At 44.5% G+C, this 71928-nt stretch overlaps 2 protein-coding genes across 2 annotated transcripts in view; both read left to right on the forward strand.

Annotated features, from left to right (window-relative positions):
- Positions 1–32038: 32038 nt before the first annotated feature.
- Positions 32039–57039, forward strand: MMP2 (matrix metallopeptidase 2). Its single transcript, XM_044427923.1, has 13 exons — positions 32039–32435; positions 35123–35349; positions 37794–37942; positions 40525–40653; positions 41393–41566; positions 41730–41903; positions 43265–43438; positions 44820–44975; positions 45947–46076; positions 50245–50381; positions 52487–52646; positions 53384–53493; positions 54697–57039. The coding sequence occupies exons 1-13, from the start codon at positions 32232–32234 to the stop codon at positions 54798–54800; spliced, it is 2028 nt and encodes a 675-aa protein (XP_044283858.1). The 5' UTR covers positions 32039–32231; the 3' UTR covers positions 54801–57039.
- Positions 57040–62913: 5874 nt separating this feature from the next.
- The window catches only part of LPCAT2 (lysophosphatidylcholine acyltransferase 2), a 36196-nt gene continuing 27181 nt past the window's right edge, over positions 62914–71928 (forward strand). Inside the window, exons 1-2 of the mRNA XM_044428069.1 lie at positions 62914–62957; positions 64851–65125. Coding sequence (XP_044284004.1) covers positions 62914–62957; positions 64851–65125 — 319 coding nt within the window. The remainder of the gene's footprint in view (positions 62958–64850; positions 65126–71928) is intronic.

Consider the following 71928-nt stretch of genomic DNA (forward strand, 5'->3'; position numbering starts at 1 on the left):
GCCCTCAGGAAAGATGGAATCATTAGCACCTAGGTAACCACCTAGCCCCTGAAACTTGTCACCTCAGGAGACAAGCCAGTAGGAGTCTTTGAGAAGAAACACTCAGTAATGAAAAACTCTTGAAGAGGGAGGTCTTCTCAAGAGAAAGGTCCTCCTTGTGAGTAAGAATTGCACCAGAAAGTCAAAGTGGCATGGGGGTTAGAATGCTGGACTGAGGAGCTGGGAGTTCTGGGTTCAATCCCTCACCCAAGCATAAAGCTCATAGAATACCTCCATGGTTGTTGTTGTGAGGATAAAACAGAGGGAAATAGAACTAGGTAAGTGAATGTGGGTTCCTTGCAAGAGGAAAGAAGTTGGGATATAAATGGAAGGTAATTGCAGTAGTAATAGCAATTGAACTGGAGCTTTGCTCGGAAAGCTTTGGCTACATAAAGCTTCAAGTTTCAGACCAACCCTTGATGGAAGATCACCCCAGCAACTCCTGTGCTTTGTATCCCTTTGTATCCCTGGGGACTGAACATCCACATTCTGATCCTCAGTTCTGTTTTTTGGGCTTTCATTGTGTCTCACTGATGATTTGGGTTTGACCTCATGTGACCTCTAGACTCTCTTCTGGAAACTACCTGCTTGCCTGATTATACTCTGCTTTGACCATCACTTTTATCCAGACTGCACTTCTTTTTGCCTGATCTCATCCTGGACTCTTCACCTTCTTTCCTGACATGCCTTTTGGTATCCCCTCATCATTTGCCCTAAAGCTGAACCTGATTCAGCCAGAACAGAACAACCGGTCCTACAACATACAACATGTATGTAGCCAGATACATGTAACCACTGCAATAGCAACCCCAGCATCTTTTCCGAATAATACCCTGAACCCCCAGGGACCACTGCTTGGGTTGGACTAATAGAAGGGTATGATATATGCATGCAATGATGCAACTTTGCATTATAAGAGCAGATCACGGATGCATTCATACATATTTGTGTATACAGTATCTCTCTCCCCCAACAACCGCATTTGTCACCGACATAGGGGCATCCTTGACATAAACTAAAGACACATTCCGAACATGCATCTATATCTAAATTAATCCCCAGGTAGTCACTTTTATTTCCAACACTTTTTGCTCATTAGGGCCTCTTGTATCAAAAAGTGCTCGTAAACCTTGCATTGACAGCAAAGAGCTTTTTTTTAATGTGGAAATTCAAGGGTGAGATCTCAAAGGAGATATAATATTTTATATCCTAATTTATGGCAATAAAGACATCAACTTGCCATTAATCTGAGAACAAAATGGAACTGCCTCAGCTTTCTACAAGGACTTGGTGTATTTTGAATATTCTTCCACAGTGTCCGCAACTTGGGAGTGCTCCTCGACCCAGAGCTATCATTGGAAGCTCAAGTGACAGCAGTGGTGAGGAGCGCTTTCCTTCAGCTTCGGCTGATCCATCAGCTCTGTCCCTACCTGGAGAATGACTGTATGGCAACAGTGACACACGCATTGGTCACTTCCCAATTAGACTTCTGTAATGCGCTCTATGTGGGGCTGCCCTTGAAGATGGTTCGGATACTTCAATTGGTGCAAAATAGAGCTGCCAGGCTGCTGACGGGGACTGGGCATTGTTCTCATATAACCCCAGTCCTCTGTCAGCTCCACTGGCTCCCCATTGAAGTCCGGGCCCAATTCAAGGTGCTGGTTATCACCTACAAAGCCCTGAATGGCTTAGGTCCTGGGTACCTAAAAGAGCGCCTGCGTCCATATATGCCCTCCCGCCCCTTGAGATCAGTGGGAAAGGCCCTTCTCTGGGAACCCTCCATGAAGGACATTAGGGGGGTGAGCACCCAGAGGAGGGTCTTCTCTGCAGTGGCGCCCCATCTATGGAAAGCACTCCCCAGAGAGGTCCGCCTGGCACCGTCGTTATTTGTTTTTCAGCGCCAGGCCAAGACCTTTTTATTTAAATGCTATTTTAATTGTTAAGGTTTATTTGTTGATTTTAAACTGACCAGGCTGTTCCCACTATTTTATGTATTTTATTTATTCTATGATTATTATTTTTTTGTATTTGTATGCAGGATTTTAATGATTGCAAGCCACCCTGAGGCTTATGCGATGGGGGCGGCATAGAAGCTGTCTAAATTAATAAATAAATGATCATCCTTGCTCCCGGGTGGCTTGGGGTGATGGTCCAACAACTCATGGGTTGCTGGGTGAAGGAACTAGGAAGAAGGAATTGGACTGGGTGGAAACCAGGGGCAGCCCTTTACGTCCTGAAAGCCTGGGACTGGTACTAAAATGGGAACCCTGTGTTCTACAGGGCTATAAGGTGTAGTATCATAGACCCCATATCCTGGTGTTATTGCATTTGGTGTATTTTTTCATGAACACTCCAGTTCAAATGCTCCAGTTAGCTTCCATCAAAATGAAAACAGGAGATATAAAACCTCAAGAAATTCAACAGGGAGTATCTGACAGTGGCTGGGAGCCCTCCAATATCAGTGGAATGGTGTATCTACTATGGGTTTCAGTTGTAACTTTCATGGTGCTCAGCCCCATCTGAGGAGAAAGGCTCTGTGACATGGACAGCCCCATAACAATTTGGGCTAAAACCCAAACCATTTCCCTGACACTGGAGCCAAAAGTCTCTGTTGCAAATATCTGCATCGTCCTTCTCCAGCTTGATGACCTCCAGATGCTTGGATGACACCACCTAGCATGTCTGATCATTGTTGTACTGCCCCAGACCTTTAGAGTCCAAAACACTGGGTCAGAAGAGGCTCATGTCCAATGCCTTGGGGATTCTCATGTTTCTGCACCTGCTCTAAATGTGGTGTTCAGAGCCAAAGGCCCAGAATCAGCCCATCAGGGGTCCACATTTGGCATTTTGGGTTTCCTGAGATGTCACACCTTCTTCCCCTGGTCACATACTTCCACACAAAGGACCAAATTTCTGGTGACTCCCTGAGTTTTGCGTGGCTTCTCTGCCCTCCACCCCGCTACACTCTCAGCAATCACCGAAATATGCTTGCACTGGGGGCACTTTAGTCCTATCTTTTCACCTTCAGCCCCCTTTGCATTTTCCCCTTCTACAGGAAAGCATTCCCCTGAAATGGACTTGGACACTTGCCCTCAACAGGGCTTAGCATCTCTGCTGTAGTGTCCAGCATGGTCAACATGCTCTCACAAACCACCACTGGCCCATTTGGCATCTAGCAGATCCTGCAGCAATTGGGCAGCAGCAAAACATTCTTTTGCAGAATGGGAAAGGTCAGTGGAGATTGCAGAAGGAGCTCTGTTGATCTTCCCCATTGCAGAGATGAGCATTTCAGCTCGTTTCGGAAGCTGCTGTTGAAAGCAGTTGTGCCAGCTGCTCAACAAAACCAGTAGGAGCTATGGAGTCTGCCCCCTGGTGGACTTCAGATGACACTACATGATGACTTGGAATCATGACACCAGTTAGTGTGACAAGAGTGCTTTCTCCCCGCATCCTGAAGCTGCCAAGATCAAAATGAAGCAGGAGGGGGCATTGCCTGGTTGAAACACCATTGCCACAACTGCTACTGGTGATAAGCTTGCTGGATGCTTCAGGCATTTTCGCCCAAGCTTCATTTGGCCACATTTTGCCCAAAATGTGGCACCTGACATTACAGCATGTGAAAAAGGTGGTAAAGGGTGCCTTTGACTGAGTCCTAGCTTTTTATTCGGTCACATTCTTTGCAACCATTATCAAGCATTTGCTAATTGTTTCTTGAGAAACAACCAGGACACACACGCTCCTCTTGTTCTCCCTATCTCAAGTATAATTGGCCAGAGTATGGAACAATGTAAAGAATGAGTAAAATGAAAACACAAAGTGGCTTAGTCTGAATATTTCCCAAACTTGAAAAGTGAGGTCCTTAAGAATGCCTTCAAAGCAATTCCTCCCGCTTCTACGAAGATGGATAATTTAATCTCCATCATTGGCCTGTCTCTGTCAAAAGAGAACAATGGATAGTCTATTCGCAATTGATGACTATATAGAAATTAATATTAGTAAAAGGTGTCCATTTAGTGTCTCACCTTCTGTGCTAAAGGTGACAGCCATGATGGATGCCTCCCCAGACAATGGATTTATCTTTAAAATGGGGTAATTACACAGTGGATGCATGGGTGACATAATGACATTGTGGTTTTATATTAATAAAAGAAAGAAATATTCCTCCTCAAAGCAGACAATATGGTCATCCTGGTCACATCCTTGATTGTGGCAAGGATGACATTGTGTGACTACAGTAAAACAGTTGTTTTCTTCCTATATAACAGGCCATCCTGTCTTTTGTCTTTGCGAGTCAAAGGGGCCACCAGTCTCAATATGAAAGGGTCCCAATGTAAAAACTCACAGAGGTTCCTTTGCTGGACACACATGCAAGGCTTCCTCCTGTCTCACTCCAAAGCTTCAGAACATGGCCCCTTAAGAACCATGATTCTCTCTCTCTTGTCTTTTAGAAAGATTGTCAAGACACATTTAATTAAGGTGTTTAAGGATGCAGTTTGAACTCAGAATTTTAAAGCTGTGCAATGGAGCATGGAAAGGAACACGGAAGCAAAGATTGCCTCTATGTTCCCTGCACCTTGAAAAGTTTTAGACAGCTGATTTTGGTCATCTGAATGGTTTCCCACTCCTCATGAGAAGGAAGGGTTGAGACACCACCTGGATTTGATAGAAACCAGTAGTGGTTCCTCTTCTCCTCCCTTAGAATATTCCCCACTGCCAGTCCCCAAATTTCTCCTTGGAGCATCTTTCGGCCTGGAGAGAAGTGGGCCAAACATCAGAGGAGGACATTGATTGCTTCAGGAAGAGATTCTACTAGGGCTTGTTCCAATCCTAGATTCACATGAGCACGTGTTTGACAGTTTGTGAATACTGGCAGTAGACTTCCAGCAGGGCATGCCTGGATAATCTGTGAGCAAGCACCAAATTGCCATACATCCCCAGTGACAATGGCAATGAGAAACTGGACTCACTTTTGACTGTCACCTTGGTTATTGATGGTCTCAGCTCTTTTTGCTCTGGTATGTAGCCTCCAACAAATAACTAGAAAAGGAATATGAGCCAAGAATGAGAAGAAACTCAAAACCCCTGAAGAAACCCGAAACCCTAACCCCTGAAGTTAAGTGTAATATGAATCTCGCTCAATTCCAGTAAAGTGAGTCTACATGGGAACGAACCTAGAGAATTCCAACTATATTATTAATTCCATTCATTTATTTTGTTGATTTGGTGGGACTCACAGGCAACCATTGGAGTGCCATCTGGTGGCTGCTGGCTAGAAATTTCTGCAATTCTTACAGTCTGGACTTTGGTGCTATTTGAAATGATTACAAGTTCCTCTAAGCTTGCAGGATGTGTCAAATGTGTGTGTGTGAGACACTTCCCTCCCTTCCTCCCTCTTTCACACATACACACATACTCACACAACCATATAAATAGGATACATGAAATTTAGTGACAACTAATGGCCCCTGAGCTAATAAAGGAAACAAGGCAACCTAAGACTCCAGTAAGAAGCAAAATAAATTCAAATAAAATACACATTAAATCTTGTGGGGCAATAATGCAGCTATCATTGGGATTATCAACAAGTTGATCTTCATTTAATTCTCTCTGCAGTCATCTTAGAAGAAATGCCTAACGATTATATGGCCCCAGGTGTTGTGATCAGAAAGTCTCTCTTTAACGTCTCAGCCATGTTGCCACTGAGGCATCTTTTAAGTCACTGTTGATTTTCCTGCTAATGCAGATAATCTTTTTGCACTGAAGAAGAACCATCTTTCTTTTCAAATTCCATTTTAGACATTTGGATTCCCACAAGGGAAAGGGAATTCAGGAAAGATGGGAAAGAAGGGGACTATAAGCTAGATTAAACATGTTATATTCATATTCCTTTGATGAGCATCTGCATTTGATCTCAGGGAAAGGATTTAAAACTATTTGCACAAGATGTTGAGAAGAGATGAAAGAAACTTCCAGCCCTTGCTGCCTATGGTGACCCCTGGGTTTGCTGCAATGCTTAGTTGTCATCCACTAGGGCAGTGCCAAAATGGAGGATGAAATGGACAGTCCCATTGATAAATGTGGGGTGCATATGGACTGAATGAATTGCTACCAACCTCTGAATTCAACTGGAGCTCTGAATGTAGAAACTTTCACAAATCGATCTGTAAGAAATTCATTTCATTGGTCCAGTGTTGGAGGATGAATGAAAGTCTGAGATGTTGAACAAAACAGAAATGGATTCACAGAGCTTCAGAATCCTATGAAAGCAGTTCAGAAATTCTGCAACAGATAAGCATCATGTGGATGGACACACACAGCAAGAATTGTGCAGGAATTTAATATGTGAAAGCTATTAGGAAATGCAGAGTTTATTATAGTTTCATCTTGTGTTCAGAGTGTCTTACACAATTCTCATCTTCCTCTCTATCTTTTCCTCATCTCAACAACCCTGTGAGGTAGGTTAGGCTGAGAGTCTGTGAATGACTCACAGTCACCTAATGAATTCCACAGCTGAGCTAGGACTAGAGCCCAGCTGTATTGAGCCCAGTCCTGTACTCTTAACCGCTACACAAGACAGACTCTCTCTTCAAAAAAAAGAGGAGAGGAGAGGAGAGGAGAGGAGAGGAGAGGAGAGGAGAGGAGAGGAGAGGAGAGGAAAGGCGGACACTTTTTATACACTCTCATCTCTCTTCAGATTCAGCTATGTAATACTCATTCTTTGTGCATGCTACTCATTCATTATATAATGTTGATGATGATGAGAGAAAGAGGACAAGGATGAGGAAGAAGCTGCAGCGAACTGTTACATACTAGCAAAGGTTACATGAATGGGTGCATTATTTAGCATGCTTTCCCAAATGGAGAGGATACATCCAATTCCATCCATGAGCAGACAATGAAACAAACCATACAAGCAATGGAACAAAGGAACAAAAAAACAAACAACGGAACAAAGTGCACATGGGGCAGTTCAACCAAAGGACATTTCTTGAGAGTTCGTATCTGCCAAGGGCAACATGGAGCCTCCAATCCTTTGTTTACACTCTGGCTGATCTTGGGTCAAAACTGAGGCATGGCCTTCTTGATACATCACATGGTGGGCAAAATCAGGAAAGAGGAAATAAAAGAGAGAGAATGGGAGAGATTGAGGAAGTCTACATAGTGGGTGAAGAGCAGAGTGAGGGGGCAGGTCTAATTTAGGAAAAGACATGCAGATTTAGAGGATTTTAAAAAATGGAAAATTGATCCCATATCACACATTGGGACAGAGTTGCTCCTGGATTCTCCATGGTTTAGTGCTTTGAGCAGGGCTTTAGTCTCCCCCTTAAAACATTGGAAAACCCTCATCACCTTCTGCATTCAGTTGATTTTCTCTTGAATAAACAATGTGAGAGAAAACACTAACAGCACATTTGCTCAAGAAAATATTGACTAGTGGCCAAGCCATACATTTTCATGCGTGGAAGTCAGCTTCTCCAGCCAACTCGCTTCCCAGGTATGCATGAAAGTGGATATATGTGAGAAAGTGTGAGCATGCTATGCAATCTTTAACAAAAAGGCAAGAAGATGGTGATATTGCCTTGGAGAGTGGAGGGAAATGACAACAAAAAGAGATGCGAACCACATCCAGAAGAAGGCACCCTGAAAAAACAGTGTATATCCTATTCTTTAAAGGAAAGATGTATGAAGAGAACACTGGTTAATAAAATGCTCTCCTCCTCCTCCTGCTGCAACAGCAGGAGGTTTGACTCAATGGCCTTCATGGCCCCTTCCAGCTCTACTATCTATGATTTTCCCTCCTTGATCAATTATTTGTCCAACTTCCATGAAGACTCATGCAAAGTATCTTCAGTTTCAGTCCTAGTCTCCTGGAGAATCATTCCATGGGATGTTGGTAACAGCTTGCACATTTGGCCTGTGATTTTCATTTGCAGAAGACTAATGCTGAAATACATGTGCTAGTGGGCGTGAGAAGTTCCAGCAAGGGGTGTGTGTGTGTGTGTGTGATTATCTGATGGATGCTTTGTTGATTTCCTTGCCACCTTTTGTGGAAAAGATAATGCTCCATTCTATTCCCTCCACATATGCTCCCAATAAGTCATCCTAATCAATGGCAGACCACTGAGCAATCTGAGAATGTTTCTTTATTGGTGCCAAAATGGAGCACAAGATGCCGTCTCATGTTCTTTAAAGTCACTTAAAGGAAACTACCTAGACATGCTGAGTTGTGAACCCTGCTTGTTCTTTAGGTGGGGGGCAGACGGTAACACAGCTTTCATTTCAACTGATGCCAGCAGACGGAAGAAAGATTATTGAGCACATTAGTAGAAAAGCAGTTGGGTGCTTCCATTCTCCCATAAAAAAGAGAATGACATCAATCTGATGCAAGAAGCAGACAGAGGCCTCAGTTGACTAAGTTAATACAAAAGGGAGAAGACCTGGGGGAAGACGTGAGGATCAGATCTTGCCTTCAGGACAGAACTGTTTGTCGATGCAAATATGAACTGACATCCAAGCTGTTTCAGAAGACCCATCATTTGCCTTTGCAAAGCACAAAGCACAAAGGAAACCTCATTCAGGATCCAGGTTTGTCTCTGATGTCTTCCAAGAGATGCTCACTTCTGGGGAAGACCAGAAATGGTATAAAGTGGCCCAGTCTGGCCAAGGCACTGGCTAAATACAATATCACTCCCACTGTATAATACAAGGTGTTCCTGTGGCAAGTGAAAGCAAACGCTCTGTTGCCACCTAGCATGGCCACCATTATTCCTACGTTTTTTCCTGCTATCCTACAGGGGTCCACCTGTCCACCCATCTGCTGCATCTCACTTGCTCATAATGGGGTTCTTGGAGAGAGATTTCTTCCACGAATTAGGGCTTGGTCTGGAGAACCCAAGACCTATTCACCCAAAGTGGAACCTCCATAGAAAGATACAGCTGGAAGTGGCCTAGAAGGCTACTGGGGCCAACCCCTTGCTCAGTGCAACACTTCCTGCTTAGCTTCTGACACTAGGTAGGATCACACATTTTGGGCTATATGGAAGCTCTGTGGGTCCTCTAAGGCCTACAGACCAAAGGTTCTGCATCATTGTTCTAGAAGACCTGGTTGCCCCATGAGACTGTCTAGAGACATTAGAATTATCATGCTAGAAACCTAAAAACCAGCAACAAGGTAACAGAAGTGAGCTTGACCAGAATTTGAAAGCCTTTACTATACAGATAGTGCAAACCACTGTTCCCATCCTCATTACCACGACAGCAATACTACACGGTCAATTACACCTTGGGGAAGTCCAGTGAGTCAAGGGCTACTTTCTCCCCGGTCTTCTTGGAAAGAAGAATAAGCCACAGTTGCTCTGTTTCCCTGGTGTGTTTCCTGACCTTGAATTTTCAGTGACAGTTTTAGAAGCCACAACACGGAACATGAATTCTTTCTTCAACTGGTTGTTGCTTCTGACAACGGAAAGAAATGTATATGCACATTTAGGAGAGGTAATGAATGAACTTGGAATGGGATACGTTCTCCCATGTCTACATCTATTTGTTTTGCTCTGAGTACGGAAGTAACTCTCTGCAGGAGTCCAGTCCATGCTGGCAGCTCAGAAGCCATGATAGTGCAAATTCAGTCCAAACAGCCAACATCTGGAATTCTCATTATACAGACCTTCTACAGGGAGAAGAAATATACCCCCAGAAGTGGAAAAAGTATGATGTTGCAACACCCTGTACTTTGTACATCACGGCACAGAACATAAAGACACATTTGTACATTTGATGCCCTTTCATTCATCAGATCCCACAGAGATCTGTTCACTATGGAAATGAAAACTGTCCAGTAAAGTCATTTGGTACTGTACCAAATGCTCTGAATGGGCCAAGCAAAATCTATACTGCTGGGAAGAAAGACTGGTCATCATAATTTCTGTGCATTCATCCCTATTTGCCGCTCACTAGAGTTCGCAAGTGAGCATCATTCTATTTTTTTTAAAGTTACCATTCACTGTAGATCAATGATTATGCCAAAAGCCAAATCTCATTTCAGAAAAGCTCTGAGGGGTATCAGACTAGTGGTGGATGAGGAGAGAGGAAATGGGAAGGGCCCCCAAATGCCAGGGGATCTCAGATTAAGAACATAGTCCAACAGGGATGCATGTAAACCTCCAAACTCAGGGAATTCTGAGCATCCAATGGAAGTCAGGAGCACTGGGAAATGTTCCCTCTTTGCCCTTCTGCCTCTGAACTTCAACTTTGCCCAACCCTCAAGACAATATTTTGCAGCGCAGATTTTTGTTAAAACTTGACAGCTATCAAAACGGCATAAGAACTGGGTCAACAGTTTCCAGGACTGCCTTTCATTTGCACCTCATGACTCCAGGACATAAGGTTGAACGGAACTCAACTCAGCCAGGTTAGCTTCACTGCCCCAGATGGCTTTGTGGTCCCAGAAGGCTTCAACATCTGCTCTTCTTGGAGTTGAGGCTGATGGAGGGCACTGTCATTAAATCAACAGCTTTCCAGTACAAGGGCAGAAGGTGTTGTTTCCTCTTCTGAGCTGGGTCGATGGTGAAACTTTCATGCCAGCCACTGGAGAAACAATCACTGCCTCCCAGCCCTTACCGCACATGCTCCACAGCCTACAAAGAGGGCAGCATCCTTTGATTTAGGGGAGCATTTAAGCTCAGTATTAGTATCTGCTGGAACACCATGATGGAAATGAAACCATACAGAGAGCTATGGACCAAGGGGTGGGGTGAGGCTCACGTGGACATATTGTCCATGCTTCTCAAGGCACATGGAGGGATCTTTGGCACACTTCTCCTGTCGATAAAAGCTATTGGGTTCTTGGAAAATTAAGCGCAACAGCCATGTTACCAGAAGGGAGAATCTGGGTCAACATATGCATTTTGGATGTGCACCAGTTCTTAGATGATTTAGCACTCTTGTCTGAAGCAGCAACAGCAGTTCTCGATGATAGGGATGTTCTCTGCCCAAGGACTGATTTTGTCCTGCTGCTGCTACATCCTTACAATCATTAAATATTGCAAAACACATCTCTTATAAATGGAAAAGAATTAAACTGCTATAATATACTTCAATGCTCTGGATTATAGCTTGATACAAGTTCAAGTTATTTATATATGTTTCAACTGAAAACATCCCGTCTGGATTTCCAATATCACAAGATTAATCTTGCTAAGACATAGTAACCATGCAGATGGTCAGACAAGAAAAATTAGTCAAATATGAAAAAATAATAATGCACTCTTCTTGCGCAATGAAAAATATGATTTGTCTTCCGAGGAGATTATAACTGAAACTGCAAGGACCAGGAGAAATTTGCTCTTGCAGTAGTGCTCATTTCTTTTGGTTGAAACTTTACTCTCCTAATGGTGGGTCTCCTTCAGCTCGAAGGTGATCAAGAAATCTACTACAACTAAATGATGTGTTCACCACACCTGCTCTAAAATTAAAATGTTTAATGAGCCAAGAGCATTGCAATTCATATGTAGAAGTAGAGGTCCCTGCCTTTCTAACCTCAAGACAGGATTACTGTAATGCTCTGTAATTTGGATGTCCTTAAGAACATAAGACTTGTCGTGAATGAGGCAGTCCATCTGGACCAGCGCTGGTCTCTCCACCAGCATCTATTCAGTGCCCTCAGGAGCTCTTGAGCAATGCTTGCTGGAGGCAGCCATTTCCTGCTGCGAAGCTTCACCTTGCCCAAGTGTCCTACTTCCAAATGGGTGGTTTGTTTTTATTTATCTTGCCTTACATGCACCATCCACCGAATCCTCCACAGGATAATTTCCCCACTTTGTTTTTAAGCCATCCAAGCCAACGGTCACTCCCACATTGTGATACAATGGATTTTGCAAACCATGTGATCGAGAGCTTATCCATAATGGTCCTCGGGCCGGAAGACGTTTGGCATCCCTTCAGTTGTACTTGATGCAGTGAGCAATTCTCAAGAGGGCCAACTTAACCGGGATGTGCTAATCCAATTTGCCAGCATCTTCCCATCACTCAGGCATAGAGTGCATGTTTCACTTGTAGATCCCAATCTTAAATATCCCCATTAAGATTGCAGAGGAACCAGAACATCGGGAATTGTGTTTGAGACATATTTTAATATGAACTTACCCAATTTTGGTAAGTTGCATCAATCAAAAAATCAATTAGCCTTTGAAATTCACTCTTTTCAAAAGTTGCCATGGCCTCTGTCTTTGAAAAATGCATACAAAGCGTTTATCATGAAAAGGTGCCCACAAAAATACAGTACTTGTAGTTTTTGAAAATTTAATCTTGTGCTGTTGTAGGAAAATTGCTTGCAACCGTATGTATATTCAGAAAAAAATAACAAAATGCATGTGTACAGAGAAATGCACACATTTGAAAACAAAATCTCAGTCTTTAAGGGCAACCATCCACAAATTAGGAAGTTCCCAAATGGGATTTAAGATGGACACAACTAAAACCCAATGAGAAGTTGAGATTGACTGATTTTACGTCATCTAGACAAGGGGAAGGGGAAGGGGAAGGGGAAGGGGAAGGGGAAGGGGAAGAAGACTGCCCATCAGAGAGGGAATCCTGACAATGAGTGCCATGAACGTAACTTTCCATATCCCTATACATTAATTATCAGTAGCCCCCTGGTGTTTCTTCAAAGCCTCTGGGTGAAATTCCAGCCACTCTTATCAGTACATTGCCCCTTCCACATTTCTTTGTAGACTTGGTCAAAGCTCCTTGCAGCCCTATGAATCTAGTTCTGCACTGGAAATGACCCAAGCTGCTCCGCTGCACAGAGTCCAATATGTCCTCTGCCAGCAACAATATGTTGGGAACCATCCACCGCTCTCATACTGTTTCCCTGCCAATGACATATCAGTTGTCAGGGGTTGGTGGGTACATGAAATTTGGAAACTCACCAAACCAAACCAGACCTAAAACCAAAAACATGCAGCTTGTGATATAGGATTGAAAAAGGACCCCTAAATTCAGCAGATCCTCTTGCCGTTAGTAATCCAGTGTGAATATTCAAAGGGATGCCAGGGATAGAGAGAGCTTGAATATTATTATAAAAAAGCCAGGACAAAGATTATCAGCATCCAATTTGTAGTGACTTCTCAGAGTTCCAAGCTGAAGATGGCAAGCTGAAGATCACTGGCAAGGTTTGCCGGGCTCAGAAAGAGCCAGCAGGGGGCAGGGGAAAGACCAAAGGGTTCTTGAATGGTGATTTATTTTCCAAATCAAGTGGGCAAATGACAAGCAAGCCTTTCCAATTCAGGCTTTGCTCCCCAGAGAGCATTGTTCTGCAGCTATAATTACAGCTCCACATTTGTGCATTGACTAACTAATATACTGGCCCCACTCATTTGCATTGGGAATGTATTTCCTCAAAGAATAAGGTTTGAAATATTCACACAACCATAACGTGGTCTGAAAACTGTGTCCATTTTGTCTGCCAAGATATGTTTATTGGGTAAACCTTAGGACATCTTGTTTTAAAAAGAGAGGAAGGGCCGAAAGAAAAGGTTTAATCAATTCTGCATCTGCTCCTTTTCTAATTCTTGCCACATTCTAATGACTCTGCCTCATCTCCTATCCTTTCTGGACTCTCATATGTGGTTTCTATCTTGGACCTGGAAACAAAATTCTAGTTAAAGGAAGTCTGTCATAGTCAACTCTATGTTTCGAACTAGTTCTAGCTCAAGGATGGGAGGCCCAGCCATTTTTAATCTCACCTAAGTTCTCTGAAATCAATTTAAAGTTCATTTTGGTTTGCTCCATTTTCATTTCCAGTCAATTCTTCTCCAACACACATTCAAATGGGAAAAGTGAAAGGGGTTCTGTAAGAATATCAGTTCCACTCACAAATAACACAAAAATGCCTCATTTTCAACTTGGGACATTCTCTGAAAAATGTTCATAAATTCTGAAACTTTTGCTTGCAAAATGCAAAACCAAAAATGCACAGCTTTTAAATATTCACATTTGGAATCTTTAATGGAAGAAATATGCATATTAAATGCACATTTATGCACACTTTATAGTGCAGTCTTGAAGTTGTGTATTTTTAAGGGCTAAGTCTGGGTGGATGAATGCATGGATGAATTTGCCAGTTGTAATTTCTTGCGCATTTGATTTTTTAAAACTTTAACCTCTCTTTTGGTCCTACATATGGAGAACTTTTCAGATTTTGGTAACAGTGTTACAAAGACCCAACTGAAATGTAATTCTCGGCTGCCTGTAAGTACAACTGAACGGCTCTGGCAGAGTTTAGGCTGGCTTGTGTCAGCTGCAAAACATATTTGTTCAAGCCGGGCTTCTCTCAATAAATAGATTACAAAGACACCGTTAAGTCCCCAGCACTTCACCCAGAATGCAGGCTGATCTGTTCATGTTGGCCTTGAATTTGAGACCATCCAGTGAAGGGGGAGCACCAAAGACTGGTAGAAATTGAGTGAACCTAATTAACTGCAACCAGCTAGCAAACTCACATCCCAGGGGCCAACGTGACATTCTGCAAAGTTCATTCATTTTCCTGAGAGATTAACCCCACCAGCGCCTGTTAGAGTGGTATTTATCTACCATGCTCTTAGATTTCAGGAGAGGTGTGTGTGGTGTGCCGGGGAGGGAGGTTTGTCTGCCCCCAATGGGGTTTGTGGGAACATGTTTATATTATATTCTCAAAGGACTCCTACACTGTTGCATTTATATAACTCTAATGAATCCCAACTTAATTAAACTGCCAAAGGACCGAGCGCCTGTGTCAATACAATATTTGAAGAAGGGGCAGGAGGGGAGGGGCTGAGGCCCCTGCATTTACATGAGTGTCACGGCTTGCCGGATACCATTCTGTCAAGCATCTGGCTCCGTCATCTCATCCGATTCATAAGAACAAGCGGCCTTTTTGCATTTTTGGAATCCAACAAAGATCACCCAGCTGCCAGTGTAGTATCAAAGCCTGAAGACCAAATAAGTGTTTGGACCCCTTCCAGCATCCCTTTTTCCAGGCCTTATGATTACTGACAATGAAGTCAGAGTCACAAAAGTGGCAGGACTGTGAGGGAAAGCATGTGCCAGTCTTTGTACATCAGCAGCAGCTGTTGCAGTCCCAGCTTTCCAAGCAGAAACAAGGACAACCACAACAATGCAGAACGTTTCTCCAAGCAGTTGCCTGCGACAACAACCCATTTTAGAGCTGTGAGATAAATCTCCCTTGCACGGGCTAACTGGGAAGATAGGCCGACAGACTCTCCGAATCGGGAAATGAATGCGGATTTTCTCCCAGAAGCTGAAACCTGGGCCAAGGAGCAGGTGAATGTCAGCATGTTGCGGAATAACCTAACATGGCTTTGGACAAGGTGTGCTGCAGAGCAGGGGTGGAAAAACACTCAGCTGAAGGCTGAATTCAGTTCTAGGGAAACTACATTAGGTGATCATGAGTTTGCATGGGCATGATGCAATCAATATGCCATAAGTTCCAGACCTGGAGGAGTTCAAGCCCCACTGCATTTCTGGGAGATGGTCCTTTTCAGCCACTTAGCTGGGCCACTTCAGTGGGGCTGGAGCACCATCAAGACACTTTGCATTCTGGTCACTCCAACCTTCCCTTCCCTTCCCACCACACCCAACAACTTAAGTTGCTTTTTGACCTCAGACAGAAGCTGGAACAAATGCTTCCTAACCAGCAGGGAGTTTGGAGCTCCAGGTCTTAGTTCTAAGATTAGAGCACCAACCAAGACCTTGAAGGCGGGATTCCAAATAATCTAATCATCACTCAGATGAAATCCAGGAGCCATAGGATTATCCCTTCATGATCATTTTTAAAACACAAGGTTGTAAGTCTGTACATAATTATTTGGGAGCAAGACCCATTGGAATCAAGAGAGCTTTCTTCTGAGTAGACATATATAAGGCTGCAAAGTAAGACCTCCCTTCCTGAATAGTTTCCATCCCGCTAAGTGCTCTCTGGGGGAATCCTGACAACCATGGTGCAATAGGTCAAGGTTTCAGGACCTGAGGCCTGGGGTCTAGTCTGGCCCAGCTGGTGTCCCACTCCAGCCCTTTGGGTTTTTCCACATGGATAGTCACCCTTTTCTACTGACCACTGATGGTTTGGTCTTCTTCAGGATTGGAAAGGCACCGCTACCACCATTCAACAAATGGAAAAATCTCTCCCAAGGTTTAGTTCCTGGCAGTGAGAATTGTAACCTGAAATGTGATCGTTTTCAGACCACTTGGAAACATGTGATCGACCCATCTCACTTTAGGCTTGCCTGCATGTAAAACATTACCACCATGCACATGTACAGCTGTTCCACAGGCAAACCGAGACTGCAGTTTTGGCAGACTTATGTCTATAGAAATATATTACATACAAGATGGCAAAAAAAGGAAGCAAAAACCAAGAGATTTCTTCAAAACTCGGCCTGTTGACCTTGGAAATCTGCATTTTAGACTGCCCTCCTCACTCACACATGCACAGATCTCTCTCTCTCTCTCTCTCTCTCTCTCTCTCGCTTTTAATACATTCTTTCTTCAAAGTTTGCAGTATCTGTGTAATTTTTCAACTGAGGATTAGAGAGGATTAAGTTATTGCTAGACCATGTCTCACAGGGAGTGTTGGCAAAGATGTTTTGCACACATTTCCAGAATGAGTCAAGGCTTTGGATTGCTCTCAAAAGAGGCTGCTTTGTATGCAATAACATCAAGGAGAGAGTGGCCCAAAATTGTAAATCAGGTTTCACAGCTAGTGTATCCTTCATGTTTAATATGGGAACACCATTGGGGCCAGAGGAAGAAAGAAAGGGGCAGGAGGAGAAGGGGCAGGGGCAGGCGAAGGTGGGGATTCTGCCCCTGCCGTACAAATTGTTCCCAGGCTACTGGGTATAGAATTGCAGTCTAAGACACTAAGTGACCAATAGGAAATGGCCAACAATCTTTTCTAAAGGATCTCATCCATGTTAGAGTCACCCAAATGAAATCCTCCCGAAGCATCTCAGCAAAACCAAGCCAGCATCTCTGTCACTCAGGCATGGGTGCAAGCGTCTTTGCTGAGGGCCACAGCTTGCATGCATAAGGCTCCAGCCTTAACCCCTGGCATCTCCACAATCATTTGCAAAGATCAAGGTGCTAGAGAAAGCCACCTGTCTAAACCCGTGGATGGGTGCTGCCAGTCAGTTGACAATGCTGGACTGAGGGGACCCATTTCTAGGCATCTTGTTTATATTGTGAAATGTCAACCTCGTGGAGGAGAATAACTACATAAACTTTGCATATGTAAGTTCTAATCCAAGCATACGGGATATGTGTGTGTGTGTATGAAAGTGCAGCTTTCTAAGAATGATGCTTAAACTTCAACAAAGGCAGGCACCATCACCCTGTCAGTATCCATATGAGAAAATTGTCTATATGCCACCCATTTGCAAGGTTTTCAATCCACTGCATTAAAGGAGGTGGGGAGCCATCTTTCCCATGGTGTACTTGTGGAGAGCAACCCTATGTGTGTGGATACAGCCCTTTCCTGAGGCTGCCGCCCTATTAGAACAAAATCCCCACATTATACTCTTAACATAGGGCAGATTTTGAAAATTCAACGCAAAATTCAAATCCAAGACAGACATTTCTTCTAGTGTCTTCTAGTATTCCTGCTGTCACTACTTCTTTTTTCTAACTGTAAAAAGTGACTTTGCTCTCAAAAAACCATTAAGAAGAGATAATATTTCATTCAGGTGAGCATTTTCTTTCTGCTTAAAGGGGGGGAAATCACCATTGTGAGCTTAGTAAAGAATTTAATTTGATGTATATCTGCTGGAAGTAAGCCTGACATCAAAAAGAAAAGAAAAGAAAAGAAGTAGCAAATGGGCTCAGTACGGGATTTGACACTGCTTTCTCTAAGCTCTGTAGCAAAAATGGGCAGTTTATGAAATAGCCACATGACCACCATATTATGTTATTTTCTTGAAAAAATGAGGAATCTAAAATATGACATTTAGTTGCTTATTTTGCAAAACAGTTGCTATTATATGGAAAATGTTGTTCTTTGTGTGCAGGGTGCATTTTTGTGTTTTGTGAAGGTCCAAGCTCCTTGTCAAGAAACTACAATTGCTGCACACACCCTGCTCTTCATTAGAACAGGCAAGATATCAAAGCAAACTACACACAAAACATAAACGGTGAGGAATTTGAAGACTGAACTGTCGTCTGCATCATGCCAGAAGGTTAATTAGGATCACCAACAACAAAATGAATCCATATCTGGACCACATAACCAGATCTTGGACTGAGCTCCTGTTGGCTGAAATGCCAGATCTGAACTAGTTTCTTTTGGTAATTTATCCAAACTCAGCAAGACAGGCTTGCAAAAGGAAGCAGCTTTCTGCTGATATATGGTTGGGCTGACACATATCCCCATAAGGATCAGAGGCAGCTGAAAGTCTCTTCATCGGAACTTCTCCATGATCTTGGATTTCAGAATGGCCTGGTGTTGCTTCTGAAACAGAATGGATGCTTTAGGGATTGTCTGTTGTCTCAGGTTTCATTTTTGCTTTTTTCTTTGAGTGCATGAAGACACATGCTTCAATTTTTAGTTCTTTCATTTCATAGTGTCATTCCTAAGGATGGAAGGCATGCAATGGGGTTTCCTCAAACATCTGCTGTTTCTTTAACCTATACAGCAAGGTTAAACACAAATTTGGCCAAGATGAGGTCCTAATCCTCCCAGTGCCAGGGTCCCCAAGAGGGTCATCATGTGGTGCTTTCTTCTTTTTGCGTGTTTGCTTAGTTCATATTTAATTAAGAAGTTGAAATGACTCTTCCAAGGTTCTAGGAACATGAAGCTAATATACATCATTTGGAATATGTAGCACGCACCTTTGTTTGGCCCTGCCCATCACTGCAGATGGCCCCAAGAACTTCTCCAAAGCTGAACTAGGCCCTCCAGATGACACTTCTGTATTGATCTCATTGATTCAATCAATTGATTGATTAAGCTGATGGCAATGTGCATCCCGGAAGATTGCTTTGGGTCCTTAGCTTTCGCAGTCTGAGTCTGAATTCCTGCACAGTCAAAAAATCAGGCAGGGAAAGTCAAAAGTGGAAGAAGAAAAACAGGGCAACATATGAAATGGATTGTCTCCAAAACAAGCCACTCTCTTGAGTGTGCAGGAGTTGAGCAGGGCTGTCAAGGAGTGCATTCTCACACAGGGTCACTGTAAATTGGAGAAGACTTGGAGGCCTCAAACAACAGCAAAAATGTCCAACCGCATTCGCGGTGCTCAGCTTGTGTTGCCGCATCATTAAAGGTTCTTCACCTTTAATGGCTTCATGGAAGGCAGGTACATCATGCTCCTCTCCGTGCCTGGAATAGCTCTACCTATTAAATTTGCCTGGCGTACATGGGTAAGCGTGCCATTGGTTCACCTTATCAAACATGTGCAGGCCTCTACATAGTTTGGATGGAAAGACTTTGATATAAAGTTCAGCTTGGTTTTGGTAGGGATCTCCAATGATCTGTAAGCTTCTTCCAAGTTGGGACAGAAAGAACCTGAGGTCCAGGCAAACCGAACACAAGAGAAACCAAACTTGTTCAAGGTGTCCAACCAATCCAACTCCTGAGTTGCCCTCAGGAGTCCTCCACAAACAATTTCTTTCTAAGCTTTGGTAACAGTGATGAGTCCCATCTTTAGAGCAGAGGAACAGGGAGCTGGACACTCATGCCTCATGCTCCTCCAGTTGGCAGACTTTCAGAAATATACTTCCAGAACAAGAACTGATTCCGAAGTGTGGTTCTGTTCTGAACGATGCATGTGGGGCAGTAGATGCTTAAATCTAGTCAGAATCTGGCAGAGGTGACTTCTGTATTTCTCCCTATCCAGTAAGTGATGCTAGCCTGGAGAAGCCCTTAGCTCACACCCAGTTTCAGCCCCATTGAGCATAATGCTTGGTTGGTCTGGCTTTGAGAACAGATCCATGAAGGCCTCCGTTTTGTGTCTGGCTGCCGTGTTCTGGGCCTTTTCCATCGAGTTCTTATCCCCTTCAAGCAGCTGGTGCTTTAGCTCCATCCACAGCCATACATCTTACTTCCCTATGGGCCTCCTGCCTTGGTCCTTTCCATGCCAAAGCCCAGAACATCTTGGAGTATAAAGAGGGAGCAGAGCCAACATGCCAGCCAAACCCTTCCAGAGGTGACATCAATCCTGCACTCCCATTGTTAGCACCGTTCCGAAAGCCCTCCCTGCGAGCGAGCGAGCGGCTAATCCAATGACATGAATTCCTGATGGGCAACTTGCCACCCGTGTCCATAGATGGAGGCATGACCCCAGGCACCAGCTCTCCAAGTGGCACCGAGAAGCCTTCCTAGCCAGAACTCTGCCAGGCGATTCTGGGCATTGTTTGCATCTGCAGAGACAAGGAAGGGATGCGCAACGAAAAGCTCCTGCAACGTATTTTCCATCTCCCCCTGCAAATTAAAGAGAGGGGCCCGGGCATGCCAGGAAAGGAGATCAAAGGCAGCTGGGGAAGTACTTTAAAAACTGGGGATGAAAAGCGAACTTTCCAAAATGTTGTTTTGGCTAACAGGATGTGCTGGGAGGCAAGATGTGTTCCTCCTGCCTCGATTCTCCGTGAATATGCTAAGATGCCTCTCCGGTAGTCAGGATTTCTTGACCAAGGGATGATAGAAGAATTGGTCATCCAGTTGAACAGGCTAATCGGTTTGTGTGGCCATTAACATGTTTGATAATTAACATAGTACTTTAAATTATTTTTACTGATCCTTTTTCAAGGTTTTGATCAGGTGGGCAGAGAGGAAGGGAAGGGAAGGGAAGGGAAGGGAAGGGAAGGGAAGGGAAGGGAAGGGAAGGGAAGGGAAGGGAAGGGAAGGGAGCAGTGGCACAAATTTCTAAAGCAGTTGTCCTCAGCCTGACTACAGATCATGTCATCTTCAGGCACCATGGATAGGGGCAGTGCTGGGTTGTTATGATAGGATTTGTAGTCTGACATAAAGAGAGAGTGGGAAGTTGAGGAAGTTTTATGTATGCATGCATGTATTTCAGTCTTATTTCTTTGTTTAGCTAAGTCTCCCTCCCTCAGGCTGGTGTATGTGACTCTCTCACCCACTCTTTTTTATATACAGTAAACTCCTGTGAAGGAGATTAGACAGAGAGAGAGAGAGAGAGACAGAGAGAGACAGAGAGCGCAATTGCCATCATCTGAACCCATATAATCTTCATGAATCTTCAGACCAGATGTGAAACAGGGCTTCCCTGCTCCTCATCCAATTCTCCAGCCTGGTGCTTTCCAGTTGTTTTGGGCAACAACTACCTGAAGTTCTGACTGCAGCTCCTGATACTGTTCAATAAACAGGGATTCAGACCAGAAGTTTATGTAGGGAGAAAGCACCCCCGAGTTGGACATGGATGCACAGATCTATCCATCTTCATTTCTCCCAGGTTCAACTTTTAATTTGGAAGCTCTGCCCCTCACCCCACCCCCTAAATGTGAAGGAATTTGTGAATCTTGGTGAACTCGCATAAAAACTGAACAGAAAGGAAATTTTCACCCCTTGCTTGTTCAGAAATATATGGATCTCCAAGTTTGGCTTAGGATTGGGTTAGGTCCTTTGAATTCCAAAAGGATTGTGTGACTTTTTGAGCAAATCAGAATTCATGTTTTGAAAATTATCGAATGAAACCTAGTTCTAGCAGTGCAGGTGTTTTTCCACTTGTGTCCACGAGATGGCATGATGAATCCCCTTCCCCAATGACAGGGAGGCCCCATTTCCTACCAGGGATACCTTGCAAATCTGGACAGCTGTTGAAAGCCAAATGGGTGCAAGGAGACAAATCTAACTTCTTCCGTTCTGACATTTTTATTTAATCCTAGCATTTTTATGAATACTTTTAAAAGCAGTCCTGCAAATTGCAAGGTTTTCAAAATGTATGTTTGCAAAGCCGTTACATGGGGACTATTAAATCAATGCAGTACAAACCCCCAAGATCCTGTTACAGTTTCCAGATGCTAATAATATTGTATTAACTTGGGCAGTTGTAAGAACTAGCTGAAAGAATTCACCCAGCAATCTAACAATTATATTTGCACAAATTTGCATGTTGGTAAAACAAGATTTCCAAAATGAAAGGCACATTTCCTTTGTTCTAAAGTTTTAAGATGATGGATGCACATGAAACTGCAGGTAACCACTAGGAGATGCTTTCTACTCTATGACAAAGAAAAGTGAGAATGCATCTCTCGTATTTTCTACTGCACTGGAGGCTGACATGTTAGAACTCCACTCTGGCCACCAATGTCTCACTGCTGGAGGAGACAGGTATCTCCAATGTCAGCAGGGTGGTGAATCCAGCTGGGGTTTCAGCTATGTGCAGTACTGAATCACATCCCTCAGACAGGTTCAGCACCAGGGATAGTTCCTTTAAAGGTCAGACTGAAAGCCAGACTGGATACCTCACCCCACTTCTCTCGAAGCAACTGGACAAGTTCACATATCACAGGCAAAGATGGGAGGGTGTCCCAGTATGTAACTTACCAGATTTCCCTAACAGACAATCACAAACTCTTGCTGGTGCAATCATTTTCTACCCTTTCTCCAGGCCTCTTTCCCTTGCCATACATCCTAGCAGCCTCCATAAGAAAAATGGAACTTTGGTCTGCTGATAGGCCATTCTGAGAAAAATCCAACAGACCATTGTTTCTTGTGGTGGTTTCTAGAGTGGAATCAAGCCACGGTGACACACTGTACCTAGGCCCATCAATCTCACAGTGATAAAAATATCATAATTGCTTGTTGTGCTGTGTAAATCCAGTCACAACAAGCCCAGTCAGCAGCTCTTTCAAAGGGAAGGCTTCTGGAAATCATACACGCTCCTTTCCCATTTCCCCATTTTCATTCTGCTGCTGAGGGTAAGGGAGAGAGACGCTTTAGTGGTGGCCCTGCAGCTGTGGAAAAAGCTGCCATCAAGGCTTTGACAGTCCCCCTCTTTTCAGGTCTTCAGGAAGTTTTCAAGACCAATCTGCTTTTCCTGGCTTTCCCAGAAATTCTCAGGGAGCTAGTTTTAAGTAACTTCTCTTTGCATTGATCTTTCCTGAAGAAACAAAATGGTAACCTTTCTTTAGATTGAATATTTAAAGACTATGTAGTTATTACATTTTATTGTATTGGTTTTGTCGGTGTTTTTGCCTTGCACTATCTCAGGAGGATAGTAACCTGAAAATACTTTAAATAATAGAAATAAATGGATGAAATAAGATCCCCATCTCACCAAGCCAAGCAGACAACCATGTTCACTTAAATTAAGGAGCACAGGCAATTTCCTTTCAGACGGTTATATGGACATTAAAAGAATTATAGATAGCTCTTCTCCAACACGCAGATTCAACAACAGAAACAAGAGACTATTATTGGCAGGCGTTGGTGAGTAATAGTCTTGCTTTAAAACCAAAATTATATAAATGGGATCCTTTGTTAGAGAACAAATTACTACTCTAGAGTCAAAGCTACATCATACAGCTTAATCTTGGACTCGGTTTTCTTATTTTTTACAGCCAGAGCAAGAGGAGAAAGAAGGGAAAGCAGGAGAAGAACACAGCCAGATCAGTCCAAGGTTCCATTTTGCCCAGCATCCTGTTTCCATCAGGGGCCAGCCAAATGTTTTGGGAAGCCTACGTGGAAGGTATGAAAATAAAATCACAGTTACCCTAACCCTGAAAGTTACCTTAAGCAGCCTCTGAAGATAGCACTGAGGTTGGACAGGGCAGTGAAAGAAGCTTGTGGGTCCAAGATCCCACATCCTTGCATTGAGCTCTCAGTGCTGCCAACACATTTATTCTACTCCCAAATAAATCCCAATTAGCTCTTTATGTATGCATTATATTTCTGTACTGCCCAACAGCCAAAACTCTTGGGGCAGCTTCACAAGAAGTTGAACTATAAAACACAATGCAATAAAGTACACTATATATTTTAGAAATATGGTACAAAATGAAAATAACTCATTTTTTGGAATGAATCTTGTACAATATGACTCCTAATACTCATGGGATATTGTAGGTGCTGTATTTGCAAGATGGAATCCATTCTCTGATTCTCTTGCAGAAGAGAAACCTGAATGACCACCAGAGGGCGTTTCATACCAAGCTGTCACTCCAAATTAATGCAATAGGGGAGGAAGCAGATGGGAAGAAGCCCACCTCCCACTGCAAATGCTGCATTTCCCGTGCATGATGCAATGCATACGTTTCCTAATGTCCTTGCAGGAAATCCATGGGGCATGGAAGGCTATGCATGTATATTAACTGCAATTGTTATAAGCTCCTGCAACTGCAGGAGAGGAGGAAACATAGTCCCAGAATACCAGAGAAGCATCTAAAGGGCCATAGAAGACACAGATGCTGAAACATAAAAACAGTGAGTCAGAAGGGGCCTCCCAGGCCATCTAGTCTGACCCCCAGCTCCAGCCAGCTCCACTCGCAACACGCCCACCATGTGCATGTCTAGCCTGTCCTTGAACACCCTCACCGATGGGGCCTCAACCACCTCCCATGGAAGCCCATTCCATACCCTCAGGGTCCTAACTGTCAGGAAGTACTTCCTGGCATCTAAATTGAACCTTGGTTCCCTGAGCTTCACTCCATTGGAGTGTGTCCCGCCCTCCTCTGTAGGGGAGAACAGGTCTCTGCCCACCTCCAGGAAAAGACATGCTAGAGAAAATAGTGATGATGTGTGAGCTGCATTAAGACAGAATTGCTTGCAAAAAGTGTACTGTATATTAGACATGGACACAAAAAATCTTCAGTATTTCATACAAACCAAAATGACGTCTGTGAACAGAGAAACTGAAATTGATAGGTTCGCCATCCCTGTAATTGAGGTCACATTCTAAGCAACCAGAAACAGCTGTGATCTCTGAGCAAAATAGCAAAATAATGCACATTATTCCCAAGGATTTAGCCTACTTTCTTCCACATTCTTGCCAGATGCCTGTTATTAAATTTTACCTGGAGAGGACCACAAGTCATATTCCTTTCACACCTGGATGTGGTTCATCATTTTGGAATATTCATTAGCAAATTCTAACAGAACCTGAATGCTTTCCTTCTTGTGTTGACATAGTGTAGAAACTAGCCCCATAAATCGAGCCACAAAACTCCAGGCCAATGAGTTCTGGACACTGGAATTCCAATAAGAAGCACTGAGCAGGGAGAATGCCAAGAATAATATGTGCAGTGTGGGCGATGCTACAACACCATGAAAACCTGAGCAAAAACATTTTTAAAATATCATCAACGTGCCACTGTGTAACTGGACTGGCTTTTCAGGAAGATGACGAGGACTTGGAGCACCTCTCTTTCTTGGCACGTAGTCCAGTGTTCAGTCATTCTGCACCACCAAAGTCTTCCTTTTCTGGTTCCTGCTCCAATGTTGCTGAGATAGTGGTGCAAAGAGGAACCACAGATGCTAGGTGACTTGTCTTCAGCTCTTCCTTGGAATGGAGTTCTGGGTGAGAGGTAACCCACCACTTCATTATTTTCCTGGCAAAAGTATTCTTTAGTATGCAGTAATGAAGCATACACTAGCTCCTTGGGAGGAAAGCGATGGAAAATTTAGACAGCATACTAAAAAGCAGAGACATCACTCTGCCAACAAAAGTTCATACAAGTATCGTCAAAGCTATGGTTTTCCCTGTGGATTCTGGCTTTTTCCAAGTCAACTGGATTCTACAGACGTTGTTGGGCTTTGTTGTTACTTTGTTGGAGGAAGTGGGGCAGAACTGCACCAATGCACGTTTGACGATGGGAATTAAATTCTGAGATACCTCAGAGGACCACATCTTCCAATGAATAGATTTGGAATGGAATTAAAGACACCTGACAACCCACTGAATGCTGATAGAACAAAATGGCACAATAATATGATTGGCTCCATCCTGGGCCACCATTTGTTCCTAGATCCATAATCCCAAAGCAGGAGTACAATTGGCTATCCTCAGAATTCTAGCAAAAGCAGACTAAATCAATCCTGCCATCCTGAATTCCAGCCATGCCTGGTGAGAGCAATTTTGCATCTGACTCCTAATACATGTGCTGTAGAGAATTCTAAATTCAAAAAGTGTCTGAATGGGAAATCAAGTTTTGACAGGCCTGAGGAAAGAAAAAAATCTTTGTCCTCATAAGAGATGAAAGAAGTCAAGGTCAGCTAAATGGATTCCAAGAACGTATTATAGCAAAGAGGTGGATCAAAGCACAACAGCTTTTCGTCTTCATGTCATTTGTAAAATCCAGTATTAAAGTCATTCAACTTATGGAATAAAAATTGATGAGCATTCATATCAAGGACAGTAATTTCTCAAACAAAATCATGAAAACTGAGTTTTCACAGTCTTTGATCAGACATTAACTGCACATATTTCCTCATGCTTAAAAAAAAAAATAACGGGACTTTTAAAATTCATAGCACCAGATCTCCCCAGTAAAGGCTCTGAAGCTGACAAGTCCATCCAGTTTGTTCCTTTGAAAACTTCCATTTTATTGGGAAGTGGCTTCTTTAATCAATCCCATCCATCACTTATTTGGTCTTCTTTTTCCTCGACAGCCTTCACCTTCCCCTAACGTGATTGTCCAATAAAGTCCAGGAAGCACCATTGTGCCTAATCCCACGAGAACCTGCACAGATTGGTCTTTCCCTCTTTGAAAGCCTTCTTTGATCTTCTAGACATTTGCATATTGCTGAACTTACCTGCCCTTACTGTACTTTTTTCAACATGGAGACACAGAGAAGGATCTGGATTCTTTCAAAAGGTGAAATTTATTGGCTGACTCCATAAACAGCAATGTTTAACAACAGATTAAATGGGATCTATGCACTTGAATGTGACCACTGGATTTGAGGATTTATGTTTGGTAAGAAGCATGCTAACTCTGCAAATTCAAAACGCATGTTCAAATGCAAGCCAAGCGGAGGAGAAGATCTGCTCGTCTCCTGCATTCTGCATTCAACCAGCTCTGCTTACATGTACGCTCAGGAAAGTGCAAGCTCCGTTGAATGACTCTGGAACAGGAAGATAATGTGAGGGTAGCGGAGAACGCACAGGCATCACGCGATGTCTGTAAAAGCTGGAAATTCCGCAAAATACTTAGGAACTGCAGCACGTATATTGTGGACAGAAGCACTTCATGCTTCCGACCAAGCAGCCATGCTCTCTCCAAGGATGCCGCATTACATTTTCCGTCCTCACAGCCCTAGCTTTTTATTCTTCCCAGCTCACATGCACATAGACATACAGACTCACTAAGTATGCCCAATCTTCGTTGGACTGTTTAAGTTCAATTTTCCACACAGAGATTCCCTACTCCCCTCCTCCAATAGGTTTTTGACTTCTGGATTCCCCCAAGCCTTCTAATAGTTTTCTCTCTCCCCACCACCCCACTCAATCTTGCTGAGGATGGTGCTGGTTTGGCAGTTGAAAAACCGTGCTTGCTAATAGTATACATGATCTTGAAAATAGAGATGGGTGGGGCCATTCTCTTCTGCTCCGGAAATATTTCCTGCAGAGCTGGATGTCCCATCTGAAGACCTGCCACATCTCTGGGACTCATTTGTGAAAGCTCACAACAACCAATCTCGGAAAGCCGTCAAGTTTCCATAAGGCCGTGCGCCAGCACTTGCTTGTGCGGGGCCAGTGAATCCAAAGATAGGCTTTATGCTTAGTAGGGATCAAGAAGAATGTTGTCTCAGACCCCTCCCTCCTTCCCTCCCTCCCTACCTCTCTCTCTTTCCCCCCCACCCCAAATCCCTCAATCTGTGTCCACCTACATATTTGCATCTCTCTGTATTCCTACTTCTTTATACATCTGATTGTGGCATTCTGAGAATGGGAGCAGGATTTGCACACTGCACTGTTTGTATGTAAATGACTTTGTAATGTATGTTAAATGTTTAATCTTTGTAAACTGCTCAGAGATTTTTACTGATCAGACAGCAATGAAATATAAGAAATGAAATGAAAACCTCTCTCTCTCTCTCTCTCTCTCTCTCTCTCTCTCTCTCTCTCTGCATCTGCCTATATTATTTGTTTATTTGGTCACTCAATAATTTTATTATTATTCATTATTATTCTTCATCAATCAATAACTTACATATAACCTGATCCTGCCAAAATTTGGAAGCTAAGCAATGTCGGGCCTGGTTAGAATCTGGATGGGTGACCTGAATGTATGATTCTGTGATGATTGTTGCAAACCACCCAGAAAGCTTTTGCTAGGAGAGGTGTAGAAATGGCGGTGATGGTGGAGGTGGAGGTGAAAGTGAAGGTGATATACTTTTACTTAACTTTCTGCTTACTGCAAGGAACCCAAAGCAGTTCACTTGACTGCCTTCCTGTCCATGAATCATCACAAACTCCTTCTGAGGTAGGTTAGGTTGAGAGTCAGTGAGTATCTCAATCTCAGGGCTAAGTTGGGACTAGCACAGAAATATCCTTCAGCAGAAGCATTTAGCCTGCAGCTTGATTAAAGAAATCATACGACTTTGCCATAATCTTGTGAATCTTGCCAGGTGACTCCTGGAAGAAACCTTCCATGTTTCCCCTGGAATTTTGGATCGCTGTCACAATAACTCTCTCCAAAACACCCACAAACCATCTGTCCATTCCATACGCATGCGGTGCTGGTCTTTATATACACAGCAGGAGGCAGCTCCTTGTTTCCATTCACTGCTGCGTCTTTCTCTCCCAGATTACAAGACTTGCTGTTTAATATTGTTTCAGGATCAGGGATTCTGTTTTTAACAAAAACAAAGCAAATGGTACCCCCTCTTTCTCTGGAAGTTTTGTCTAATGTCTCAAGGTCACAAGTAACCACATTAGGGCAGAATCTTGATTGGAAATAATTAAAATGTTGCACAATATTGAACACTCTTTTGAGGTCTGCAGCATTCCTCAGACTCCACCCTCCAGTATTGCAAAGGGGAGCCAATCACTCCTTGACTACATCCTTCCTATGCTGATGGTGCTCTTGAAAGACAAGATGGGGAGGATAAGGGTGCCTTGGCCATTTCTGTACCTACCGAGACCAAGACAACAGGGACCTGGCTGCTCTATGAAACCCTCCTCCTCCTCCTCATCTCTAATGAAGGCCATTTACATGCTGCTTGAAAGCCACTGGTCAGAGGGAATTGGTTTCCTCATCTCAAACAGAGCCCTCTTAAAATCCTTTGCCATTTCAAGCACTCTCCATTTGATTTTAATTAAAGCCCTGCCATGAATTATAAAAGAGCAGAACTTCAAAGCCATTAATTAAAGCCCTCTTCATGTCTTCATGCTGAAATGACAAGGGAGATAGGGAGATGGCTCACTGGCACATGGAGGGAGGCAGTCGGAGAGAAGCCGGGCATATCTAAGACTCTGTCTTCCTGGGCATCCCTTTTCCCATTGTTAAGAGAAAGCATGTCTCTTGTGAATGAAGGCAGACCTGCAATGAGGACTCAGAGAAGCTGGCCCTGGCACAAGTCTACATGCATGGAACAGTTCTTTGGAAATAGGACAACCCAGGAACTCCACGCCAGGGCAGATTTTTGGAAGTGCACAGGTAAAAAAAGGACAGGGGAGGGGCGGGGGTGCTCAAGATCTGAATGTCACTGCTTTCTAAGCTAGGAAGAAGTTAATTCAGTTCACATTTTAATTTGATAAGAGGATACTGTTGGAACATTCAGAGGAGTGTGAATAGTAAAAGGCGGCTGCGTTTGAGCTCCGTTGAAAATGCAAAATTAGTTAAGTCTGCTTTTAACATTTGTATGGTATTGTACATCATACAGAATCTAATTTAGTAGGAAGGCAAAATCACTCCACTGTGATTATGGGAAACAAAAAGTTAGTTGTAGAATGCCTTGTTTATCTGTGGAGTCTTGCTTGGATGCTTATGCCCACTGGAATTCGGATATTCCATACATTTTTTGAGCAGAAAAGCACAGTTACATAAGGACCATGATTCTTTGTAGCTATTTCTAATCCTAACACATCAGTCCTGATCTGGAAGATAAATCAGCATAGTTGGTTTGCCAGAAATTCTCAGGGTAACTCACTGATAAGCTTACCAAACAGATTGGCGTGCCAGTGTGATTCTTGACTTTGCAAACCCAAATGGCAGAATGGTAATGGGCAGGCAGAAAAGGGGGGGTAACCCACAGATCTTTGCTTAACTCCTAATTTTTTCCCTTCTTGCAAAAGTTAACAGTTCCAAACCAGAGTTTATGGATGTTGGTATACTGAGCTATCCAACAGCAACAGTTTGAGCTGGCCAAAGAGAAAGACAAGAAGTAGATAAGAGGTGAAAAGAAGCGTGAGCTGTGTTTACATGTTAGATATATTTTGTTTTCCTTTAGGAAAGACCTTGCTTCCTTTTAACAGAGTAAGAAGAGTTCAAGCAGTTTTCTTAAATGCCGTCACCAGGACTGTCTGCTTAAGGGGGTTTTGTACATTTCTCCTGCTGGAATTCACACGACTGTTTAGAGGGACAAATCAAAGCTCAACATGGCAGGCCTGCCAAGGGCCCAGACCCCAGTGTGGAGGCACTGCAAAGGGCCGTCTCTTGTCCATAGTGACCCTCTTGCTTTGGCCCAGCCAACAGTGGTGATAAAAAGTGGCAACAAGGTACAGGGCTTTCTCTGCAGTGGCCCCCCTATCCATGGAATAAGTTCTCCACTGCGGCTCACCTGGCTCAGAATGTGTCATCTATTCAATGCCAGGCTTTTGTTGTTGCTCTATTTGGTGGGCATGTTGTGAGCAGAGCCAGCTAGAGCCAGAGGTCAGACTAGATGGCCCGGGAGACCCCTTCTGACTTGCTCAGTTTCTATGTTTCTATTTATTCTCCAGCCATTCCCAGAAATTAAGATAGCCCACTTCTCGAAGGCCTTCAAAGACTGATTTGGTCGCTCATCTCAGGTGTTTCCAGAGTCATTCTGTGCTATTGCCTGTTTTAGCTTTTTAACACTTTTTAGTATTTATTTTCAGATTTTAGCATGCTTTCATTGCATTTTTATTGTGTGTTTTCATGGATTGCTGTAAGCTTTGGCTGAGGGGCAGTATCGAAATAAGATAATTCTCATTATCAGCATCATGATAGAAAGGACAGATCTTTGCTCCTTTTCTTTCCACTGTCCACTTTCTCATTCTCTGCCTGGCAAGCAATCAGGTGGTGGCAGTGCTGGGAAAAAAATGGATCCTAAGGAACTGCAAATAGTGACAAAGGTGGTAAAATTTAGACTCAAGGAGGGAGTCATTAAGGGGACCTTGTCCAAGGGCCACCCGAAATATGGGGACAGCTGTGGTTATGCTGCCCAAGAACTTTTAGCATCAGTGGCTGTGATTTCATAACCCACATTTGGAAAGCCAGATACCGACCCTTCCCCCAAACTTTAAAAAAAGTCCCAAAACTGGCCATGGCAAAGGATCAAGTGAGCCATCCCTCCCATGTCTTCATTTCCATCATGAGGCGTTCAAGAATTTAAGGACATCCTGAGATTTTTCTCCTGGTGGCCTTTTTCTGTGGCCTGGTCCAATCCAGGAGGGAAAAAAGGTTATATACTTCACTATCAAAGTAGGTTGACTCCAATTTGAGCAGAAGCCAAAGTTTGCGCAATGTTTGACCAGTGTGGGCAAGCCCAGGGTGACTTGCTACCCAGTCCAAAAAATGTTGTTAAAATCTCTCTGTATCCATATCATAAAGAAGGTGTCTGACTAAATCTGAAATGCATCCAAGGAGGAATGTTTGCGCCAGCTGCAGAGTGAAAAAGTTACTGTGTGTGTGTGCAAGGACCGAATCTGTACGCTCGGTGTCTGAACTTGTGTTTTAACAGGGATCAGCTTGTTACTACCTTAAAATTCCAGCAAAACACACATCTGGTACTGCCTTCCCCCCCCTTTCTTTCCCCCCCCCCCCCCCCCCCCGCTCCGCCTTTCATGTTTCCACTGGTTTTGCAGACTTCCTCTTGCAGTGGCTTGGAGACTGGATGTTTCAGGCATACAAAGGAACTGCTGGAGCAAGGAAAAGAGAAGCCCTCTGAAAAGTGAGGATGTGCTGAGAAGCAACGGATGGGACTTTACAACTCAATTCAGTAATCAAACAAAAGCTCCTTACGAAGAAGAGGCATAGGAGACATTCTAGGAAAACTGAGCAGGATGAAGACACACATTTCCTCCAGCTTTGTGGGTTGCCTTTTCAAAATCCTACTGATCCAACTCTCCATTCTTCACCCAACTTCAGCTCCTCCACCACCATCCGTGAGGCTTCCAGAAGAAGCAGCAGGAAAAGAACTGATACCATCACCCATAATTAAGTTTCCAGGTGACAGTTCTCCCAAATCAGACAAAGAACTGGCATTGGTAAGGTGTTTCTTCACTTGCTTTCTTCCTCTTCCATCCTTACAGCCCCTACGATTCCCTCTGAAAAAACATTCTGCAATCTCTCATGCATTTAACTGCTGAATCTGGGACAATAACACATTGTCTGTTTCCAGAATTCCTGGATGGGGGAAACCAGCTGGCAAGATTAGTAGCTTTCAGATGTTCAACCAGACTCTGTTTTCCCTTGTAAAACTGTTACAGCCAGACCAGAAAAATGCAGTTTCCAAAGGTCTGCCTCGTGTTTACTAACAAGGGGTTCAATTTCTAATCGAGCTCCTTGTCCCTTCCTTCCCACAGCAGCTCCTCCAGCCCCCTGAAAGTGTGTCCCAGAGAATCAGGAGAACCTCTGTTGTGGGGTGTGTGTGTGCGGGGAGGTGGAGATACCCTAAAATTGTAAGGGTGGACCTACTGCAAGTGGAACACATCTTGCAGAGGGCAACATACCCCAAGTTCTTCAAATCACTGGGTCTTTCACAGAAAGTTCAGAAGATTAAGTGGATGGTGAAAAGTTGTAGTTCAAATTACAATCACCTAGGATTTTTTTGGGGGGAGGCATTTGTTTTTTGAGATCTTGCATAACATGTCCCCATGAATATCGATGCTTCCCTTCCCTTCCCTTCCCTTCCCTTCCCTTCCCTTCCCTTCCCTTCCCTTCCCTTCCCTTCCCTTCCCTTCTCCCCACTTATCTCCCCACTGTTTATGAGGCATCACTTAAGTATAGGGCAATTACTGCTTAAAGTTGGCTTCATTCTCTAGTAGGCATAATGACTAGTATGTGCTTGAAATAAAATCTGTCCCAGAAAACTATTCCAGAACTGTTTTCTGGCCATATCTGAGGTTTACTGGAAGAGCATGGAGGAATGAAAAAAAAGTTAGATCTCATAGCCAGATTTAGAAAGAAAGGTAGCTATTGACACAGTATTTCATTGCAAAAAAGCAACACTATAGAAAAAAGACATGTTTAAAAGAAATTAAGATATTTATGCACTCACACTTATCCGTGTTTACTCAGAAGCAAGCCTTACTGTGATCAGTGGGACTTACTCTCAGGTAACTGTGCAGAGTATTGTAATGGAGCTGGAACATCCTGTACATTTAGGATATTTACTATGCTTGCTGGTGAGTAAAAATGTTTAGGCTCACACTCTATGGACTGCACAGTTCAAGTAGACTTCCTTTCCCTTCATGACCATCTGAAGAATGACTGACGGCCCCAAAGAAACTGAGGTCACTCATCACCGGCTAAACATCGCGTGGCTGCACAGCAGGTCTACCACCCAGGATCCAAGGTGTCCCAACAGAGAAGCTGGCTGAGTTGTTCCTCATTGGCTGAACCCTTTAGGAAGATGGAATGATGGGCCAGAAAAAGACCTTTGTGGACATTGTTTCAATGTCTGGTGGAGTCGTGGGGTTCTGTGCCTTCCTGAGCTACACAGGCTGAGTTGAAGAACATATTTGCATGGAGAGCTCTTTGCACAGAGCCAGGATGTTGAAACTTGGGCCAAACCCGATTCATCTGAGTCTCCAGTCTGGCTCTCCAAGCTTTCCCAGATTGCCTCACCACCTTTTGCACGAACACGGTTCCTTTGGAATTCCTGAGTGCTGACGGTGCTGTTCCTCTCACCCAATACTGAAATGCTTCACCTAATTCTCACTCACTGGCAGCTTTGCGACATGGGATGCCAGTGTTTGTGCCCTTCCTTTTTGGACTTTGGCCCTTCCTCCTTTTCCCTTCCTCCTTTTCCCTCCCTTTTCCCATCCCAGTCACCACTGGGATGCAGACTTCAAGAAGTTCTCTAAAATGGAATTCAGCCAACAGGCTGGAAGAGGTCCTGCTTATCAAAATTAGGCATGCATGGAGAATATAGGATATGGGGAACTCTGTCTCCCAGTCTCATCCTAACCACAAAGAATAGCTGTTGAACCTTAGACCTGCAGGCCAAACCTGGCCTTGTCTCTGGTATCTCGTATGGCCATACTCCCTTTCCTGGCACCACTGCTAACCACTGTTCACGTGTGCTTTTCCCAGTTTTATGCAGTTTTCTCCCATTCTGAAATGTTGGAATGCCTCCCCTAAGGGTTCATTCTTGGCAGGAAGAACTTTAAGCTACAGTAGGCTGCTCCATTTCATCCATCAGTGATGGCTTTGGGTGCTACCCACCACCAGAACTGGGCTCCTGAGAATTTTTCTGGAGTCAGATATGGTTCTCTGGCTGTAAAAGGATTGGCACCCTGCCCACGGAAAACCTACCTGTTACCACTGATAAAACCTGGTGGAAAATGTCCCTCAAGAGGGCCATGAATGGAGGTTGCACAACTGGTAACCTCCTCCCATGTCATGTGGAGCAGCTCAAGCAAAGGCTGCTGCATCTGGTACATAGGATGGACGATGGACGCACCCACCTGGAGCTTGGACTCAGACCCATGACAAAGTGGACTAGATTCCAAGGAGCCATGCCCAGGGAACCCATGAGATTCCCACCCCCAGAATGGCTTCCTCACACATCCCTAGTCCCAGCTAGGCATGGCTAGGGATCTTCTCATTGGCAAAAGTTCCTGTCCCCGGAATGCAAGGATTCATGTTTACCACATGTTGTCAGGGAAGCTTCCAGGCTTAACCAATGAAAACCACCAGTGGTAATTGTGTTTTTTCTTCTTCCTTAAAGCAATACCTGAACAAGTACTATGGCTGTCCCAAAGACAAGTGCAACCTGTTTGTGCTAAAAGACACTTTGAAGAAAATGCAGAAATTCTTTGGGCTTACCGAGACAGGAGAACTGGACCAAAACACCATAGAAACAATGAAGAAGCCACGTTGTGGTAATCCAGATGTAGCCAATTATAATTTTTTCCCTAGAAAACCAAAATGGGAGAAAAATCTTGTCACCTACAGGTATGTACCATCTGGCACAAACTTCTGTCTAGGCTGGTTGCCCCAAGAAGGAAGCCATTTATGTTCTAGTAGAACTTTCAACTTTCCAGATGTTTGATGTTCACTTTCCTTTGGAAATGGGGTCAAAAGAAATGAGAGAGTGGGCAGGGAGGAGGAGGGAGAAATAAAATGTACATGTAAGATTGAGCAGGGTGGGATTGCTCTGAATCTGTAACCTTTTGTCTTGGACAAAGCAAGTCACGAGCCTGCTGTAGGATCCCCAGATCAACATTTCAAGGCTTTCGGATGCTCCAAGCTTAGTGAAGCTGCAGGACTGTTTGCACGCAATGCTGCTTATGAAAAAGGCCACCTCTTCCCTTCAAGGGATGCCCTCTTCTTCCATAATGTTGTGACTTCTAAAAGAATAATCGCCATGCCTCCCTTCAAAACACTGCTACTCTCTTAAGCTCCATGGAACAAAACACCACAGGCTCCAAAGTGTCTGCCTCTCTCTTTTTAAAAATTTAGATCTGGCACTTGAAGCTGGAGAAAATATATTAACCCCACAGCCATGGTATGTCTGCTGAAACAGAGCAGACCAGAAATTACAGTGTGATCTGGGCAGCACATATTTTAACCAGCACTTCATCGCCCATTAAAGTCTGGTTGAAGAAGTCTTAAGCAGACAAAATGCAGCGGGGCTCTCTTAATGATTTCCATGTCTGTTTAAGCCCCGTGGCTCAGCATCAAGAGCCGGTGTGCATCTAGGTTTCCCACAGAGGATGGTGTTGGCCACAGCAAGGACACATGGACAAATCAATAAACAAAGAAGTGCCTGATGTTGCTTGTTCATTGGGAGTGAGCCCCACTGAATACCAGTGGAATGTCCCTGCAGGAAACCGCAGATAGAGCACAGCTTTGTGCTTTGCTGCCGTTTTTATTAAAGCATCTTGCAATATCCTTTCCAGGGAGAGATGGAGAGAGACGTCTTTTTTGCTTCTCTGACTTTGCAGAAACAGATGAATCCAGGATGAATCATAGGGCAAGCTTGTAAACATCCCCCCCCCCCACCACCACCAAAGGAAGATAAAATGGTTGAAGGGCTCTGTGTGGCGTTGAGAAGAAGATAGGGCGAACAGGGATGAGAAGAACATGCTCCATGCAGCAATCTTGGGTTTTGCTCTGTATCTCCCATCCATCCCATCCAGCGTGGCCAATGGTCAGGGCTTGTGTTACCTGTGATCTGAGACATACAGCGGCTGGCCTAATGGAGCTCTGAAAAAGCGCCCCTTATCAAGAAGGCCTTCCATATGCATCTAAAGGCACGAGTGTAGGTGTGAGCAACGTCTAGGCACCCAGGGCCAATTCCCTACTGGTGGTGTAAGGGGGCCTTTTGCTGCTTCCGTGCCGCTAAGCTGATCACCAAGATTGGGTGCTGCTGCAGAGGCAGGGGGGACAAGTCCCCCTGCTGGGGATGGTACAGACCTTCTTTTCATGCCCAGAAGGAGACTTGGGCTGTTCAGAGGTTGTGGGGCGCAGGAAAGACCTTGGGAACACATACCAATTGGGAACTGCAGGCGTGTACAGATGTGCTTTGGGGTATGTGGGTTCCCCCTTCGCACATGGGGGAGACAGGCATTTAGCACACCAGGGTTCGCTCCCAAACACCACTAGAGCTTTTAATACTGGTGCATCATGTTGGCTGCTTTTTAGCTAGTAAGGTGATAGGAAAATATTAATAATTAACACATACTTGCAAACAGCAGGCTCCTCAGACACTCCCAGAATGCATCTGCCTGGCATATTTCAAATGTTGGCTTTAAAAGGAAAAGGTAAGGGGAAAACTAACTTTAGAAATATCGGTAAGATGCTGGCATCTAAAAGATGTACACCGAGACAGCCTCTTGTTTCATGTAATGGCCTCCACAGTTTTCCTCCACTAAATACTTGTCAAAGCACAACAGCCTTGTTCAGGAGTAAAATGCCTCCTGAAAACCCCCAGTGCCACTGCCTGTGTTGTCTACAATACTATTCTAGAGGGACCAAGGATTGGATCCATTATGAAGTGGTTTCCAAAGTTTCTTGCATGCTCTTCCTGGGAGCTCAGAGTAGAACATCTTCTCTGCATGCAGAAGCTCCCAGTTTCCATCAACAGAACCTCCAGGTTGGGCTGGGAAGACCCCACTCAGAAACCCTGGCATTACCCTTTGCTGCCCATCAATGAAGTATGCTGGATGGACCAAAGTTTGGCACAGGATACATCCCTGCACTTCTGTTTATGCTCCCTTCTTCTAGTGCATGCATTAAAGGCCTAGAACAAAATGGTGCAAACCTCACACAGACTCAGCAGTTCTTTGCTATCCAAGCAAGCTGTTAATGGTCTATTAACCTTTCTCTGTATTTTTCTCCTCTGCTTTTCTTTCTTTTTATTTGCGGGGGGGGGGGGTCTTGCTTTGATGGTGAAGGATTTTAGGCTACACTCCAGACCTGGACTCTGAAACGGTGGATGATGCATTTGCACGAGCCTTCAAAGTCTGGAGTGATGTCACACCACTGGAATTCTCCCGAATTCATGATGGAGAAGCAGACATCATGATCAATTTTGGACGATGGGGTAGATATCTAATAATAACACCAACAATAATAAACATAATAATATCATCATTATCATCAGCAGCAGCATCCCTGTATCATGGCTTTCCCAGTCCTTCTTTGTTGGCATGCATGGGATTCCCTGTGCAAATTGGTTTCCTCTCAATTTGGTTTCTCTCAGTTTCTTTTCCAGTCTGAAGCTCAATTCATCCCAAGCACAGATTCTTTTTTAAGTTCACATGGAAATCTATTGCATTTTATAGGCACATTTCTGCTAACACCTTCTGTATTCAGTTTTGTTACTGTATAAGATTTTTGGAAGCGGTTTCCCTAACAAAACGCATTTTTTAATATTCTGTTTACTAACGTGTGAATGTCATATGGAGTTCACCAATCCAAACAGTCATACTGAAATGTATATTTTAGGGGATATGATATTAACATGCATTGTGTTAAAATGTTAGTCCAAATGTATACATTAGCAAAAAAAACATGCATAATGCATATACACACGTCTGAGTAGAAGCGTACAAAAATGCTTGTGGATTATCATGGGAACAGAAAAATTCTCCAAGTTCAAACTGAAATGTGCTTAAAACTGGAAAAATGGGCACTGAGAAAGATTGCAAAGATTCTTCCATCCCTAGACTGGGAAAGACAAAGCCCGATTGTTTGGTATGAGTATAGTAGACAAGCCCAGAAGTTTGGGGTGTATATTGAGGTTATTTCTGGCACAAACCATTTTTATTCCTAAACTCTGTTTTTCTTTTGATCAACCTGAAAGCAAAATGAATCTCCCCACCAGACAACCACAAAATGAACCATGTCATAATAATCACATTATTTGTGATGTTAGTCCAAGTTGGTAATTCTAGATAAGGCTGGGCTGCTATTCCGAGCTCTCGCTTTCCTAGTGGAGCATTTGGTGGCCTTAACCTAACAATGTCCACATATCCAGGCGGAGGTCTAGGTTTGCGTAACTGGGGTTTGGTTTGAGTGGCACCGCATCAAACCAAGAAGGCCCTCAGTGAGGCGAAAGTTCCCACAGGCAATGTTGATGGCCAGGCCAGTGGTGAGGAAGCGATGAATGACAAGGTTATGCCCCTGCCAACCTGTTTGCTTTTCCAGGAAAAACTTTCGGTGAAAAAAACAGGAGTGGCCAAGAACTGGCCACCACCTCTAGAAGAAGCCAGAGACTTAGAACAACTTGGGTCAACAGATGCAAAAGGCTTATTCATAAGTACTGAGATGCGGGGAGACCCTGAATATCAGATGAAGGGGGCCAAAAATGTTGGGGAGAAGGGAAGAAGCAAAAGAGGGCAAACATGATGCTGAAGATCTTTGGGTGGAACAAAACTCTGCATAGCTGCAACATTGGTTTAACCAAGCCTTTTTCTTAATACACACACACATCCAAGCAGCATAAAACAGTTGAAGTTTCCAAAACAAAGATTACAGATGCATACATGCACCCCTGTGCCAACTGCATGCACATGGACACATATTTTATCTTAACCCAGTGAGGTGGGATTGGCTGAGAGAAGGACTGATTCAATGGTTGTGGCTGTCCAGGGAGGAAAAACTGAAAGAATACAGACAAAGTGGAATTCCCTGATGGTTCTGATATTTGCCATGAGAGGTTTAGATTTTTTTAAGCTCCCTTTTTCTTGAATTTTCCCATTTTTCTCTTTGCTGAAAGGAAAAGTTGAAGCTGTATTTCCAACAGTTATTGTAATTTCAGGCCTTTGCTAAGAGGGATGCGAGAAGAGTCCATCTGGAGGTAGGAATCCAATGGATTCTCTGGGCTGGGTTCCCCAGACTCTGACTGGCTTTGCAATGGCCCTCAGTCCGAGTCCCTGCTGAGCTTCCCTTACATTTGTGAGAATTCACCAGGAATCTGACCCTGGTTCAGTGACAACCCACACTCAGCCCTGGAATGGGGAGTTATATTGTCTGCACCTGGTCTCAATCTACAATTAATGAGCTACATGACCATTATTTGATAGGCCTTCCACCTATTTAACTTTGCTTCTGGGTTGTTCTTGTCTACATATATGTGGGAAATTGGGGCTGAATGTCAGGCGATTTCGGTTGCAGGCAGACAGAAGATTCAACAAGGCTTACAAGTCATCCAGACACACTGCAAAGGCATTGCTGTGGAGGTCTTGTTACCAACAGGGCTTTTGTAATGTCAGCATGGAAAGTGAAGAGCAAAAGAAAAAACAGAAGAGTGGTTGATAGAATAATTCCTATTCATAGATGAACTCATCTGGGAATCAGCCCTGTTAAATCGAATGGAACTTAATTTTGTGCAAATATGTATGAGATGGTGTGCTCTGGGACTAGAAGCAGGACAGTAGCTACACTACAACCATCCCTTTCTTATGTCGTTGTAACTGTAATGGTTTCCCTACACATAGTCCCGGAAACGTTAACTTGCTGAATCCTAGAAAGTGTAAATAGTTAGAGATCCCCACTCCTCAGTTCCAGAGAGCACAGTCCGCAGGATCCATGGACACGAGAGAATAATGAGAAGACTGGTCAAATTCTGTTGCTGAGCTGTGACGTTTCTCTAACAGATTTCCTTGGCCTTTCCTTCCACAGAGCACGGTGATGGATATCCGTTTGATGGCAAGGATGGGCTTCTTGCACATGCCTTTGCACCCGGGCCGGGGGTTGGAGGAGACTCCCACTTTGACGATGACGAGCTTTGGACTTTGGGAGAAGGACAGGGTAGGCATCATCCAGGGCTCCAATGCACCAGTCGTGGATACACCTGGGAAACAGATTCGGCCTCCTGCTTGCCCAAGGGAACAGCACTTTATTTCATTTATTTTTTGATCACCCAGTAGATGCCGTTCCTTGGGCAGTTCATCGCAATTCAAGCCACGAGAGACCACAGATCTAGAAATCCTGCAGATAAAAACTAAAGATCTAGAAATCCTGCAAATCTAGAAATTCCAGATCTAGAAATCCTGCAGATAAAAACTAAGGATCTAGAAATCCTGCAAATCTAGAAATGCCAGATCTAGAAATCCTGCAGATAAAAACTAAGGCTTTCCTATAGAAGGCAATTGCATCATGACATTCTGATTTTGCTTCTGAGTCTAACCAATGCTTTTCATCTTATCTCATTTTATTTCATTTGGCCGCGTGTCTCTTTGATTCATTTTGATTTGGTTTGTTTTTAGAGCAGGGAAAATGGGGCATTTTGTTGTGAATGCAAATGGAAGTGTGGTTTCTTTTTGTGTACATGTGCTATTCTAGTGAACCACAGTGCCATCTAGAGGTTATGTAGCAGAACAGCAGGAAAAGAAAAGTTGCTTGTGCAATGCTCGGATTTTAATTGACATTGAAAAAAATATGAATGCTATTACATTAGAGTAACAGTCCCCTGGAAGTCTCATGTATAGAAACTTCTAGATGCACATTCCAGGTGCTATTGATGCATTCTCCTTTCTTCTCTTTCAAGTTGTTAGGGTGAAATACGGCAATGCAGACGGCGAATTCTGCAAATTCCCATTTCTGTTCAATGACAAAGAATACAACAGCTGCACAGACTCAGGACGTAGCGACGGTTTCCTTTGGTGTTCGACAACATACAACTTTGATACAGATGGCAAATATGGATTCTGCCCCCATGAGTGTAAGTTGAATGACCATGTTCTTAATGTATGGACAGGCTGGTACGTGCAAGAGAATATGGTCTCATGGCATCTTAATGATCACATAAAGAGTGTGGTAACACCAGACCAGGGCACCAATGACGTTTTCCCAGTATGGAACTGCTGTTCTTACTTCCTCTGCAGCACTTTTCACGATGGGTGGAAATTCGGATGGGCAGCCATGCAAGTTCCCCTTCAAATTTCAAGGTAACACTTACGACAGTTGTACAACGGAAGGAAGACAAGATGGATACAGGTGGTGTGGAACCACTGAAGATTATGACCGCGATAAGAAATTTGGATTCTGTCCAGAGACAGGTGGAGTAACTCAACTAAATGTTGAACATGTAGGAGTTTTTTGAATGAAAGCAAGATTCCCTTCCAAATTTTTATCATCCAGAGGATGATAAAAACATAGTCTCTCCGGACACAGAGAAGGAAGGAAGCCATAATGATTTCTCCATACTTCAGGACACTGTGGTGCTATACAGTCAGCACCAAGGGATAAATATCCATGCCTGAACAGGACATAGAATGCTAGCTAGCATCTGTACCCAAACCTCAACCCTGTAGATACCTTGCATTTGTAGATATTTTACAGCGCTTGGTAGTTTTATGCTTGCTATGAGGTTTACTGCTTAAGAGACTTCTGTACCCAGTAAATGGTAGAGGAGGGCTTGATGGTGGGCATCCAAGCAAGCCTATATTCTGATAATTAGGAATGCTTAGATAATTTCTGCATGGCAACTTCTCCCTAGAATTCAAGGTCCACATCACCAGAAGTTTCTTCTGGGATGACTGGCCCAGTGTTTGATTATTGTTCCCCCTTTACAAATGTTATACTGGGCTTGGGGAACCCAGTTCAAGGGGGGAATTGAACCTACCTGGGATCCCAATCCAGACTTCCAGCGCTCCTCAGGCTGCCATGCATCTTCCTCTGACCCTACGCATTTCCCCACAACCACTGGAAATTAAACCCCATGAGTGGGGACTTCTTTCTGCCCAAGGACCAGATGCAATTTCAGAACAACTTTTCAGGCAAAAGGGGTGGGATTAAACTTCTGGAAAATGCCAGAAGTTTGTACGCAGGTTTAGACAGAAAAGAATTCTACCTGGATGGAGAAAGTAGAAAGTTGTAAGGCCTTCTTCTGTCTAACCATGCATAGAAGTGCTAACTAGAGCTCTTTTTGCCCATTGCCAAGCCTTAAGAGAGGCATTTCAGCCTTCTGGAGCCAAGTACACAAAAGCCAGTTTGCCAGGGAAGAATTGATGTGGCAGGAAAAGATGTTCAGTCAGGGAGAAGCATGTGGCCATTTGGGAACCCAGTAGGAGCATGTAGACAGACCCAAGGCCAAATCTGACCGGGAGAACAGATATCCATTGGTTAAACAATGGCTCAAACTGTAATCTTACATACAGCCCCTCCAAGAGAGTGCTTCTGAAGTCTTTTGTCAGTGACTGTATAGACATTCATAAGGAAAAATGAACGTGAAAGAAAGGAACTAAGTGCTGCATGTCCCGATTCCCGAATTAATGTTTAGAGATTCTTCTGGTTAAAATGGAACTCCAGAAAAGTTGGATCTAGGGCAGGCTGCATCTACAAGCCTGTCAAAGAACAGAATGTGGAGGTGCAGAGTAAGAACCTGCTCAGAACACCTCTGCCCAATTTTCTCCCACAGCCATGTCAACAGTTGGTGGAAATTCAGAAGGTCAGCCCTGTGTTTTTCCTTTCACATTCCTGGGAAATAAGTATGACTCCTGCACCAGCTCCGGTCGTCAGGACGGGAAGATGTGGTGCTCCACAACCAGCAACTATGATGAAGACCGCAAGTGGGGATTTTGTCCAGACCAAGGTACTCCTTTTTCTCATAGAGGAATTAATTGAGTACGTGCCAAGAGTACGTGCCAAGATTTGGCTTCTCTGGGAGTCTTCAAGAGGAATGCTGTTATCTCCCCACCCAGCATGACTGAAGACGACAGAAGTTGTAGTTCAACACACCCAGAGAGGGCATCTATTTGGAAAGGCTGCTGTATATGCCACACTTCTATTTACTTTCGTTACTTACTTCGTTTCTGCACTGGCCAATAACCCAAACTCTCTGCATGGTTTCCAACACCCCCTAAAGCAGGTTTAGAACAGATCCTAGTACAAGAAAACAGCCCTATATTTTTGAGCAGTGTAAACTTCAAACTCATTAAATATAAAACAGTTTAATGTTTTTCCAAGTTGAAAAACAATTCAATAGCTAAAACAATATTTCATACAGAGGAATCCTGTTAAAAGTACCGGATGCAATGCCTTAATTAAGTCATGCTTGATGTGAATTCGTGTGATTATCTGTAGATTGAAGCAAACAATGTCTTGTGAGGACAGGGATGCTGAACCCCAGGTTTGAGGGCCAAATCCAGGCCATTGGATGGATGTCCCAATCTGTCCTACAGAGGTTCTCCTAGCAGTCCAACCACCAACCACATTCCATGGTTGCATGGAAGAGGAGAAAAGAGGGCATATAAAGCCCAACTCTGGTCTTTGTGACCAAGCTTGTCCCATTTTAGAGACCCATTACCTTTAGTGAGCAAATCACAGGGCAGGAGTGGAGGAAGCTTCCGCTTCTTTAAAAGGATGCAATTCATACAGCTTTCCCTTGGCTTAATCATTTTCTTTTTTTGGAAAGCTTGCAAAACAGACCGTGATTAAGTTTGTCCTTGGTGAATCAAAACATTTCGATTGCACATTTCCCTTATTCTCAGAAATATCATTTAGGACATCAAAGTCTGTAGCATTCCTTGCTAAACAACACAAAACCACATAGCCTCCAATGCGTCAAATGTGGAACAGGAAGGCAAACATTTTCAACTCATGAAATGTCCTACATGTTGCTAAACCCGGCCACCCTGTGAAGAGTTTACTCTCAAGATTAATCTGTGAAACTAAAGAAACAGTGCAGTGTAATTGCTAGAGCTGGGTTATTGAACCTTGGATGGCTCCCATCCATATCTACACCTCCTTCTTCAGGCCTCACCCACTATTCCCAACCACCAATTATTGGTTTCTTTTCAGACTTTCGCATAGTGTTTTTTTCTTTCCTCGAAAAGGTTGAAATGGCAGAGTTATGAACTAAAATTTGTCCATATTATGGTCATACCTCTTTTGCATAGGTCAACCAATTGATCAGTCATGATGCTATTCCTGAGAATGCATTCTGGGGCGATAAAAGTTTTCTTTTCTTCCAGGCTACAGTCTTTTCTTGGTTGCTGCTCATGAATTTGGACATGCTATGGGACTAGAACATTCTGAAGATCCTGGAGCACTCATGGCTCCTATCTATACCTACACCAAGCACTTCCGACTTTCCCAGGATGATATCAGAGGAATCCAGGAACTTTACGGTAATGCTTTCCATTCATCCAAAGCACAGCTGACACATTTGGGCTGAAGCCACATCAATATTAGTTGTGGCCAACTAAACAACGCAACTAGTGGAAGATCAATGTGGCCATTATGGAATGCCCTTGCCTAGCAATGTCCATCTGGTGCAACTTTGCCATCTTTGGGTACCAGGCTCAAATCTGCCTCCATTCTCAGGCATGTACTAATATATTTATATCCCAACTTTTTTCCCACTGGCAAGGAACCCGTGGTGGCTACACAATTCTCCTTCACCAACATTTTATCCTCACAAGAGTTCTGAGGTTGGACTGAGAGTAAGTGCCTGGCCAATGAGGCCAATGGGAGGAGAACCCAGATCTTCTAAAGACCTGTTCAACACTATAACTATGACAGCACATCAGATCTCAGGGTCAAAGGGCTGTTTAGCAGAATGGCTTATGGTTATCATTAATAATTAATTGTTTTATGGGGTGAGTACAGAACCCAAAGTCCACAGGCCCATTCTGGCCTACAAGATTCTCCAATCTGGCCACGCAGCCTGGCATGATACCAGGGGTAGGGCTTGTGGATGAGGTCTGATGATATAAGTGGCTGGGGACACAGCCACTGACCATCCAGCCTGCAGATGGGCTGCTAAAGGTCAGCCTAGCCCCCTATCAGAGGAAGGTTCTACACCCTTATTTTATCCAACGTGCGTATTTAGCAGATGATTGTTTCAGCTGCTCTAAATTGTGCCTGAGTTGCTGCAAGTTGCTTTGCCTTCCTTCCAGAGAAAGATGTCTAAGAAATCCATACAATTCATTAATGATTCCCTCTTGCCTCTCCTTTCACTTTTCTAGGTTACTTTTCTCAGATATTTCCTCTTAGTTCTAGCAGAAGTACCTTTGAAGGGAGGCACTGTGAGATTTGTTCTTTGGCTGGCTTCTAATATGATGGCACCACACATGATCAAGCTTTCCTCTGTTTACAGGGGGATCCACTGACACTGGCCCGGGTCCAAGCCCTACACTTGGACCAGTCACCCCTGAGCTCTGCGGCCAAGACATTGTCTTTGATGCTGTGGCTCAAATCCGAGGGGAAATCTTCTATTTCAAAGACCGGTAAGTGAGAGCGATTTGAACAGTGTAGATCAATTCTTTGGCATTAAGCAAAAACTGAAAGATGATGCCAAGGTGATGCTCATACTCACAAATATGGATGGGCTAAGGATGGCCTTCATGCTCTGATAGGGGGAGCTCCAGTGGTTCCTTGGAAGTTTCTTTAGGATTCCTCCATGAAGAGAAGAGAAATAGTACACAAGATTCCTCACCTTTAGAAATAATCTGCAACTTCAGGGAAATACTCAAAACATGCTAGGATAGGCCTATCATGGCACGGGAAGCTTGGAGATGGATGCTATAGTCCAGGGAAGTCCCATGCCCAGAGCCAGCATCAAGGGTCAGCTGGGTTGGGTTCTTCCAGAGGTCCACACCACTAACAACAGTTTTCTGGACCTGCTCCTTCTGTTCTCCTTTGCAACCTGCTTGCTCACCTTCTCGATCTTGGTGTGAAGGTGGATGCCACCGCCTATTTGCTGATTAGCTCTTTCCCTGGCAAGCAAGCTGTGGGGAAGGGACAGCACCACCAGTAGCCATGCTGGTAGGAAGATCAGCTTACTGAGACAGGGTACCCCTGGAGGGCATCTTCCAAAACCTGGGATTCCCTCTTCATATGCCAGCCCTGAATGCTGAAACTGAGATTGCAAAGCCCCGGAGATAGAGAAGATGGTCAGTGAAAGGTCAATGGTAGTGACCAAATCTCAGGACAAGAAGATGAAGGCCTTGAGAAGGTTGAGACAAAGATAGGAGCAAATTTGGGAAGACGATGGGAAGGCAGCAGGGGGGTATATAATTCTACTGTGATGACTAGCCCAGAAGGAGGAACCAGGTCTCATAAATTTTATACTGCCTAATAAACAAAACCTGTTGGGCAGTTTATGAAAGATGGTCAACCTCTGGACCTTCTTATGAGTGCCAGCTCTGAGAGATGTGAGAAGAGTGGCAACAAGGAGAAGGGCTTTCACGATGGTGACCCCTCACCTATGGAACAATCTCACTGCAGCCTAGTTGATGTTGAACCTCAGTGCCAGGTTAAGAGGTCCTTCTTCTCTCAGGTCTTTAAGGACTAACATGGCCACCCAGAAGCTTAAAGGGATTTTCCATCCCAGGTTTTTTGCAGAGTCACTCTTTTGCTGTTCTTAGCTGTTGTCTGTTTTTATCATTTGGTTTTAGCTGTTTTAAACTTGTTGATTTATTTCTTGAATCTATGCTATTTTATTGCATTGTTGTCATCATTTTAATGAACTTCTGCAAACTACCGAGACATCTTTGGCTACGAGGTGGTATACAAATGAAATAAATAAAACATACACTCTAAATGTCATGTACATAAAGACATGCAACAGAGACAGAGAGGGACCCTCGCAACTAAAAGCTATTTGAGAGAAACAGCAAGGGAGGAAAACAAGACCTGATTGAAAACCTCATAATAGGCTGCTAAGCGCTTGAGAGAAGAAGGAGGGCTTGCTCAGTGCCAGAAAGACTGTAAAAACTTTCCATTCAGGCAAGAACTTGGCCTGGCAAAGTCCGCTGACTCATGATTTATGCTTGTTGTACTGCTCATTTCTTTCTGGCTGTTTATTGCCAAACTTTGACACTGGGAATCAATCCCCATTGTCTGAGAGCTTCCTCTTATACCCTTAATTTCTCTACTTCAAGAGATTTCTCTGTTTGTTCAGGAACAGCTGCAAAGACATTAAAAGCAACATCTGTAATAGTATTTCTGAAAAATGGAAAAACCCTGTTCCACTGATATGAAAATGGTAACAACAGAAAGGATGTTGGCTATTGAATTGTCCCAGACGTTTTTAAAAATGTGCATTTAAAAAAATGGCCAGATTTAGTCCAATGGTTTGGAAATCTGTGCCATGCAGAAATGATTCTGTGCCATGCAGAAATGTAAGATGCTATGGCTGAAACCCAATAACCCGTCCAAACATACTCAGGAAATAAACTTCCAGGTTTCAAGCCACCCAAAAGTCACGGCTGATGGCGGCATGCCCAGTAAGCTCTCCCCTGTTGACTTTTCGGATGCTGTTTCCTTGAATTCCCCTGCAGTGCTCAGATGGTCCTCTTGAACTAATTCTAGCTCAGAATAGGATTGGATGGGCACAAAGTTCCCATCAGCCTGTTGTTCTAAGGCAGTTCCATTTGAAGTTGCTTTTGGATGACCACAACTTCTTCTCATTTTAGCCAAATATCAGGTGACAATAGTGTGATATACGACTAAGATTATCTTAGCAGGTGTAAACAAGTGCTGTATATTAACTAAGGAAAATACAAACACAGAACTGAGTCCTAGTCACAACTTGACCATGAAGCTTGCTGGGGGACTTTGGACCTGTCATTGACTCTTAGTCTGACATACCTCACAGGGTTGTTGTAAAGATATGATGGAGAAGAGGATCATGTAAGTCACCTTGGGTTCCTTGCAGGGAAATGGTGGGAGAAATACAGTACAATACAATACAATAACAGTTATGAACCTCATCCTCTCCTATATATTTGCTTGAAACTGGCATGAGAGGGCATCTACCTGGCCCACCAATTTATTTATTTATTCAATCATTATATGTATATACCACCTTTTTTCCTTCCAAAGAACTCAAGCTGGCTTACATATTTGTCCTTTTCTCAATCTTATCCTTGCTGCAAGAACCCTGTGAAATAGGCTGGGCTGAGAGGCAGTGACTGGTCCTCTGTCCCCTGGGGAAGGGTCCATGGGAAGGGCCCATGGGGTGGTGAGAATAATGTGCATGCCTCCAGGGCCCTGCTCTGCCCAGCCTTCTATGAGGTACATCCCCACGCATGGAATGCCCTTTCCGCCATGGATGTGCTCAGAGATGTGCATGCATTTAGTAGATGCCAGATTAAGATCTCCTCTTCCAGGAAACACTGAGCATCAAATCTGGTGCTTTCACCATCCGGTTTGTGCTTTAATTTTCCCCAAATATTAATATTTCAGTATTGTCCTGCTATTTTCTCTGATTTTGTAAAGATTGCAAATTGTCCCAAGGTCATCTGCAAGCTGGGCAGTGCAGAAACCGAATCAGTAAATGATCGTGGCAGATGAGTGCAGAAGAGTCTGTGCACAATTCTCTGGAAGATGACACAGATCTTCCTCCAGTTACAGGCCATAACACTCTCTCTCCTCTTCCACTCTTTCCTGAACTCCAGCTCCAGTTTCATAAAATCCCAAGCTGGATCATGCTGGTAAAGGGTCCTGATGCTGACAGGCTGTTTGCTTGACATTGACCAAATGGCCGTCTCCTCTTATTATAACGCTTGCAGAAAACTTGTTGCTTGCAAAATTAGCCAGCTGGTGGAAGCTGGGGTTTGCTTGCTTGCTCGCTTGGTCAGTTTTGTTTTGGTCCTTTGAACAAAATGGCCTCTTCATCAAGCAGAGGTTGGCAGGACTAGAGAGGAGAGAGAAACCCACAACAGTGTGTTTGTTAATCATCTGTCCCTTCTTCCCCTAAGCCCTACCACTGCAATCAAACTGTGGTTTTTCAGTGCTCATAAACCGGGAGGGGACACTGCCTCTACATAAAATGCAGTCATTAAATCGCCCCTGTTATTCCTCTGATGAACAGTTTTAATGCTGCAGATTTCATTTACAGCCAAGCTGTTTGATAGATGATTATTAGATCTGATCTTTTTAGTTGCGACAATCATAAACGTCCACAGTAATCTGCCCAGTACAAAAGCTGCCATTTGCCAAACGCACCGTCCATCTGTTCAACGCACAGTGATGCGAATGGCTGGAAGGTTTAAGTGCCTTGTAAATGGCTTTATTTGCTGGGATAATTGGAGCACCAAATACAGTTTTGTTCTGTGCTACGGATTAATGTGAGTGCTGGAGAAGTTGTTATCAACAGTTAATGGCTGCGCACAGCGGATGAAGATGTCTGTCGGAAAGAAATATCACCCCAAGAAAAGAGCAATGGCCAGCTCTTGGTGCATATACCCTTGTAGACCCTTGAGGTTCAACGCTTATGTTGCAGAAGAATTGTGTGTGTGTGTGTGTGTGTGCGCGCGCATCTGGGCATCTGTGGGCGTACACCCACACCCACACACACACACACGTGCCCGCAGTTTTAGCAGTGCTGATGAGAAACAGATGTGCCCATGAATCAGCTCATTGTAAACTCTGGGCCATTTTTCTCTCCAGATTCATCTGGAGGACAGCGAACCAACGAAACAGACCCACTGGCCCTCTGCTCGTTGCTACGTTCTGGTCGGAGGTGCCAGAAAAAATTGATGCTGTGTATGAGGCCCCTCAAGAGGAGAAGACCGTCTTTTTTTCAGGTAGCTCTGGTCTAAATGTACATGGCATTACTACTCTGTTTTTAGTTCCAGCCTTTCAATCATTCCTCTAGGTGCGAGTCATGGAAAAGCAGAGGTGCGAGTGAGATCTGGCCAGCTGGGCATTAAATCCAGCCCTCCGTGGCTTCATGGAGGATCCCCCTTCCTTGGTTTCACTCCTTTTTCCCTAAGCACTGGTTCGTGGATGGTTTCCAACTTCTGCACTGTTTTTATCTCATTCTAAAGGTCCGAAATGCTTCTTGTAAAGTTCAGCTTTTAGAAACTCTTTTACAAACTCTGTTGGCCTATGACCCCCTTTCCTTTGGGGAATGCCCCCAAAGCCTTTCCAAATTTGAGAGATTTGCTCACCCTTGCTTTTAAAGCACCCCAGTGGCAAGATCTGTGGACATTTTTCAAAAGAATGCCTCTTTCTCACCACGGTCCCCCAAAACATATGCATTTTAAAAGCATTTTTCTTTAGTCTGCAAATCATGCTGTTTCTTTGGAAATGTGCCGACTCAGACCCGGCATCTTTTTTCTAAAATGACCCGAAATCATTTCCTCATCCCATCCCTCTTAGTTCCTTGCCAAAATTCAAAACCTTTCTCTGTCTTCCAAACAGCCCATTGAACAGCTCTGCTCTCTATGGATGGAGTGGGGAAAGAGTGGAGGAAGACAGACAAAAACGCCCCCCCCCGCCCATTGACACGCTATGTGTGAGTGTGTGTTTGTGACTCCATAAATGTCTTTTTTTCGACTGCCTTGCTTAATCCAGCAAAGCTAGGAGGTTGTTTTTGGATGCATAAAGAGCTGAGCCAGCAAAATCAAGGCACGACAAGACAAAACAAATCAAAACTGCTTGTTGTTCTCTGCTGCAGTATGACTAAAGATCTCCAGGCATTGTGAAGCAAAAGTGTGTGTGTGTGCGCGCGTGTGTGTGTGCGCGCGCATGTGTGTGTGTGTGTGTGGAGGGGGCGTTCAATAATATGGCTCAAAGCTGCTGCACAATTTTTTGAGAGGGGAAAAGGGTTGATAATGAATTCCATATGGCTGAATGGCAGCTGAGTTTGGATTACATGATCAACGGGATGCAGCCAAAACATCTCATTTGTCTGTGTCCAAGCATCACAACCTAACCCGCAGCCCCCTCCCCATTCCCAGGGACCGTAGGAAGAAGAAAGATTTAAATACTGTTTTCAGAAGAAATTCAATTAGCCCAATATAAGAAGAATCCCCAAACGATGCAAACTGGCAAATTACTAAAAGGCCGGTAAGCGGAACCTCGGTGTTTTAAGTATTATCAAGCAAAAACAGTGGAGTGTTCCAATCTCAGCAGAGTAAGAACTACTTCTGTAACCCATAACAAGAAACAAATTGGGGCTGGCTTGAAAATAATCAGATTGGATTCGTTCACTGATGGACAGGCGTGTGTGTGTTCAACCTAGGCTTAGTTGTGTGCAGTCTTGATGGTGTGCACCCCCCCCCCAGTTCCTTTGTATGCCAGCTGCCCAAAAATCCTATAGAGAGAGCCCCTCCCCCTTGCTAAATGGGGTGAGTATGGCGCAACAGATGATGGACCCCTCCCCTCAAAAAAAATACTGGGCAGAGGAACCCTGTGTAAGCCACTCAGCTTGTTCTTTTATGAACTCCCCTGTCCTATCAACGTTCAAGCACGGAAGAGAGTTTCCCAGAGTCAGTCTGAATATGTGATGGGTATTTTGCTGCTTCAGTTCTCCCACCAGCTTCCCTCCTTTCCTGGATATGCTCAAAGAACTCTGGGACTTGTAGTTCCTGAGAGAGGATTCCCTAGAAGGAAGCAGACTTCTCTCTGTTTCTCAAACTACGCATGTGACTTTAACTGCACAAGCCCACTCGGACTGGGTTCATTCAACAGAACCACCCATCATGGCACTATCCACCAAGTCACCCCCAAATGCTTCCCCCCGTTCAGCAAGGTCTGTCTCTGTTAATACCAAGCCATCTTCCCTCTTCAGCTGAATGGAGATGATAGCCGAGAACCTCGCGGCAAGGAAGGATGCAGCCCTTCCCGGCAACCTCATTTCCAAGTGCAACCTGTGTTGTTAACGGTTAATGCTTTATTCTTGCAGGGAATGAATATTGGGTGTATTCAGCCAGCACCTTGGAAAGAGGGTATCCAAAGAGACTAACCAGTCTGGGGCTGCCTCCTGATGTCCAGCGGGTCAACGCAGCTTTCAACTGGAGCAAAAACAAGAAGACCTACATTTTCGCGGGGGACAAATTTTGGAGGTAGGGCTTCCTGGCTGTGGCATGCAACCCAGTGCTCCGGCGCTGCAGTGCTGGGTTTGTTCATTCTCGTTAAGCCTTGGGTTTTAGGCCCAGTTTGCTTTCCCTGCATAGGAGAATACAAAATGATTGGTATATCCTGTTTGCAGTGGATTGAAAGCAGCTTTGATAACTGCCAAATTTTGCAAAGGCTGTTGTTACTTATGACCAGGGACGGTTTTAAAGAAACTTCGATTTGTTGAAAAGGCATCAGCTTGGTTGCTAGGTTGTGTCTACCGATTGTGAATATATTTTATTTGAGGTGATTTATTATTTTATTGATTTATCTTTTATATGATCAATAATGTTTTGTCTTGATCACATAAAAGATTGTGTATATTTTTATCTTCTAGTATTGTAAAAGCCACCCAGAGAAACTTTGGGTTATTGGGGTGGCATAGAAATGGAATCACTTAAATAAATAATAAATAACCAGGAATGGTCACGTGGAACATGGCCATTGGGCAGTTTGGCTGGGGATGATGGGAACTGCAATACAGCACATTTGGAAGGGACTAGTTTGCAGAAGGCTGTGTATCCGTAAATGATTCATATGTTCTTCCTTAAAACTCTTTGATGTGCTTGTTGGAATGTCCCAGAATGTAGCCATTAAGGAAGAATGTAACCATTACGTGTGTGTGTGTGTGCATGTAGGTTTGTTTGTGTTTTTTTTTTTTTGACACAGTATGATTTTTTTACAGGTACAATGAAGTAAAGAAGAAAATGGACCCGGGCTTCCCTAAATTAATTGCAGATGCTTGGAATGGCGTTCCAGACAACTTAGATGCTGTGTTGGATGTGAGCGGAAGCGGTAAGTCATCCTGCTATCCCTACAGTCAGTGGAGGGGCTGGTTTTTCTGGGATTGGATAGTTTGTTCTGCTGCACGAATTCTTCGAGACATTCTCTTCTGCAGCGGTCACCAAGGCGGCCGACGGCTTGGCCTTCCGCCTGAAGCCGCGACAAGCTTTTCTCTTCAATTAAAATGCCCCACCACTGTAAGGAAATTTAGGAAGCATGACCTTTCTTGAACTTATCCAGGCTGTCTAAATAACTCGTCTTGAGCAGAGTAATCAAAACCACTTTTAATGCTGCACAGATTGTGGTTAAGAAAACTGCATTCATTGGTATACCAAGGACCAAAACACCCCTTGAACTGAGTTTGCTGGATGGGAGAAGAGGGTGGGGGCTGAAAGACTGCAGATCAAATTTACACATTTAATTTATATCCATCTTCTCTTTATTAAAAATGGAAAATAGAAAAGAGGGAGGGGGGAAGAAAAGGGAAAGAGTTCTAGAGAACAGAGGAAAACTCATTTTGCAGTAACTTAATGCTCCAAAAGAATTTCTGTCTCCTAGCAGAATCGTTCACAGAAATGTTCGAGCAAAAACAAAGACTGTCCGTCAGATTTATGTCTGTACTTCAGACATGGCTCTCTCAAGGGGTTTCATCACCCATCCCCATATAAAGCCACGCATCACAAAATCTAGTCTTTTGCAATGTTCCAGGACTGGTCCAGGCCAAGCAACATTCAACAGGCTCTGGTCAACTCAAGCACAAACTGAGCCAGGCCTGTCTCCTCTTTCCACTGCTGGGCAAGCACAAGCCATTTGCTGCCCAAGGCAAATCCAAGATGGCGCAGCCTATCCACAACCCCCTGTATTAGGAAAGAGGTCACGGTTGACCTTAACGCCCACACCATCCCACACACCACTGAAATGTGGTCCCTCTGAACTTCTCCAAACTTGAATTGAGTCCTTGGGCTGACGTTCCTCACCCCCACTTGAAGGTAAAGATGGAGGTGTGGGGGGGGGAGCAGTCCTGAGATACACATTTTAAGTAAGGTCCGTTCCCCTGCCTGGGAAACAGTAGAAGAAGACTTTGTTGCTAAAAACTTCTCCTACCGTCTGCCACCTACCACCTGCCCTCACTGCAGAGATAGCCCTGACCACTGCTTTAGTGAGGATGAGGAGGAGGAAGATGTAACTATATGAAGACTTGTTTTCTCTCTACAGGTCACAGCTACTTCTTCAAGGACTGGTACTATCTGAAATTGGAAGATCAGAGCTTAAAGATCGTTAAAGTTGGCAATGTGAAAACCGATTGGCTGGGTTGCTGAGCTATAGACCTCTTAAGAACAAAGACAACCATTTACACTTTTTTTTAAAAAAATGTATAGTAAAAGTCCTCTGTCTTACCCCGAATAGAGATAGATCTGTATGCTATTTCAAGGGCCAGTCTGGTACTGGTTCCAAGTCACTAAGTACCACTCACTACTTGACACAAATGCTTCCTTGGAACACATGACGGAGTGCATTTACTTGGAAGCACCTTCTGTCGGATGCACAGGATTTTCTTCTAAGGAGATGCATTTAGGGTTAGGAGCACCAGGCGCATGATGGCGTTTCATCTTCTTATTTTTTCATTTATTAATTTAAGACATTTGAAATACCACAGAAGAAACTTCCTTAGGTAACCTGAGATGTGGCCCGGTGTTCTCATTTTCAGGCTATCAGAAGTCTGAATGTGTCCACATATAAATGCAGTTTCCCTACATGTAGAAAGCTAGCATGTCAGGAAGAAAGCCTGGATCAAACCATCTCCCTGAGATGTTTGTTATCTAATATGCAGGGATGAGAACGTCCACGTGTTTGATTCAATGTCGGAAGCCTGGCTGGCACAGTCAAACAACGCACGGAATGGGGGACATTGTCACTTACTTCTTAGTCACTTAGTTTTTAATTCCTTGAACTTCCATGGATTTCAAGAAATTCCATGGATTTCAAGACCACCTGAAATCCACCAAATTGCAAGAGGTCTCACTTTTGCAGCCAGAATGAAACTGTACTTGCATTCCAGATCTGAAAATTCCAAAGTTGGACTCAGGATCCCCAAATTTAGAACATCTAACAATCCGAAAGCTGAATTTTGATCTCCCAAGTCCCCCTCCCTTCCACCACACTTCCAAGATTCTCAGATTTGAGGAAATGGAACTAGTATTCTTCTCTAAGAACGTGTAAGCGCACTGTTGGACACCTAGATTGCCAAAGAACCTAGGTCTTGCGTGCTTCAGATGGTCAGAGCCATAGTTTCAGTTGTAAACACAATTCACATTTCTTTTCATCCCCAATCTCCATTCCATGCTTTATAGCCTCTTCCACCTTTCCGATATGTTTCTGCAACTGCCCCTCATCCCAGGAAGAGAGAGCTGGCCCTGATTCAAAGGAATGACTCATGGGCATGGGCAGTTCTGCATTTCGGACTTAAAACATGGCACCAGCATGTCTCAAAGATGCGCTTATCCCTGGCCACCCTCTGTGTGGTCATTGGTCACAGCCTTCCCAGGTCGCAAGAGCCCAGACTCTGGCCTTACGCTCCAGGCTGAGATATCAGCTTGCAGAATATTTGCAAAACCCATAAGTCAGATTTCAGAATTTTAAACGTAGCTTTTGAATTAGCCCTTGTCCTCTCCAAGTTGCAGCTGGACCAGGCAGTATTCGGTTCAGATTTGCCAAAACAAAGCACCTCTCTCTCTCTTTCGGTGAGTCACACCATCTTTCCCATTCCCTGGAAGTCTGACGTAGGAGGCACCGGTTGCCTGGGGATTTTGCCTTAAGTGTTGAAACATGATGGAGTCATGGAAATAAACTTGTATGAAAATGATTGTTTTAAAGTTCTTTTCTGATGTTTGAATGCTTTGACTTAAAATTAGCAATCGGCTTCATGCACTTTGTGACTTTCCACAACTTTTTTGTTGTTAATGGACAGACTGGCTCAGATCAATGGGCAGAATCGAATGGGGCCCATACGCACCTACCAATTCACTCGTACCCTGCCAAAATCTGCAAACAGTGCCCCCTGCTGGCGAACAGAGATATAGCAGTTGGGAATGAATGAACTAACACGATCATTTCTGGAAGTAAGCAGGCCGGTAGAGTCTGTGCAGACCTGCTCCCATTGACTACAGGGATCCCCTGGGAAACATCACATCTCTGTTGCACAAGAGTTAGTTCCATTTGTGCAGGAGAATCCACCACGGTATCTGCAGGGTGCAAGAGAATTAGTGGAGGTGTAAGTACCTGTCAGATTCTCCCTGACATGTTATATAGAAATGCCAAGTTTGGGCATTTAACTGTTTTAGTTTTTCTGCTGTTTATTATATCAAGATGGTTTCTTCTTTCTCTTCTCTCTTTCTCTTTCTCTTTTCCTTTTTTTAGATTTAAAGCATTGGGCAATGCAAAGTTTTTTGTTGTACAACCTGATGGAATGTTTATGTTGAAACACAGAAGTTTTAAGGGAAAATAAAACTGCATACATGAAATGCCAGTGGTATAAATAAAGAAAAAAATCCCATCTTTGACCTTGTCTGTCATCCATTTCTTGAAGGATTCATATGTCCTAGAAATCAAAACATCTGGAAAGGGGTACAATATTTCTCTATATAACAAATTTCCCCAAAGAGAGAAAACAAGCTTGTCAGGGAAGGTGGGGCTAGAACGTTCCTCCTTGACTGCTGGATTTCTGTGTGGAGGGAACCGATTTTGCATGCTGAAGCAGCCCATCTCATTATTTCTGCAGTTACGGACAGAAGCAGCATAATTAATGGCAAATGGCTGGGAAAGGAAGCAAGGAATATCTCGGTCACCCTTGAGTAAGGCTTGGCTAGCAGTTCCTGAGCTGGACGCCAGCTGCTGATGTCACTAGGGGCTGCCAGCCAATCAGCAATCATACATCTGGGGAACGCTGGCTGAGAGACCCTGCCCTCCCTCCTGCATCCCACCCATTCCTTTGATTTCCCTGCAGCAATAGCTTCCACCACAAAGTACTGGCTGGCCATGGCTGATTGCACTGTATGTCTGCTGCAGGGATGGATGAGGCCCATGCATAGGCCCAGCTTTCCTGGGTTTGCCAGTAGGCCATGCCCCTTCAACTGACCCTTGACCCTTTCCCTGCCTCCCAACGGTTTAGTTTGGGCATTCTCCTGTTCTCCCAGTCTTAAAGGTCAAGAACCCTCTCCCAAAGCTTGGTGACCAGGTATGGGCTGTAATGTAAAGCACAGTGGCATTAGTGGCCATACCTGCTTCCCCTTCAGCCCCACAGGAATATGGCTGTTTGAACCTTCTTTTTTTAGCCTTTTTTGTTGATTTAAAGGGTTTTCTGTCCAGCCAAAAAAAAAAAGATCATGAATCAGCATGCAGTCAGAAAAAGAGAGCATATGAGAACTCAAATGTTCTCAGACTCCGTTCAGCGGAGGAGGGAATAATTCCTACTCCAATGCCCATCCTGAGGTCTTGCAGCATTCTAGGGCAGCAGATGATGGGAATGATGGGATTACTCTGTAGCAATTGAGGTTTTTGGCACAGGGAAGTTAGGCTGGGGTAAGAATCTTGGTCAAGCCCACACAGGGTACTCAGAAGTGAGCAAGGATTTAAACGTTGCAAAAAATTCCATGAGTCGGTCCAAGGTCTGTTCCTTGCACTGGCCCAGGTCGTTCCCTTTTTTGTACCCCTTCATGCCAGCTGGTCTGGAGAAAGGAGAGCTGACCTTCCCATTTACTTGCACAACCAATATGCCTATAAAATACAACACAACCCTTGCAAGAATCCTCAACCACACACAGTTGTTCAGTTCCATGCCTTGGAGATATCTTGGGAGGGAAGAAACAGACGTGTTCCAGACAGTGACTAACCTGTTTGACTATGAGGATCCAGTGGCTGCAGCCAAAGCAAACCTCAGCTGTGCTTGTCTGGAATTTGGCAATGTGAAAAAGTGGTTGTTCTAACACAGAAGTTCTGCTCCTTTTGCAAAGCAGGGAGTTCACATCTTGACAAGCTTCCAGCGTGGGTTCACATTTCCTTGCCGCAGAACCAGCCATTGGCTTTGTGCGCACAAGAAGTAAGAAACAAGAGAAAATAGGACTGCCGGAAACATAACTAAAGCCACCAGCATGGGTCTGAATCTGTCAACTGGACCTTGCCCATGAAGATGTGTGTGTGTGTCTGCATGCGTGCGTGCAAGAGAGGGAAAGAGAGAGAGAGAGAGAGAGAGAGAGAGAGAGAGAGAGAGAGAGAGATGCCACATCCTGCTATGTCAGAGTACAGAAACACAGTTATTATTATATTACTCTTGCAAGGAAGCCAAGCAGTTGTCCTCCTCCCCATTTTATCCTCACAGCAACCCTGTGAGGTAGGCCCCACTGAGAGTCCTTGGCTGGGCTAGAATCACAGCTGAGCATTCACCAGAACCCCGATCTCCTGAAACCCCGTCCAAGAATCTGACCATTTTGCCACACTGGCTCCCAGTTGATTAGGTAAAGGCTAGAGTAGAAACAAACTTGCTCCGAAAGTGTGGTTGCTTTCCGTACATTATCCAAATTCAACATGTCAAACCTCTTCCATCCTGATGGTCCAACTTGACTTTGAAGAAGCTCTTGAGGGCCACCACCCACTGGTGGGAGGAACCAAAGACAAAGCGGGGCATCCAATTCGAGTTAGGCAAATATTTCTTTACTTGAAGCACTTGCTAACACCACTGAATAGCATAATAAAATTGTTTAAGACAAAAACAAAACTCAAAAACAAGAAGAATCATAAAATGCAGGTTACAACACAGGTCATCTTAAAAAGGACTCGCTTTGTCCAGTAAAATGAGCACACAGTGCCATCTGCTGGCCAGATAAAAGAATGCAATTTTGCCTTTCCATACAATCTCTGGAGATCACACATTACTGAATTACCTGATAGAACACTTTCTCTCCCAGTCCAAGTGTAGTAAAACTTGCTGGAGGAGGATTATGTAAGCCACTCTGAGTTCTTGTAAGAAAAGGGCAGGATATACATATAATAATATATAAATTAAATAAAACGTAATGGCTTGTTCTTGTGAGCCAGAGATGTTGCCTAGCTTTGCAACTCATCAGGATCAATCTTCTACCTTTCCCACCCATTACTAAGGACTACTGAGATAAGGCTGGGTTGGAGACTCCCCGCAGCAAGCAGGACTGAGAATGGGGGAGGGCAGCAGGGAAATCAGATGAGTGGGGTGGCCTTCCAGTGGGCACCACTGCCTCACTGATTCATGTCTCCCCCTCTTCTTCTTCTGCTTCTGCTTCTGCTTCTGCTTCTGCTTCTGCTTCTGCTTCCCTAAAACAAGTCCTTTTAACCTGCTGCATCCTCTTCCAGTCTCCAATTCCATCTCTACAGATTGCGGGCTTGCTTTTCCCCCTGCCTTTCTGTACCTTCCCCAACCTAAACACTAGGGGGCGCTGTTGTATAGTGGAGCAAAATGGAAAAGCACAGTTATGGGGTAGAGAGTAGCCCTCTGGTTCAGGATTCCCATGAAATAAGATTAGAGAAAGATAAGATGGATAAATGTAAGAAAGAGAAAAGATACAAGCTAGAATCTCATGGATTGCTATATGTCATACATATTGCGCTGCAGAGTGGCTTGGATGTCCCAGTTTAGACAGCACTGTTTCTGCTGCTAGTTGTTTTGTTGGCATGGGAGACGGAGAAGAAACTAGTCCTTATGAAGACAACTTTTCTTTTTGACTTAAACATTTCCTGGATCATTCCCCCACCTCACCATCATATTGTGGGTGGGCATATGGTCACAGAACTTAGACCTGTGACATAAATTGATATGTTACACCCTCATGGTGCATCTGGCTGACGAATGCTATGCTTGTGGTTGATAAGCTCTGTTGTCGTCTCAGGCCCTTGTGCAGCCCAGCAGAGAAAAAAGGCACAGTTTCGCTTTCACAGGGTCCTATTTTCCAACCGTGGCTTTTTGCATGTGTATGCAAGCAATGTTTCTTCAACTTCGTTAAGTTTTATTTAGCATCTGGCTGACATTTAAGGGATAAGACATCCAAAAGAATCCCTGAAGTACCCAGTTCAAATGTGTTTGTTTCTTTAAAATATTTAAGCATTGCAATCTGGGGCCTGCCTGTGGTGGTCACCTTGCATGGAGCCTCCGTTGGTGGGAACAGGGAGAAGGGCAGTTTGAAAGAAACTCCCCACTCAGGTCTGAGTGGCAGCAACTCCACTGTCTTCCTGGCGCCCGATGAAGAATATCAGTTTACTTACCTCTGTTGTATTAGGGACATAATATCAGCCCTGTATGTGCTGTGAGCTCGTGTCGTTTTTTAAATTTGGCTTTTGAATGTTGCAATGCAATTTTTATGATATGGTTATTTGTATTTTATATTGCATTTGTATGCTGCTTTATATGATGTTGTAATAGGAACACACATAAGATGATGATGATGATGATGATGATGAAGAAATTCTACTTCCCAGCCAAGAGTTTCCCAAAACAGCTTTGCTGTTCGATCGCAAAGTCATGCCCATGGACAACATACCGCCAGGTTCTCCTGTCCACCATTATTATTATTATTATTATTATTATTATTATTATTATTATTATTATTATTACAACATTTCTATGCCACCCCTTGCCGAAACCTCGGGGCGGCTTACAACATGATAAAATACATTGAAATACAATAGTACATAATAAATTACCATTAAATATAAAAATACAAAAAATACATTGATTTACAAATACAAAATTAAAATTATCAGTATAAAATACAAATATAGGAGGAGAAAGAGAAGGAAGAAGAAGTTGCCCCGGCCAGATCATATGTTTTAACAATTGAAATGATGTTTAAACAAAAAGGTCTTTACCTGGCGCCGAAAAACCAGTAACGACCTTCCCTTGGAGGACACCCAACCTCACACCCACCTCTCCAGGGACCCCACCCAGCCACCTCAGCCTTGCCACCCCCTTTGCCTTGTGTCTTCCATTCTTCCCAGAATCAGGGTCTTTTCCAATAAGTCCTTCCTCCTCATTAGGTGGTCAAAGTATTTGAGCTTTAGTACCTGACCTTCTAAAGAGCAGGCAGGGCTTACTTCCTTTAGGACTGACTGATTTGCTCTCTTTGCAGTCTGAGCAATAAGACAATTCCGACCTGCAGATTTACAATGGTGAAAGAGAAGGTCGACATCCTTCTCCTGTGCTTACCTAACGGTGCGGCTGCATGCAAGAGTGCACCCAGCCTCCTGCAGGAGTGCTGCAAGAAGTTCCAGGGCTTGTGTGTGACTCAGCAGCAGCTGAGGATGGGTGGGAATGTGCTGAGCCCAAAAAAAACCCTTGGGCAGGAGCAAAGAGGAGGGAGAAGGCATTTGAGATCCAGAGGCTTGAAGTCAAGTGACGAGGGAGGAGCAGGACAGGGCGATGCAACATTCCAGGCGTGTTGCTTCAGAAGACTTCCCTCGAGCAAAGATCTGCCTTGAAGCTCCGCTCCACTAAGTGCCTGCTCTGCACCTGCGGGTACAAACATTTCCCAATAGTTTGCTCTGAACGACCTGATTTTTGGGACATGCTTCATAGGATGCTGAAACAGTCTTTTGTAGCAAGTGTCTTGTCTCCCGAAGAAAGAACTTTTTTGCATAATAAAAATCAGAATTACAGGTCAGTGGTTTGATTCTGGCAGAAGGCAGGGCAGCCTTCCTCACTACAGGACTGTTGCTCTGCTGAATTATTTACTCAGGTTGCAGATAAAAAGAAGTCTTGAACTTTATCGTGTTTGTTATATTTATATCCTGCCAACTCTCCTTTCAAGGTGACATGCATAATCCTCTTTCTCCTCTCAGTTTTATCCTCACAACAAGCCCTCCTCTGCGGCAGGTCAGGCTGAGAGTCTGTGCCTAGCCCAAAGTCACCCAGTGAGCTTCATGGCTGAATGGGGACTAAAATTCCAGTTTTCCAAGTCTTAGTCCAGTACTCTAACCACTGGGCTACACTGTTCCTCTGGGCGCTTTTGCTGAACGGCAGCTGCTCCCTTGCCAAAAGCCACCTCTGATGTGGACAGATGACCGCCTGGGGCCAAGCATGGCTGATGCATATCATCAGAGAACAGCTCATTTGACACCTGAGACCAAATTCGCAGCTTGCCTCATGGCAGGGCCGGTCCTGGCCTTGTGCCATGAGGGACCTGCTCACTTTGGGTCTCTCCTGGCTGGCAGCCAGAACAGAAAGGAGGGCATTCTTTTGAAAAGGAAGGGATGCAGACAAATAGCTAGGCTGGGAGGAAGAGCCTGGGAGAGCAAGGAAGAACCAGGCATGACGGGAGAAGCCCCTCCAGGACGATTTGAGCCCAACGTTCTTGTGTGGATCCCAGGGAAGGCATCTATGGGACTGTATCCGGGTCTGTGGTTTTCTGGGAAATGACAGGATTGGACTTTGAGGAGATGAGGCAAGAGTTCGGATAGTACCCTGGATAGCTCCCTGTGGAAGTTGGGATGGAGGTATTACAAGGACAGTGCTAAAATGTCGGTGGCAGTTTTAAAACAGGCTTAGACAAATCGAAGGCCAGAAGCCAGACCAAACCTCCGTGTTTAGAGGCAGTCTATCTTTGAATAGTGGATGCTGGGGGCAGGAGTGAAGCCAGGCTTGGGGATGCTTGGTTTGTTTGTTTATATTATTATTATTATTATTATTATTATTATTATTATTATTATTATTATTACATTTCTATGCTGCCCCTTGCCGAAGCCTCGGGGTGGCTTACAACACATATATCTCAGCCTACAATTATTGGACCAAAAGAAAAGGGAAACAAGTAGCTTCTTGATGCAATGAAGCCAGAAGCAAGAACAACAAAATGTCACGCGTAGGGATAACCTTGAGAGGGAAAACACTCTGGAGAAGACCATCCTGATAGGGAAAAACAAAGGCAGAGGATGAAAGGGAAGATTCCCTCCGTAAAGGAAGTCTTAACCCTGGATTTGCAACAGCTGAGCAAGGCAGGCCGGGGCAGGAGCTTTTGAAGGGCCTTAATTCACTGGGTTCCCATAAGCCAAAGATGACTTGCTGTCATGTAGCACCACCTCTCATTCAGGGGCCAAGCAGAGCTTCTCGACTAGGATCCCATCAGCTCCAGCCAGCATGGTCCATGGGAAGGCATGCTGGGGGCTGGAGATCAAGCCAGGCTGGGAAAACCTCATCCTTGATAGGTCATGAGCTTTCCCTCTGTGCTCAACCCTGTGAAGTCGGGTGGGGCAGCAAGCAAGGAACTGGCCCAGAGTCACCCATGGAACAGCAGGCCAGCTGATCTCTCTGGGCCAATTCACCCGCTTCCCCTTGGCCTCGTTTGGCAGCAGAGATGGAAGGAGCAAGGGGCCAGTCCAGACCACAGCAGAGGGGAAAGTGGTCAAGCAGCCCTGGTTCTCATGCTAGGGTTTAAATCCAGATCAGAAGTCCTGTGCTTACTCTAGGGGAAGAATATGCACGAGCGGCTGTGAATGTTGTCGGGGAGCCATAGCTATCGGCTATGTTTTTAAAGTAACATGTGCTTAGGGGCTAAACACAGCAGTTCTTTGTGTGAAGGCTCTTGACTTCACACCCAGTTCACACACTTCCTTTTATTTATTTATTTTCCTTTCAGCAAGTTTTGGCTGCTTGCCTTTGGAAATATTAGGGCCCCAAAGGATCTGTAGGTTGAGCACAGCATTCCGGCTCACCAAGCCCTCCAAACAGGCAGAATGCAAAGCAGCAGCCAAATCTCTTCTCTCCCAGCATCAAAAAGGGAGTGACTTCTTTGTACCAATTTCCCAGATAGGTTCGGTTCCTAACCATTTGCAGTTTAACCAAATAATTGTTCCTCTGGACAGCTGATGAATCTGGAGGTGAAGTTGCTGCAGATGACAGAGAAGCAGGCCTGGCATTCCACAGTCTGTGTTGGGTGGACTTTGGATGTGCTGACTCCACATCATTATCAGCCACAAACACGTGAAGAGGAAACTGCTCTTCGGGGCAACTGGCGACCCGTTTCTCTTCCTCTCCCCACCACCACACACCTCCTCTCTAACCCGGGTCGTCCTGGATTTCCCTGCAAGCGATCGCCCCTTCTGCCAGCATCTGGGCCAGAGTCTTCCTCTCCAAGGGGCTCTTTCGCGTCAAGCTCCCGCGCACCAGCGCCAGCCCCCGGGCGCTCGCGCAGAGGAGCGGGGGCCGCTCGGGAAGTTGGCACCCTCCCCTGCACCTCCTGCCCCCCCCCCCCCCCCCCGGGGGGGCGCCCCGGGGGCCCCCCGCGGGGGGGGGGGGGGCGGGGGGGGAAGTGGCCCCCCCCCCCCCCCCCCCCCCCCCCCCCCCCCCCGCGCAGCGGGAGCTCGCGCAGGCGCCTTGGCGGCAGGGAGGAGCGAGGGCGTCGCAGCATCTGCCGGTTCCCCTTGGAGAATTGCGGCGATGACTCCGTGCAGCGCAGCGCCCGCGTCGGGAGCCGCGGCCGCCGCCCCCGAGGGCAGCGCCACCGGCGGCATGGCGCCGCAGCCGGCGGCCAGGTTCTTCCCGCTGCCCAGGCAGCAGTCGCTCGCCTCGCCCTTGGTGCTCAACCCCTTCGTGCAGGAGGCGCGCCTGGACGCGAAGGACAAATCCCGGGTACGCGCGGTGGACAGCGCCGGAAGCCAGGCGCTTGTGGGGGGGCGGTTTGCAGGGGCGCCGCGGCGATCGGGGGCAGCGGGGGCGGCGGGGACTTGGCAGAAGGTCAGGCGAGGCCATCGGCCGGCGGGCGGGTGGGCGGGCGGAAAACCGGCTGCGTCTGGGGTCGCGGCTGCCGCCGCCGATGCAGATGCTTAAGAAAAGATGGAGATGGCAGAGCTTCAGTCCCGGGCGCGCGGCTTGGGGGCCTGCTGCGGGAGAAGATGATGCTGGTGGCGGTGGGGAGGAGGAGGAGGAGGAAATACGGAGGGAAACCAGGCGGAGAGCGCCTGACCTCTTCTTACATAAGAAGGAGGGGAATTTTTTCTGCGAGGATTCTTGGGAGCCGCACCTGCCGGGCGCTCCCGGCTCCGCGCCTTGCAGCGCAGCGAAATGTTGGTCATCGGCGCAGCGCGCGGCTTCGGCGCGGTTCGGGGCGACCTTTCCCATCCCGCAGGTCTCCCCGCCACCCTCCGCCCGCATCCCTTTGCGCGGAGGCTGGATGCCCTTTTGCGAGCGGGAGGAGGAAGAGGGACGGGATGCAGAATGATCGCGGTTGATGTAGCAAGACGGGGGTACAAGAGTGCGGGTCTTTCCAGTGGTGGGACCCCCGTGGCAAGCGCCTTTCCCCACTCCCGGAGGCTCGCCTGTCCTTCTGGTTCTCCCGAGCCTTTCCGGGCTCTTGGGGCTCTGTGTTTCTCTTCTCCGACTGGGTCTATTTGGCTCGTCCTTCAGTGCTGCTGGGTTTTTACCTTTTGTGGCTGATATTCTGATGTGCCATCTGAGCATTGTTCTATAGTTTATGCTTTGAATTTGCCTCTGTGCCACCCAAAGAACTCCACTTAGCAGGTGGTCTTGCTATTTAAGAAAGAGATGTGTTTGGAAATCCTTCTCAAAGGTCCCAGTTGGGTGCCCCTGGCCCTCTCTTGGCCTCAATTCTCTTGTCCCTGAAATGGGGATAACCCAACCACTGATACCCAGGCAAAGAAGTTCTATGGTCCTGGCCTAATTTTCTGAACCAGCTCTCATAATTGCTGCTTCTCAGTGTAAACAATACTTATCCCAATTAGTATTATCACGTCGACTGTTTTTCAATAGTGTTTCCACTGGCTTGGTTTCCTTGCATCCCAACCAAGAATTTTTAAAGCTGACTTTTTAAATCCACGGAGTCACAGCCTGCCTCACAGGGCTGCTGTGGGACAGTATAGCCATCGAATTATTATTAAGAATAAAAATAATACAATGGAAAGGAGGGGTCTTGCATTCCTTGCTGGAAAAGGTAGGATGTTCAAAATAATAATGACCTTGGAGATGCTGCGGTGAGCAAATCATGAGCTCTGGAACTGAGATAAGACCTTTCTCAGCGAGAGTTTTAAGGATAGGCTGGACTTGCACATGGTGGGCATGTCATGAGTGGAGCCAGCTGGAGCCGGGGGACAGACTAGATGGCCTGGGAGACCCCTTCTGACTCCCTCTGTTTCTGTGTTTCTCATGGGATAAGATGTGATGAGAGCATAAGGTAGTTTTGATGCGTTGGGATTGAGGTCCCTGCCTGAGCTACCTTTTGCCAGTTAGACCCTGGGCCTGGCTTTCTAGAGTTCCAGGCAGGGCTCTGTCCTTGCCCTTCCTGTAGGCATGGAGGATTAAACTTGGGGCCTTCTGCATGATACAAAACTGATGCTCTGCCAGTCTTCTGCCATGTTATTCTCCCTTTTTGTAGAATTCGAAGGTACACTGCCACAGAACATGGAGGTTCTGTTTCCCAGACTTGGCTAATAGCTGTCAATAAACATAACCCTGCTATTTCCCCTTTCTGCAAAGCTCCGTCTAAGCCACTCTCCCGGCCACAATTTGTTAATTGTGGCATGACTAGGCATGGAGGATTAAACTTGGGGCCTTCTGCATGATACAAAACTGATGCTCTGCCAGTCTTCTGCCATGTTATTCTCCCTTTTTGTAGAATTCGAAGGTACACTGCCACAGAACATGGAGGTTCTGTTTCCCAGACTTGGCTAATAGCTGTCAATAAACATAACCCTGCTATTTCCCCTTTCTGCAAAGCTCCGTCTAAGCCACTCTCCCGGCCACAATTTGTTAATTGTGGCATGACTGAGGAGAATGCCCCAGGTGCCTTTCGGTATGACTGGCACCGGCCCACAAGCTGGGCAGGAAATTGTAGTCACTCTTTTAATGTGGGCGCAAAGAAAGAAAAAAAAGGCCTTTTCTGCTGACTTCTGTTCTCATGATATGACTGTAAAAACCTCATTCCTGATGAAGAAGGAAGGTTCCCTTGCAATCTTACTGCAGACATTCTAAATTGCAAGATTTAAATTCCCGTTTCCACATATAATTATGTTCTGGGACAGAACTTGCTGTCTTAACATTGCAATGAATTATTATTATTATTATTATTATTATTAATAATAATAATAATAATAATAATATAAGCCAGTGCTCCTTCCCCATAGTTGTGTGGGCTATTTAAATCAGTGGCAGCTTCATTCCACATGGGTCAATTTCTGCCTTGTGGTGGACTTTGGTTTTCATTTTATTTATAGGACTGAGATAGTGCCTCTTGAATTTTGCTGAGGTCCCATTGGTGGAGGCTTCTAATCATTTTAGAACAGGATTTCCTGCTTCCTATTGAAGCTTGGAGTGATAAGAGTTTGGTTCAAAGATGTGCTTCTCATTTCTCTCCAATGACATTTTTTTGGTAAACGTTTCCAAGATTGGAGTGTTGCATTGTTTCTTCTTTCTGTTATTAAAAGAGAGTGCCCTTCCTCACATGAAAAGCTACCGCAGGAAAGATAGTGGCAGGGTGGCCATATTCCTTTGTTCCCATCTGCCACAGCTGCACTTTGGAAATTTTCAGAGCAATTAAGTTTTTCATCTGGCGGATCGACTCTTAAGGACCTGCATGAACTGGTCAGATGGATAATGGAGGTGCTACTTCAAGAACAGCAGAAACCCAGGAAGCATCATAGCTGAGCACTAGTTTTGCATGCAGGAGGTTCTGGGTTCAATTCCTGGCAGCTCCAGATAAAACTGGGAACAGCCCTTTCTTGCAGCCCTCAACAGCAGTTCCCAGACCGCTTTTTGCCCCCTCCTCTTGTTGTGCTACAGCCCAGAATGGAATGGGTTTAATTGGAGTGGGCACCCTTGGATGTCCACTGTGAAGGTGGAAAAGCCTGTAGGTTTTGCTAGCTTGTCCAACTCTAAAAATGACTGCCCAAACCAAACCTGCTTAGGACAGGTTGCAAAACAAGAAGAGAACAGACAGCTGGTCTTCCTGGGGCACTGGTTAGCACTGGTTAACTGGTGTGGTGTGGTGTGGTGTGGTGGTGAAGAGGGTTGGACTGGAACTTGAGTGTTGCAGGTTCTTCATTCCCACATGGCCGTGGAGCTCACTGGAGACTAGAGAACTCTCTGACTCTCAGTTGACCCTACCTTGCAGAGCTGTTATGAGTATAAAATGGAGAGGGAGGAAATAATATTTGCATTCTTGGGTTCCTGGAAAGAAATGAGAAATCTAAATAGATTTTAAAAGATTAAGCAGAGGAGTAATAGCCAGAAAAACCCAGCCGAAGACAGCACAAATGGGCTTATTTGGCTTTTCAGACTGAAACATAAAGGAGTGGAGTTGCAAGAAAAGCTAGCGTTCCTCCTGTAATTAGGAGTTGCAATTTACGATTTACTCTCTGCTCATGATGGTGGTTGGTACTTTGTGTGAATGTAGCCAAGAGGATGCCTAGGGGACATTTTCTCTGGCAATTTACAAGCCATTCCTTGATGGATAAGCTGACCTGGGATAACCTTTGGAGATAAAAAGTCTGTGAGAAACAGGTTGCTGCTGGTTTCCTCCATCAAAGAAGAGAAAGGGCATTCTTGGGGTTGGTACCTTGAGAAACATCTCTGGTAGTGTGATGAAAAATTGCAGCGTTTTCCACTGTGTCTCCTTAGTGACTTTCCGAGATTGTTCCTTGGTTGTTAAGTCTCTTTGGACTTCTAGACTCACCCCCAAGAAACTTGTTTTTCTCTTTGGAGGGGTGAAGGCACACTCTCTTAATCCTAGAAATCAAACGTGTCCATCAAGGGTATTTTGTGGTTTCACAAGTCTCAGTTTGGCAGAACTCTGCAGTGCAATTATTTATTGTCTGCTTGAAAATTGGTCTCATTGACTTCAGTAATTGTATATGGTAATTTGCTGCCTTAAATTAGAAGAGAGAAGAAACAGGACCAGGAGGGGAAGGAAGGAACCTATGCAACTGCTGGTTTGCTCTTGAGGCCAAACTTTTCCTGGAAGATACTTCCCTTCTAGGTCCATCTTCCCTTTTTTCTTGAGTTGTAGAAGTCTTCTCTTCCTGTTTGTAATTTCAAGCTAGGATGACCCCCTTCCTTGTCTGGTCGCTTTCCCTCACCCTCCGAACAAAGTTTGGGGTCACCTCCATTTGTGGGTGAGATTTGGGTATGTTGTTCGGACCCCAATAGAAAAACAGAAGTGGCTTTCTTTTTTCATATTCGAACTTCATTCCAGCTGGGCTTGCACCAGGAATGGTCGCAGTGGAAATGTGCAGACTTTATTTCCAGTTTTTCAGTGATGTTGTTTATGTAGCCAAAACAGCACCCCGCCCGCATGCCCAAGAGAAAGGTCAGGTGATCAGTTGTTTGCAAAACTACTAAAAAAGAAAGTTTTTGTGGGTTGTGGAGGGATTTTAAAAAAAATCTTTCATAGGAAATCACCCCTTCCACAAAGAAAGGAACTTTTTCTGCTCAGGTCTTGCCGCTAATCGTATAGAGTCACTCCATCTCATGCTGAATCGTCCCCCTTCTTCTCCTGCCGTTCCCTTTCCCTGGTATGCTTGTCTTCTCCAGGAAGTCTTGCTTTCCCATGATGTGGCCAAAGTAAGATAGATTCAGCTTCAGCATTTTGGTTTCCAGAAAAGGTTCTTTCTTGATGGACAGGATCAAGGGCCCACTGGCGCATCTTTCTCTCAATCCAGGGAATTTACTAAGCTGTCTCCAGCACCCTGTTTCAAACATTATTTTTCTAAGACAAGCCAGCAGATGCAAACAATCCGAAAAGCCCATGGCACAGATTGTTCAGGACTATCCATGCACTGAGGACCTTCCATTCAAATACTCTTTTAAACCAGGAAGAAGGAAGACATGGTGGCTTATTTCTACCACAGGAAAGGGAGCTTTGGGTGTGGAAAAAGCAGCCAACATATGTTGACTTTCCTCCTATGAATGCCAGAATTTTCAGTGTATGTTTTTACTAATTGAGGGAGCTGATTACATCTAAGCAGGATTTGAAGGAACATTCATGCATGTGTATCTATTTAATTTGTTTTAATGGATACATTGCATATTTGACTCATTTATTTAGATCTTTTCTATGCCACTTTCCATTTCAACAGTTCCAAAGCCGTTTGCAACCAGTTCTAACATGGTGAATTGTTGTAAAGCAATACTGGGACAGGTTAATTTATTTTATTTATTTATTAAAACATTTTTATGCCGCCCCATTCGCCGAAGCCTCGGGGCGGCTTACATCACTAAGTTAAAATAATTATAATATAAATTAAAAATATAAATATTAAATTAAAAATACAACAATACAGTATAAAATAAGGTGCCCTGGCCAGATAAAATCCAATAATATTAACAGTTAAAATGCCGCTTGAATAAAAAGGTCTGCGCCTGGCACCGAAAAACAAATAACGACGGCGCCAGGCGGACCTCTCTGGGAAGCGCGTTCCATAACTTAGGTGCCACTGCAGAGAAAGCCCTCCTCCGAGTACCCATCCTCCTAATTTCTTTCATGGAGGGTTCCCGGAGAAGGGCCTCCCCCGCCGATCTCAAGGGGTGGCTGGGCGTATATGGATGCAAGCGCTCCTTCAGGTAACCAGGTTGGGTAAAGCCAAGGTAAACAAAGATTAAATCATTATCAATTCCTGGTAGCAAAGGATCGCAAGGTTTCTTTCATGTGAGGTCATGCCAGTGTATTTCCTCAGAGAGCAAGTATTACTTGCTCTGCCAAAGAACCAAGTCAACATTCATGTTTGCTTTCACACAGCAGTTTTGCGCTACCTGCATGAAAGAGAAAACTCATTTACATCAAGTTAAGGATACAGTCTTGGGTGTATTTAGGCAGCATTTCTTATGCTGGTTGGCAGTTTTAGGGCATTTTTCTGTCCAAATGTGTAGGATTTTTTTAAAAAATAATGTAGCTTTTGTTTTCTTAAAGGCTCTAAGTTTTCTTACAGGTCTCCCCTCCCCTTCCTTTCCTTTTGTCTTTCTTATTCATCTTTCTTTCTTTCTTTCCTTTCCTTTTGTGGGGAGGAGTAGAGGTGGGGAGAATTTTTCTCTAGACCAAGTTTATTATTTATTTTATATCTTTACATGTATTAAAGTAAAACCAAATGGCTTACAAATAATTAAAAAAGCAACTATAAAGCAGGTAAGTTCATAACAAAATGGTAATTTATAAAACCATTTTCCTGAAAAGAGAAAGGAGCTGATGATTGCTTCCTCGTTCAGCAGATCTTAGCACCAGACAAGACAGGAACCCTTGAAACAGGCTGGGGCTGCAGATTTCTGAAACTGGTGGGAATTAATGCTCCAAACACCTGGGGAAGTCCCAGGCTGGAGAAGGCTGTTTTAAGCCCCGTTTTCAGAACTGAATAACAGCTCGGCTTCTGCATTGCATGCATTGCTGTATGTGTAATAAACCTTAGTTCGTACTGGATGTGCTTTGCAGATGT

This window comes from Varanus komodoensis, unplaced genomic scaffold (assembly GCF_004798865.1).
Source record: "Varanus komodoensis strain SLA01 unplaced genomic scaffold, ASM479886v1 scaffold19, whole genome shotgun sequence".
Lineage (NCBI taxonomy): Eukaryota > Metazoa > Chordata > Lepidosauria > Squamata > Varanidae > Varanus > Varanus komodoensis.

Bases quoted from the DNA above. Each gene is read 5' to 3' on its own strand.
- MMP2 (XM_044427923.1), top strand. From the start codon at position 32,232: ATGAAGACACACATTTCCTCCAGCTTTGTGGGTTGCCTTTTCAAAATC. The intron at 41,904-43,264 runs GTGGAGTAACTC...TTTCTCCCACAG, and splicing joins TGGATTCTGTCCAGAGACAG to CCATGTCAACAGTTGGTGGA. The intron at 53,494-54,696 runs GTAAGTCATCCT...TTCTCTCTACAG, and splicing joins GTTGGATGTGAGCGGAAGCG to GTCACAGCTACTTCTTCAAG.